Here is a 72,089-nt window from a genome sequence, read left to right as displayed (position 1 = left end):
TAAAATGTAACATGAAATAAATGTACTAAGAAAATATGTATTTAATCTTTAAAATGAATATTATTTTATTTTAATCTTCTTTAATAATAATAAATAGTATCAGATGAACTAAATGTTGACAATAAAACAATATAGATATTCATATAGTAAACCAATAAATGCATTCAATGAGTAGTTCATTACAATTAATTGGTCTAAGAAATTTATTAAGCCAGTTCAAATGGTGAAGTCCATTAACTTTGATATATTTTTTACTAAATCTGTTAATAATAATGAAGCTCTTATAATATCACATATCAAATTAGGTGAATGAAATTTGTTTATTCTGGGTAAAATTTGTACTATGTTTCAATTTGGAAAATGTATAACAGATAAAGGAATTTCAAATTAAAAGCATACCTTTGTCACAAATTGGTGTAACACACATTGGGTAGCCATGCCAATTATTTAATGAATTAAAAAATTTATTTTAACTGAAATGTAATAAATGTCTTATAATTTAATAAGCTACCAATGTACTCGTAGAATTTTAATGTAAAATTCATAATTCAATACATATTTTTTATCGAAAGTCATAAATCGAAATCAGATTGATTACTTTTTATGAATTGTAACTAATTAGTAATTATTCTTTTTATTTATTATAAAATGTCAACAATCTTTTAGTATTAAATATAGTTAAAACTATGGCCTAAAAAAAAAAATTTGAAAAAATGGGAACTAAATACCAATGTACATTTTAATATTGGTTAAATACTTATTATGTACAAACGTTAACAAATTTGTCCTTATGAACATCAAGTCAAAACCGAATGTTATTAGTTTTCATATTATTCCAACTATGAATGTACAAAAAGAAGGATCTCACCTCGATAATTTTCAATTCGATAAGAAATATGTAATTAGATTTCAAACAAAATGATCAAGAAACATAATAATATAAGTTAATAATATTATTGTCCAATATGTATTTGAACATTATAAAGTTATTATGATAAATTAATAATTGACTTACAAAAAATATTTAAAAATCAAATCTAGACTCTTCAGTAATGAACTATTTCGATGACTACGTCTACGTAGAAAATTTGTTTAATAAACTTATGATTATTCAAATTGTGTTTTTTTGTTTAAGAGCAAAACGAATGTATAGAAATATATAATATGCATCAAATGCGTGTGTACATATAGGTACACGTTTTATGCAAAGTATAATTTGTTGTTAGTATCCATAATAATTAGTATAACGATTAATAAGGCTGGTTGAATGAGATTTAACAACGCTACTTAATCATTATTTTTTCACTCACTAATCTGTTCAACTTAAAAATACAACATAAAAATAATAGCTTAAAAGATGAAACAGCAAAAGGTTTTAACAAATTATGAGTAAAATTTATATTATAGATTCGCTTATATTTATATATATATATATAACACAAGTTTAAAAGCAGTCTTGTAAAAAATACTTTTGAAAAAGTATTAAAATACTAATACTAGTATTCGCATAAAAAATACTTACATAAAAATGTATTTTACGAATACTCATGGAGTATTTGAATACAAATACAAGTATTTTTTTTTTAAATTTTACACCTTATAGTGCCTCATGCCATATACAAGCCTTATGTTTCCAAACATGTTTATTAATAAACATGAAATAACTTACAAATTAATCCATAAATGTAGTACATACTGCTCATATTAGGTATTTATCAATATATAATATAGTATCATATTATATTTATACCTAATATATACTTATAATTTATCAATATAATAAAATATAATTTAGCATCATTATATATTTATACTTAATATAATTTAACATTCATATAAATCAAATATTATATATTTATACAAATATGAATATAAATTAAATTTCTATTCAGAAAAAAAAACTAACTGTAATAATGAAATAATCTTTATATTTTTATTAAAATTTGTTTCACAATATTCAATAAAAATTTTATTTGAAAAAAAAAATAAAATCTGTTACTATTTAGAATTTAAATAATTTTAGAATTACTTTTCAATTACATGGTTTTTTCAAAATTAGAATTGCTCATCTTCCCCCTTTTTTTTATTAAAATACAGGCCCCTATACTAAACACCCTTTCAATAGGTGCACTTGAGGAGAAGGGAGTATTATATTTTACAAAAACCTTTTTTAAAATTGGAGTATAATTTAATACGTTGATTTTTTTAGTTGGACTCTTGTTGAGAAAGTCAGCAATTTCATTTTCAACTAATACACTCCGACTTTTATTTGTTGAGGCCCACGAAAAAAATGAATCATTAGTATCTTCCTCTTGACTGCTATCATCACTACTACAGTACTACTAGATTTCTATTTGTTCAATTCTCCAGTATCTTGAACCACTTTGTCAGAATACATTTCATACATTGCATCTTTTAATAAAGAGATGGCAACATTTTTCCTAATTTCATTTTTAATCCATGTGCACTTGAAAGAAGGATGGCTTACAGCTGCAATGATAAGGAAATTATTTTCTTCAAGAGCTCCAAATCTTTTATTCACCTCATCATATAAAGCTTTTACCAAGGGTTGACAATACACAATTTGTTTTCTGCTCATAGCTTCAAGTTTACTTGACAATTCATTTATTGTAGGCAGCAAAAAGCCAAAGTACATATTATTTTCACCCTAAATAAATTTACTAAAATTAAAATAATGCCAATGAAATGTTAAGATAATATTATAATAAGCTTTAAGATATAAAAAACAATTTAATCATAAAATATTAAGTTTTTGCTAACAATAAATAAATGTATAAAATGTTAAAAATATTAACAAAAAACTATGAAAATTGGAAATTTTAGTCATTTAGTATACTTAAACAAATTTACAAAACATTCATACATTGGCAATCTTTAAGCAAAAATAATTCAAATGCTCCCATTAAAATGTATGTATTTTAGTTAAAGGTCAAGGCTTACCATGTATAAGTATAAGTTTCTCAAATTAGTATTATATTAAACTTTTAAACACAATGAATGTTAACAAGTGACCACTTGAATACAAATATAACTACCAATTAAGTGTACTTATATATCCATCTTTGTAATATTAATAAGTCATATAAAAATTAACTGTATGAATTATTATTATAATTATAATTTAAATATTACCTGGAGAATGTCAAGTGAAATTGCAACTGGTTCCATAACTAAGCAATATTCTTCCATAAAGTCAACATCATTATTTTTAATCCTGGCAATTTTAAGTTCATCACAAATTAAATTAAATTTAGTAAAGCTTGATTTTCGGTGTAATAGTAGAAATCTTATGGCATCAAAATGAGAGTTCCACCTTGTAGTATTAGGGATCTTTAAGTATACTCCAATGTTATCATTTATTATATCAGCAAATTGAGTGGATCTACTTTGCTTATTAAAAAGTGCTTGCAATTTTCCAAATATAGCTCTACTTTGCTTTTTAAACAAATTATTTTGAAGAGTAGCTTCAGCATCCTGCAAAATTAAACATAACTATTGTAAGTATATGTATAGTCAGAAGTGGCATAATGGAATATTTACAGGGGGAGGGGTTCCATGGGCTATGTATAATTGATGAAAACGGTCTTTATTCATTTTTACTTATTACTTACTTGGGGTGCTAACTGCTCGATACAAAATTGTATGTGGGACTTAGTGGCTTAGTATCCCAAGTTTGAGCTATGGAGGTGGGGGAAACGGAGTCGCCTAACTGAATGTTTTCGAGCAAATTATCTAGACCATCCCCAATAGTAGTTAATAAATATTTCATAACACTACCTTAGTCGCAATCAAATTTAAAGTGTGGGCTGCACAGCGATGATGTTTTTGCAAACTATACTGAATATCAGCATTATCTTCTAAAATATCAAAAACAGAAATCACAGATATGTTTTCATTCAATTCATTATCATCCACTCGTAAGTCATCTTCGTCATTTGTTATTTGCATTTCAAATTCATCATCAGCATCATCATCAATAATATTATTAACAAACGTATCCAAATTTAAAATATTTTGACTATCATTTTTACTGTAGACTCTGAAAAATACAATTATTATTAAACTATTAACTGTTTGCTTAACATTACCTATCTATAGTAACATAAGGTTTTTGACTTTAAAGCAGGAATTATGCCTTATAGGTAATTTGACTTATGAGGCATAATTAATGGTATTGTAAGTTGTAACTTTAAATATATTCTGGTACATTCAATTGATTATTAGAGAATACAATGTTGATAACAAATTAGAAAAAATACAATTAAATAAAATAACTAACTTAAAACTTTTAACAAAATTGGAACCATTGTCTGTGGTTGAATATGTAATTTTATGACTAATATCAAATTCTGAATAAACTAACTCCATGGATTTCGCTAAAACATCATATGTATGCTTTCCTTTTAAGCGCTTTATTACAAGTAGACATGAAATTCTTGTTAAATCATTTTTGTTCAACCAATGCCCAGTTATACCTATATCTGATCTGAAACATTTTTTTTACATCTGTATATTCATGTAACAACTATAATTTTAAATGAAATATTTTTAATACACAGTACTATAGGTCCCTAGGGATCTATAATATCTATTTTTTTTTTAAATACTAACTTTTTAAAAATTGACCAACAATCAGTTGTAGTTGAAATGTGATTGACCAAACTTAATCCTTTTTTCAAATTTGTTAACATGGTAATTATATTCAAATCAATCCTTTTCATTAACGTTGGACGGCTCAATATTTTTAATTTAAGAAATCCTGTTTGTAAAAAAGATTTAAATTCTAGAGCTTCTACTAAAGAGAATGGCAAACATCGGTTAGTGATCAAATTTTGAATCATGACATCCAACTCGTCTGAAAAAAAAACATAAATTACATTTTACTACCTAGCTAAAATAAAAATCATTGTGTCAATGAACATTTTCTTGACACTCGATTTAATTATAAATTATAATATTTATGTACCTTGAGTTGTATTGTTTTTGGATTCTACATTACACTTTTTTTTACGCATGGTTAAACTTTCTTGTAATGTTAACTGAAAAAATTTGAATTTGAACGTTTTGATTTGTTTGTACCATTATTTATTGGAATTTGAGTTGTAGAAGAACTTGCATCAGATTGATCATTACTGAATACTAGGTCATCACGATCATCAAGCTTAAGTGAAATATGTTTGTGTTGTGTCTAGAAAAATAATTAAGTAATATAATAAGTAATTATGTACCTATCAAAATAAATTTCTAAAGTTTTTGTTTTTTTTTCATTTAAGACATGTTGGAAAGGTATTAGAGTTTGATTTAAATTAAATATATTTTATAATTCTTTACAAGTAAGTAATTCTACCTATAGGTAATTGACTACAGATCACATAATATGTATAATTATATTAAATATTAATTGTATTAGTAAAAGTGTATAACAATATAATTTTAGGTACTAATTACATCTTATTCACAAAGCTGATCAAGTTAGGATAATTTTGAATAATTAACTAAAAATATGTTTAGAGAAATCAACTTTGTTATAATATATTGTAGGTACTTACATAGTTACTTATTTAAGATTTTTTGAATACCTATAGTTTAATTTTATAGATTAACAATAACTCCCTTGATATATTTATGCCGGATTTTTCCCACCCTTGATTGATTATAATTGTATTTGTTATTCGTTTAACTTTAAGAATCTGAATAGTTAATGACAGATAAATGCATACAATTGCGATAATATAATTATGTTTTAGTCTAATATACTTATAACTTATAGCACTTTCCAACATTTAAAACAATATTTTGTAATTTAAAAACCCATTTTATTTTTCATGCACTTTGACTATACAAATGCAATTTTGTTTACCTACCAAGCTTTAATTATTAGGTATATTTTATTTTATCTTATATTATGTAGGCATGTAGCCAGTAAATAAGTACAACTGTACATAATTTTTTATAATTATGTTTTAATTTTTAGTAATAAAAAGTAGGTACTTAACTGTAATGATTATCATAAAAATAACAGTACATATTAATATATTATAAGCCCAATTAGCGAACAAAAATACGAGAAGTTATGTTAAATTTATGTAGGTAGTAGGTACTTAGTCATATAGTATACTTAAACAAATTTACAAAACATTCATGCATTGGAAATCTTTAAGCAAAAATAATTCAAATGCTCCCATTAAAATGTATTAGTAGTAGATAGTACTTACTGTCAAATGTTTTTTTCAAATTTGAAGGTGATCTCGTATCTGAAGTTAGAGATTTTGATCGAATGCAATGTAAACATTTTACTTCATACTTTAAATGATTTAAATGGTCATCGATAATTTTAATTATTTTAAAATGCTCGTTGTAGACATTCCACGGCAATCTGCCTTTGTCCATCTCCATGTTAAAAAAAAAAAAACGCACTACGTCCACGATGCACAACACTTACTGATAATAATTATAAAATAATACATAATATAATAAAGTGCGTCGTGTGTTGCCAGTGAACACCAAATGAGGTCCTAGAAATTAAATTATAACGGTAACTATAAGCCTGTTAGACAGTTTATGATAAACAAAAATAATATTTTAGCCTTCACTATTGATATGGCCATACAATATTGTACCTAGTTCCTACCTATATTCCATTGAATTTCAGAAAAACCATAAATGTAGTAGATAGTATAATACTAAAATATTATAAAAGTCATACATTTGTAATAAATAATAATATGGGAAACCCATCACATATGATATTAGCACAGATAATATAAATTATTAAATAATATTAGTGCCAGCGTGGATAAGCAACATTAGCCATTAGGTTATAAAAATAGTTACATACTAATAGATAATCATATTGGCATTTAGCAATATTGTTTCAACGAAAACAAAATTATACATATTGTAATCAAATTTAATATTTGTAAAAAATTCAAAAATAATTATTTATACTAAGTTTATAGTATTAAAATACGAGTATTTACATTTTGTTAAAAATAATTTTAAAAATTATTCAGAATACTTAAAAAATACTTTAAAAAAATTGTATTTAGAATACCAAAAAATACTTAAAAAAGTATTTTAATACAAGTATTCAAATACTTTACAAGACTGTTTAAAAGAAGCTAGTAATGAGAAATGGTATGCCAAATTGTGATAAATTACCCATAACATTAAAATGACCTCCACCTTTAAAATTACTTACAAAACCTGAGTTTATAGTTGGTCCGTTTAAATCCAGAGAGTAGCTTATCACACCTTTAATTGTACTTACTCTTCCTGGATACTCAATTTCAGATATTGTTTTACCACGAATTTTAGCTGTACATTTACTAAATAAAAATGGAGGAAAATTATCAACTAGTTCTATTTTTAGGATATTCTTTTCTATCTTTTTGCAAATATCTACCAGACATAAAAAACTTTGTTTTTCTAATATCCAGAAAACTATCCATACTATTTATTTTAAAAATTGTATCTTTATTAGGTGTATTAAGATGAATGTTATTCGTAGGTATCCATGTTTTAGTTTGAACTCTTTCAATAAAAGGATCATACTTTTTAAAAATATTATACATTATTTATATTAGTAAAAATAAAAAATTGTTTATTATAAAAATGGAATTTATTGCAATAAAACCATATAAAATAAAAAATCAAAAAAAAATCTTTATTTCATTTACCTATGCAACTTATGTTGTTTGGTCCATCAGGTTATGGTAAAACAACTGTGTTGAGGAGTATAATTCTAAGTCATTGGACTAAGTATGAAAATTTATATATTTTTACAAAAAGTATCGATCAGCCAATTTATAATGAACTATTAGAAATATTTGAAGGTATACCTGAGATTTATTTTTATATATCTAATATAGAAATAATATCTTTAGACGAATGTGAACGTGGTAGTTAAGTTGTATTTGGTGACATTCCTTTAGATGAACAAAAACCTATTTATGAATATATGAATAGATCAAGACCAAAAGATATTTCAGTTATTTATTTAAATCAATGTTATAGTTCAGCAAATAAACAATATATAAGAAATAATTTAACTCTTTTAATTGCTTTTAAATCAACTCAATATATAAAAATGTTTGGGATGAATTTTTAAGTAATACTATTTCTTTAAATGATTTAAAAACTTTATGTTCAGATTGTTGGGAAAATGACTATGGATTTATAACAATCGATCTGATTAATAATCGTTTCTACTATATACTTGAAAAACCAATAAAAAAATAATATGTAATATAATAAATGAATGTTAAACAAAATCAAAAGAATTTAAGAAAAATAATAAAAAAAAATTTAAAAAGTCACATTTTCAGAGCCACCAGAAACACAAAACAATTTTAAGGAAGGAACTAATTTAGAAAATGAACCTGAAAATATTAAAGAATTAATTCATCTTGACAAAATTTAAAAAATACATTTAAAAAGTCAGATTTATTACATTCTGAAAAAAAGTTAAATAATTTAAAAAAAGATGAATATGAAGATGAAGATGAAAATAATATAAAAAAACTACAAGAAAAAGAATATTCACCAGCAAAGTAAGAAAAAATAATTAATATTAAAAACAATTTAAAAATAACTATAGATAAAGAGTTATAGACGCTAAACATCCAGCAGAAGAAAAAGTAAAAAATGTTGAGCCAATATTAGGAGGCTTATCTAAAGTTGAATCTTCTGTTAATGATGTTAAAGAGGTTGCAATTAAAACAGATCACGATATTCAAAAAATGTTAATACCTACAACTACATATAAACCTCGTAATCCTGAGGTATTACGATTATTAAATACAGAGGATTATGAAACACCTAAAAGTACTCCGAGGAAAACAACAAATAATTCTCCTATGCCTCCAAATATAATAATAGGGGAAAATGCTCAAAAATATTTACCAGCTTTAGATCCAAATAATACATTTGGAATACATTTTAAAGAAAATATTGGACACATGATTGGAAAATATCCAATAATGTTTGACTTTGATGACATAATTTTAAACGGAAAAAAACACATATTAACTCCAGGTATGTGAGATTGTTCACTCATTCAGATGTTACAAAATCAGAATTTTATACAAATGAATATTACCAAAATTATGCAAAAATATTAATTGAAACAGATGCAATATACCAAAATTATGACAAATCGACAGGAAAACCGAAATCAAGTAAAGGTGACAAATATATTAAAATGATTAGTCCTATTTGGAAAAAAATGAATTCAAATAAAACACCAACAATACCAAAAGAAAATAAAAATCCAACAATACCAAAAGAAAATTTAAATCCTACAATACCAGATTTTTCTACAATACCAACAACAGAAATTTTAAAACCTACAAAAGCAACAGAAAATAAAGGAGCAGGTTTAATGAATTATACAAATAACGAAATTTAATTTCATTGGATAGATAATATGAAATAATTAAATGAAAGATGTAATTTAATGGTAGCTGAAGAAAAAGCAGGAAATTATGGTTTTCATAATGAAAAACTTGGTATTCTTAAATTATTTTAAATAAAAATAGAACATTTAATAGATGATCGTAAAGATATTGAATATTTACTACAATATGTTAATAATTTACCAAATGAAATAACAAATGACATAGAATATAATATAAAGCAATTAAGAGAACAAATATATTATATATCTAGTGAAGAAAGAGCGGGGAATAATTATTACTATGATGACAAACTTGAAATTCTTAATTTTTGTATTAAATAAATGGAAAAAGTAATTGACATTCCTGATAATGGTCCAATATATTTAAGGTCATTTATTTCAAGTTTACCAAAGGAAATTATAAAAGGTGCTGGTTTTTTTTAATGATTTTTTGAATTGTAAATTTTTACCTCCGATGCATTATCCTAAATATAAATATTTAGGACCATTTACAAATTTAGAGAAAAATGAAGAACAAAATATACAACCAATCAACAAATTAGATGAAGCTGCAAGAGAACATGATTATTTTTACAAAAATCATAAAGACATTAAATCAAGACATATTGCTGATAAAATTTTAGAACAAAAAGCCTTGGAAAGATGTAAAGATTCTGATTGTTCTATGTCTGAAAAAATTCCGGCTATTTTAACTCCATATGCAATGAAAGGAAAAAGACGTTTAGGAATGAATTTAATATGTGAATAAATTTTATAATATTTTATATTATAAAATGTACTATTGCAAATTAAATAATTACCAAATTAAAAAATTACAAGAAGCTCGATAAAATCAATTAAAAAAAGCTAAGGAAAAAAAATCTGGAACAAGGTTAGAGCTTCAAAATTCACAAATTAAAGATAAAAAAGGTGGATTTTTACCATTAATTTTTGCAGGGATAGGTGCAGCTAGTGCGTTAGTTGGAGGTGTAACTTCAATTGTAAACAGTGTTAATGATTACAAACATAAGAAAGCAGTTGAAAAAAAAACAATTCGACATAATAAAGCAATGGAAAATTAAGGTTCTGGATTGAAAAAAAAAACAAATCGAAAAAATGACAAAATCCGATGACAAAATCCAAGATTATGACGATCCACCTATATGTGGACATTTATGTATAGAATTTATAAAAAACTATAAAAAATTTATTTAAAATTTAATAATATATAAATGAATGGTGATGATCTAATAAATTGTCTTAAATGTAAAATTCAAACAAAAAATATTGATGCAACTAAAATTCAAACAGTTAATGGTAGATGGAGAATTCAAAATGTTTCATCTGTAACACAAATAAAAGTAAATTTATAAAAAATCCTACAATTGGACATAATATTTCCAATAAAAATTAAATAATACAGATAAAATGGTATTAGCTAAAGAACTTCATAAACCTGTTAGAATAAGATTTCCTAAAAGAAGAATTTTTACTAAAGGTGTTGACGATTTATGGGCTGTTGATTTAGTTATAATGAGAAATTATTCAAATGAAAATGAAGGTAATTCTTATATAATAACTGTTATAGATACGTTTTCAAAATTTTCTTGGGCTTTACCACTCAAAAAGAAATATGGAATTAGTGTTTCAAAAACATTTGAAAAAATAATAAAACTGGTAAAATCACAATATCATCAAGCACCAAAATTACTTCACACAGATAAAGGTTTGGAATTTGAAAATAAACATTACAAAAATGTTTTGCAAGAATATGGAATTACAATCACACCCAAAATGAAGAAAAATCGTCAATTATTGAAAGATTTATTAGAACCTTAAATGGGAAAATGAGATTACATTTTGAAGTCACAAATTCTAAAAAATGGATTAAAATTTTACAAAGTTTAATAAATGAATATAATTTCAAAGACATACATCGATCTATTGGTATGAAACCTTGTGAAGTAAATAAATCTAACGAAGATGTTGTTCTACACAAATTATTTTCTTCAAAATCAAACCTTAACCAAAAATTAAATTTAGTGTAGGTGACAGAGTAAGAATAAAAGCATATAAAAAAAAGGTGGATAAGTGGATGTCGCTCTGCTGTACGGTAGGTTACAAGTGGGTCACTGTAATGGATGGTGTTAAATTTGAATTCAATGATATAATATCATTGTATAAGAAAAACGATTCTGAGCGAAAACGGTCAGTCAGCCTATGATTTTACCAAGTATATTTGATGATATTATTGTGAATAAAGTAATTTATATATAACCTATTTACGTGGAGCCTTGTTTTAAATTTTCAATCCTTAGCCATAAAAGTTAAAAATTTATAAATTTTTAACTACAAAATAATTAATAAATTATAAATTTGATAAATGTTGTCAAAATTTGAACTTTAAATGCTTATAAAAAAAAATTGTGCCTATGTATTCTTAATATTTTTCAACTGCTATTAGAACGATATATCAGGAGCCTTATATTAAATTTTCACGCTTTTTTACCCAACAAATGAAAATTTATTGATATTTATAGAAAAAAAAACTAAAAAAATTGAAAACTGACAATGTCCGTAAACAGCTCAAAAAGAGTCAAAATATTTTCAACATTTTATGGTGTATAGAAAATGCTAATATAAACATTCAGTGAAATTTTCAAGTATCTACAGTCATTCGTTTTTTAATTACAATAAAATAAGAAAATTGTTACATGAGAAATCGAGTAAATATCAAATGTTGTAAAAATCTAAATTTCAGACGCTCATAAAAATTTAATTTAAGTTTCTTCTAGACATTTTTATTTTGATAAAGGTAGACAAACTTATGAGTAATCTTATATTACATTTTCAAATCTTAGATTTAAAAAGAAAAATTTTTATGAATTCTCATCAAAATAATTTGCTAATTTTCGTGATTTTTCCGTATTGTGTCAAAATTTGAACTTTAAATGCTTATAATTAAAAACTGTGACTAAGGATTTTTAATTTTTTTCATCTGCCTTTGAAACAATAACCTAGGAGCCTTCTATTAAATTTTCAAGCTTTTTTACTCAACAGATAAAATTTTATTGATATTTATAGAAAAAAAAACTAAAAAAATTGAAAACTGACAATGGCCGTAAACAGCTCAAAAAGAGTCAAAATATTTTGTAAATTTTATGGTGTTTAGAAAATGCTAATATAAACATTCAGTCAAAATTTCATGTCCCTACGGTCATTTGTTTTAGAGTTACACCAAAAACCAAAATCGATTTTCTCAAAAACAGATTTTGCGTAAAAATTCCCGTTTTTCCTTAATTTTTCTTTTGTTTTTCATGTCGCTTGTGAAAACTACTGGGAAATTTTTACTTTTGACCCCCCAAAGTACCAACTAGATTCACTTTCCTATCAGAAAAGTTACTATTGAAGAAAATCCAAGCACTTTTACTGTCCTAAAAGGTGATGACAGACACAAAAATAAAAAAAAAAATAAAAAAAAAAAAAAAAAAAAAAAAACACACATCATTGTAGAATCAATACATTCATCGCTTCGCTCAGAATCTAAAACATTTGGTAATAAATATAGTAATAATTGGACAAGAGAAATATTTATACTTAATGAAATTTTAAACACAAATCCTAATACTTATAAAATTATAGATTTAAACAATGAAGAGATTGAAGGGAGTTTTTATAACAAAGAGTTACAAAAAACAAAATTTTACATAATATTTTTAATAGAAATTATTTTTATTAAAAAATTGAATGTAAAAAAAAAATAATAAAGAATGGAAGGATTAAACAAAATTGAACCTTTAATCAAAGAAATTAATACATACAATAAAATGAATGTATTAAATAAAATAATATATCCTCCTAAAACTTGTGATAAATGTAATTTAACATTTGGTTACAAAAGTTGGTCTGCTCATTTGAAATCTTTTCGTCATCAAAACAATGACAGAGATCAAACAATTATACCTTATAGACTTAACACAAAATACAATTGGTATACCAATTAATCAAGAAATACTAAAAAATTATAACTTTTTGAAATTAATGAAAAATGACATAAAAAAAAGTATAAAAAAAAATAAATTTTATGTGAAATGTTGTGCTTTAGAATATTATGAAAATTCTGAGAATATTAAATATAATCTACATAAAATTCCAATTAATGGAAATATTTTCATTATTAATCAAGGAGATGTTTATTTTGGAAATGGAAATCCTTATATTTCTAAAGTATTACATTCACCAACTTGGTTGGAACCTTGTCAAATAGCTAATGATCAAATTATTGCAACAGGTGATTATCATCATTATTTTCTAGATGACATTGAGATTGTTCAAGATTTAGGAAATATTCAAATGTGTGAATTTAATATGGGATCTTAATATTATTTTAATATTAAAATAAATAGTATATTATTATGTTGAGTGGTCTCCGAGAAGCATAACCTAATAGAGGTTATTATATTTAAGTGTTAGTTTTAATAAAAATTATTTTTTTAAAAAAATGAATGTAAAAAAATAATAATATTCTATATAATAAATGGATAATAAAGAAATTGAAATCAATGTTAAAGGAAACGTTAACAATAATAAAATGAATAACAAAACTTGCGTTAAGTGTAACTAAACAGTTACTTACAAAAATTGGTCTAGACATTTGAAATCTATTCGGCATCAAAACAATGACAGAGATCAAACAATTATACCTCGATTTAGAAGAACGTACAGGGGTATAGAAACAACAAATATAAGAACAAAACAAGAGAGAATACCAAAAACAGATAAAACTTGTAATATTTGTAATTTAACAGTAAAATACAACAGTTGGGCTAAACATTTGCAGTCTATTCGCCATCAAAACAATGGTATAAGACCAAGACAAGAGATAATACCCAAACCACATAGAGTTTTCAATTTTAGTGCAAAAATGTTTCAAAATAACAACATGATTAGACTTGTTTTAAAAACTGAAGAAACAGCATTTCAAAGTAGATTAATAACTTATATTATTAAAAATAACATGGGTATTAAAGATGTACAAGTGTTTTTAAATCGTTTAGATAGTAATAGGACGACTTAAACAAGCATTAAAAAAGGAAAATTTAAAAGTTAATATTACGTTTCTTGCTATATATAAGAGAGGTACTAATGAAGAAAATATGGAATATAAAGAATGTAATTTTAAAACAACAAATACAATTTTAACAACAAATTCTGACTTAAATGTTCATTATACAAATGAAAAAACTAAAATTGTAAATGGAATTGAAGAATTTGTAATGAAAAATTCTCAATGGAGACTTCATCAAATTTTAAGTTTGGGAATAAATATAATAAGTTAAATGATCATAAACACTATTGTTCTAATAATAAAGCTGCTAAAATAGTTCTACCAGAACCTTATAATAAAACTTTAGAATTTAAAAATTACAATCATTTGTTAAGAGTCCCTTTTATAATTATTGCTGACTTTGAAACTACACAACAACCAATCTACACATGTGAACAAAGTGATGGAGAGTCTTTTACTAATTATTACCAGAAACATATACCAAATAATTTTTGTTATTATATTAAATATAGTAATGGTGATTATTACCACCTATAGAATATTCTGGTCCAAACGTAGCTCAAATTTTTTTTTAATGTATGAAAAATGAAGAAATACTTATTTCTGAAATATATGATAAAATAGAATGAAAACATTGAATGCAAAACAATTAAATAATTATAACAAATCAGACAAATGTCATATGTGACAAATATGAGGAAAGTTCGGGATCATGACCATTTAACTAGAGAATATAGAGGAGCAGGACATTCTATATGTAATATTAATTATACAAATCCACGTTTTATACCAATTGTTTTTCACAATCTTTCAGGTTATGATGCCCATTTATTTATAAAAGAATTTGAAAACGATGATGAACAAATAAAATTAATCCCAAATAATGAGGATAAATATATTTCTTTTTCAAAAATGACGCCACGTGTAGTAATTAGGAATGGTGAAGAAAAAGTATTATTTACAGAATTAAGATTTATAGATTCATTAAAATTTTTACTTAGTTCTTTAGAGAAGTTAACAAATAATTTTAGAAATGATTCGAAATTAAATTTAAGAAATACATTTAAAGAATTTAGTAAATATTTTCCTGAAGAACATTTAGATTCAGTTACTAGAAAGTTAGCTTATCCCTATAAGTATATGGATTGTGAAGAAAAATGTAATGAAACATGTTTACCTCCTATAGAAAAATTTTATAGTTCTCTCACTGATAAAAATATAACGATGGAGGAATATGAAAACTCACAAAAAATTTGGAAAGTGTTTAATATAAAAAATCTTCGTGAATTCACTAGTTTATATGATAAGATTGATGCATTATTGTTAACAGATAATTATAGTAGACAATTTTAGAGACATTTCTTTAAAAAACTATAAATTAGATCCTATGTGGTATTACACAACACCAGGATTTTCGTGGGATTGCATGTTAAGAATGACAAAAGTAAAATTAGATTTATTAACAGATTTTGATCAAATGTTGATGTTTGAAAATGGAATCAGAGGTAATTTATCCCAATGTAGTCAAAGATATTCAAAAGCAAATAATAAATATATGGGGGATAAATTATCCTTCACTTATGGGATATAACTATGGGTACCTACCTACCGAATATCCTGTCCTTTATATAAGCACAATTAATTCAACAAAAAACTATTATTTACTAATTAGGGTAATTTAAAAACTATTTACAAAATATAAAACATTTATTACAAATGACTACGAATTACAATCGGAAATAAATTAGTTGTCGTCAGTTAAAGGGTGTCTATAAATTAATATGTTATACATTTTAATACTTATTGTTTATTAAATATACCTATTTATAGATAAACCAACAATATATACATTCTACACTAATGGGATATAATTTTACATACCTACCGAATATCCTGTCCTTTATACTTACAATTAAGTCAACAAAAAAGTAATATTATCTATAGCTCGGGTAATTTAAAAACTATTTACAAAATATAAAACATTTATTACAAATGACTACGAATTACAATCAGAAATAAATTAATTGTTGTCATGACTAAAGGATATAAATTGGTATTGTTTTATACATTTTAATACTTATTATTTGTTATAATATACTTATATACCTATTTATAGGTAAACCAACAATGCATACATTCTATACTAATAGGATATAATTATGGATACCTACAGAATAGCCTGTTATACGTACACTTCAGACAACAAAAAACGAATATAGTATACTAGTAGTTAAGGTAATTTAAGAACTATTTACAAAAAGGCTTCCTTCAAATTAGCAAAATATAATACAAGTGAACTCAGAGGCGGCTAAATGGGGACAGAGGTGTAGGGGTCACCCCCAAGCTGTATTTCTAAACAATTTTATACTCTTAAAAACAAAATTACAAAAAAAAAATCATTGATATTTTCAGAATATTATGATTTTATAAATAACTTACTGGAAAATAAAATCCAATTTCATTATTCGATTCTGATAAAACTAAATTGCTGAATAGCCGAATATTAAATTATAATTTATTACTTAATTTTACAGCACATTTTATGGTACTTAATTCGTATAGAGCAAATCCAAATATAGCCAATAGAACTACAGTGGATTCCGCCTAATGTGGGCACCGGTTAATATATGGGCATCCGCTTAATATGGACAAAATGGTATGGTCCCAATTCAAATGTATACCAACAAGGTTAAAAAAAAATCGTATAACATGGGCACTTAGTTCAGTTTATGTGGGCAATTTTTATTTTATCATAGCGTTAGAGTATACACATAATATTATGTATTTAAAACGACTAATTTAATCGGGTTTCGTCGTATCTATGAGATTGTGTTTATCGAAAGTAATAAAAAGCATTACATATTTAAACCTCAATGGGATTTTGTTGACTAAATGTATGTGTGTAAGTATTAGAGCTCTGTATGGTCCGTTATATTATAGACCTGACCGGGCTGATAATTTTTAACAGAGACCAGGACTGGACCGGATCGATAAAATAAAAATTAAGCCAGACCAGACCGGACTGATATATTTTAACAAAGACCAGGACCAGACCAGACTAGACTGATACATTTTAACAAAGACTATGACCGGACCGGACCGGACCAGGTCAATAAAATAAAAATGAAGCCAGACCGAACAATTATTTTATTATGATAATGATTTTTATTTTTCAATGTACCTAATATAAAATATTATACTATTAATTCGACGTTCAAAATGCAGATCACTATAGACCGGACAATAGAGACCTAATATAAATTTGAAGGTGGAATGGACTGGACCATTTTTTTTAGAACCGAACCATGTTTTTTTTAGACGAAGAGACCGAACCGGACCGAACCACATTAAATTACAATACACAAAGACCGAAAAAGACCAGTCTAGATCAGACCGTGCAGAGCTCTAGACTAAGTGTTATCAGAAGCGATAAAGATAAAGCGATATACAGCATACCTAATCGCGTTTCAGTTTTAAAATTTTTTTCAATTGTATGATTCACGTATAAAAAAAAACTTTTTTGATATAATTTACTAATTTTGTTTTAAGGCAAACAGCGCTGGTCCCAACGTGCCCACATTAAGCGGAATCCACTGTATAGGTAAAACATTGTCATGGACAAGCGTGGTACAATAACGATTCTGTAGGGTTTGATTTTTTTTTTTTTTTGAGGGAGGATAACATCACATTATTTTCTTTTTGATATTTTATGATAAGTACTTGTGGTATCGAAATATATTCAAATGTTTCAAAATCAATACCATATAATATATATTATATGGCATATATAACCCACGTGGCCACATAAGCCAATAATTTTGAAAATTAATTTAATTAATTTTGAAAAGTATTGTAAAAATATATGTACATACAAACATTACTAATTTTAGAGCATCTATCAGAGCAAAATTTAATTTTTAATACACTTACCAGCAGAGACGTACTTAGGGGGCAGGGGGGGAGCTTGGGTCCCAGATGGTAGATTTTTAGGGGCGGTAAATTTTAGAATGACTCATTCTTTATCATTGATATATGAAGTAGCTGTTAAAGTAGTTAGACTGATATGACACTTTTATATAACCTCTGGAAGTAGGGATGGTAATATTAGTTCGAACAATTTAACTGGCCCTTCACATTAAGGGAAGGTCAGAATAGCGGTCCGTTCCAATATAATTTGCTCCTGTTAACAGAAATCTCTTTTACAAAGTGAAAAATATTGCATGGAGGTTGGTTTTAAGTTCCTATAGTTTAAAAATTCAACGTCTAACGTTCTTATTATTTATGACGATAAATCACTATCTTAAATAGTTTGGTAAATGCTTTCTTTATAATATAAAGTTTATATACGTTAAGGTTAAACAATAATAATTTACTTATCTTCGTTTTTTGTTTATTTAGTTGTATTCTTTTACTATTACAAACGTGGATAATCTTAATTCGGTTAATCCATATTTAAATTACAAAACTAAAAAGCAAATACTATGAATCCATTTCAAAGTATTTTAATGAATTAAATCTGATCCAAAAGATTTTCTTAATGTAATTATGTAAATAGTTCTTATATTAATATGATTCGTTTATGCCAATTTTGATAATTTACTTTTATCTTTTGAAAATGCCAGATATTTAGATGTAATCGTATTAACTGAAACTGGGCATGAGACGAACAACTACTGTAACTGTGATATAAATGGTTTTCAATTATATCACTCGAAAGTTAAGAGAAACCAAAATGATGGCATTATTATATTTATTAAAGAAAATAGCTTAGGATTAATGTTAGACTGTAATTTGATATGGAACATCCATTTACAAAATATCAATACATGTACCAACGAACTATTATATATAAGTTATATTGTTTGAATAAAGCCCTCTCCTCAGGCACTATGAAAATTGTTTATTTGTCACTTTATCAATCTATCTTACAATATGGAATAACTATATGGGTTGGTGCCTTTGAAAAAACGCTAAAACCGCTAATATTATTACAGAATAGAGTTGTTCGTATCTCTCTTATATTTTTTTTGCATTGAATACTAAAATGAAATCCAATACTGAAACATTTTTCTCACATTTTTACAATATTTTAAATGTATATACTTAACGTATTTCATACCAAGAATAAACAATTTTTGGAGAAAATGAGAATTCCTTCTCGTAGTGTCCTCATGGTAATGCTAAATGGTTCTCAAAAATATTATAAAAAAATTATTAATTAGATATAAGAAGATCTTGGCATATTTCATTTTTCGGTCCGAGTTTACACGTTAATAATTATTACTTGAAAAAAAATCCAGACCCAGTTTACAATGGAGCTTTTGACCATTTTTTTTCTTCGGGCAGAGCTTACAATCGATTCATAAAAATGTTTCACGTAGGAATTTCTAATGTGAAACTTCTACTCATTGTCTCATTGTACTCCCCTCACTGCCACTTTTAATCATTATTCACATTTACTTATTGTACCATTTTTGTATAGATTGTAAATTTTCACAAATAAACGACATTTAAAAAAAAAAAAAAATGTTTAAAATGTTATATAACCTCTCTAGTACGATCGATTTTAGAATACGGGACTGATCGGTAAACGGTAATTTTGCACGGTCGAATGTTTAAAATACATACCTAACATGACTTTGTACGGTCAGATAAAAATATTCATTTCAGATCACGGACACTTTGTACTATTATATACATAAAGTATATATTGTAAATATGAATTATATATCTAAGTAGTACCTAGGTATGTATAATGTCAATTATTAAAATATATAATTTAAAAAGACAATTAAAAATGTTATAAAATATAGTATATTTTAACAAGTAAAAATAATGAAAGTTTTTTAAATTTACCGGTTAGGCATAACAATCAAACATTACTTGGTGATACAATATATTTATAAATTATAATTATATTAAGTATATTATCAAAAATAAGTAAACTAAAAATGTGAATAATATAAATATGTCAAAAATCTATAAAAATAATAATAACAAAATAAAATAAGTATACAGCACAATATTTTATTATTATCAATTAACTTATATGAAATATTTAAAACCCTGTAGGTACAAAACACATCGAAAACGTGAATATTTATTTTAATAGTTAAATTTACAGTTTATTCTGTGTAGATAAAAAATAGACAAAAATAAGCCTAAATGGGAGTCATGTTACTCTCATAACCCTCCCGTTAGCAAGCCCTTGGTCGGGCAGATACAACATCATGACGATCGCCAACAGTAATACTGCCAAGTTCGATAAGGATGTGAAAACAAATCGGTTATTAGTGCTAGTTGTCAGCACCTTATTCGTCTTTTCCACGCTAAGCAGCACTATCCGTTGACTAACTTCTGGCCATACTGGAGACCTTGCCTGAAACTGTTCTTCCACGATATTCAAATCCGTTTTTCCTGATTATAAGCACACATAATATATTATAATAATAATAATGACAACATTATTTTAAAATAAGATATTTGTTTCACACTCACCAAAACTCTGGTATTTTAACACTTTTTTGAACGAAAAACCATCGCCGCCTTCTGACAGATAATTACTGATAATTATTGTGTAATTGGCGTTTAAATCTAATTTCTCGTACACCGGCACTGCACAATTTCCACACCTAGCGTAAATGGATTGCACTCGATCGCCACTGGGCCGACCAAGATCTATTACCACATTCAATCCTGTCGGATGAATTATAAAATGAGTGTTATAGTGGACAGGTTACTAAGTAATAATTTAAATTTTATTGTAAATAATACCGAATATATTAATTATTCGACAACAACAATTATCACAGTGTATCTATTGACATATTATCATGCATCACGAACAGATCGTATTGTCAGACTGTATGCGTTCTAAAATCGAAGATGAATAAGAATTTTTTTCAGCGATTTTATTTGTTTACCTGAAACTTGAAGAAATTCACCATTGGCAACCGTTTTACTGTACCGTCGAACGGAGTACTCAAAAGCTGACCAAATATCTGAACCCTTAGTCGTAATTTTCCCTACATCATCCTGAAATGGAAGCGACGACAGTAAATCACCGAAAGTGATGTTACCTAAAATACAAATAACGATCATATAAAATATGCTCATTTAAAACTAAATACATTTTAACTTAATTACTTCCATTTTGTTTCTATTTATAGCTTACCTATTTTATTTATATTATTCATGTTTGTTCGTATCCCGCCAGCTTGTAATAATGCTATAGGTGCGTCGGTCCAGTATTTGGTCAAACCATACGTTTTAATATTGTTTCGAATATTCTGTACAAGATCCATTTTTTAAAATTTTTTTACCATTGTTTTCAATTTTTTTTATTATTTTTTATACTCACGTAATCTACAAAAGAGTCCGTTATGAAATTTCCTAGGTTACATTCTCTGAATCTACAATATTCATCGATTCCTTCTAAGAATACGCTTGTTGAACCAATCACTTGTTTAGTCTTGGCCTCAATCACTTTGCTCATGATTTTTACTTCGTTTAATAGTTCTGGATCTATAAAAATACAATATAATAATGAATGCCTTATCGTACTTTTGCACAACCACAAGAAGAATGTTTCAGAAAGTTATGTCTGTCAAGTTGGATACGCATTTTGAGGATTTGAACAATGTGTCTGTGCAACGTCAAGATAACATTGACAAATTTGCTTCCGACATGTATCGAAAATAGAAGCGAATTTGTAGCAAAATACATATCTCAATGTTCATTCTGAGGTTGTCGCAACTCGCAATTGAGTGCCGTTGCCAACTTGATGGACATAGACTCTCACATTTCAACCACTGGTAAAATGTAAAATTCCTAATTGTACAAAAAATGTGCTTGCGTATTAATACATAGATAAATCTTTTATTCTTGACCAAGATTTGCTAACTTATATAACCTTCACAAAATGTTCAAAATGCAATACTTGTAAATATTGAATTTTATTAATATTTTTTTATTGTATTTATATTTTTTCTCCATCAAGTGTTCAACTTTATCCATAAAATACTACTAGCCACTAGACTAAGTTAAGATTAATTTTGAAAAGTTTTGGAACATTTTAGTGCCAATTTGGCTTTCAATACTACAAGCCGTATAAGTCTAAAATATTTAATGACATTTTATAAATTATTATGTAGGTTATACCTTGTCCGACACTGGAATCCAATAAAATTGGGTTTCCATAACTATTGACGACTTCGCCGGCTTCATCGAAATCCAGCCACAATTTACCCAAGTATTTGGTAACGTAATATGCATGGATGACAGGCACCTTCCTTTTGGTGTTTGGTTGTTCCACCAAAAGAGGATATGGACCGAAGGGCTTATCGATGTCCGGTGGATTTCCTTCAAAACAATATAACAGACTTTTATAACAATATCATTTTTATGAACTACATATTATAATAACTTATAGGTACACGTACGCCTGCATGATATCATAAATATTTCACTATACATTATAATTTAATAATATATATAATATTATGACTTATGAGGTGTTATATAATTTCAGTCTGGCTATAATGATGATGGTATCATGCTCACGAGGTAGATACTGTCCGGACTACCAATTAATAGAATTTGTATATTTAATTAATAGCCCTAATATAAAATATTGTACCTATGAACATTTTAGTGTGGGTTTTTAATGTAATTTATGATAAATTGCCGTCCCGTGTACCATAATTTACAAAAATTAAAAAATAGTAAATAAAGTTACTTATTGATAACATTAAAACAAAACAAAAACCACATAAAATAGTATACTTTAACAATATTGACTGCAGAACTCTCTTATAAAGCACATAGACCTAAGGATATATATAAGCAAATTTACTTTAGAGACAAATATAAAAAAAAAAAAGAGAGAAAGGTTTCTAAGGAATAACGATAGCTCCCTAATAACTACAAGTAGAGAGTTAGCTAAGAAATGGGGTGATTACTTTGAAAAGTTGTTGTACTGTGAAGAACCAGTCAAAATCTTTTATTTTGATCCGGGAACCGACCCCAGATGAAATAAAATTATAGTTAAATATAAAAAAAACACTAAATCTCCCAGATAATATGATATTTAATCTGAACTTCTAATGAAAGGAAAAGAAGAATTGGCTGTATTGTTATGAAAGATGATTTGGGAGGTTTGGGAAACGGAAACAAAAATACTAAAAGAATGGAAGACTGTGGTGATTTGAAAAATACATAAAAAAAAAGAAGTAAATAAGTAATTCATGATAACTGTCAATGGATTTGAAAATATAATTATAATTTTCATTAAGACGACCTGTAATTACTTGTGGATTTGAGACATGGTCGTTAAGAAAAAGTTAGAAGAAGGTTAAAGCTGGAGGGTACAAAATAAATATCAGATAGGACAAATTGGAGGCAAGGTTATACGTCAGAATTGTCCTAGTGGTTGATTATTCATAAGAAAAATAAGATTGTATCATGTATCGTACATAATGTTATATTATAACACCACAATAAATATTAGGTATATTCACCTGTGTATAAAAATGTATGTGAATGTCCACCAATCACCAAATCAATGTCCTCAACTTCTCTGGCTATCTGCGTATCCATTTCTACACCAGAATGTCCCAGCGCAATGAGAATGTTAACTCCGTCGTTTTTCAGACGTTTCGCCTCTGCCGCAATCGATGGAATTTCCGGCAATATTTTCACGTTGCCCACTCGTGTCATAACCTAAATATATATGAAAACAAAATTTAAGTTTTAATCGAACGTCCTGCTGAGAATTTTCTTGTTTGTTAATGTTTTCTGTTCGATATTTTGGTGTACGTTTGAAGAACGAATTCAAACGTAAAAATATACAAAAATGTATAGCTATGAACATTTTTATTCCTTGGAGACTACGCAAAATTCTTATTCACCCTAATACAAAACAATATGATAGATAAGATATTATTTTTTTCACCGTGTGTAACCAATGTTTAACCACTGAAAAGGATGACAGTGAGAACTGTTTATGTATTGTAATATATAATTAACGTATAACTATATCTTGTACACTTTAATAAAATACATAGAGTAGATAGAAACAAATACTACTGAACAATAATATAAAATATACACAGAGCCCGATTTACAAATTTTAGGGCCAGGGACTTAAATAAAATGAGGCCTCATATAAAGTTTTTAATTATCTTATTCAAAAATGTATATTTTATTTTATTTATGTATAAATTACATGTTACACTACTTAATTACAACGATTTTTTCTAAGGTCTCTCGAAAACGTATCAATGATATCATCAAATTATGATAATTTTATTGTTTTGTTATTTTGTGTTCTACTGTTAATAGAGTCAGATTATAAACCCTATCTTGAGATAAACATGATCAGAATCTAGTTTTTACACATTGTAATGCTGAGAATGATCGTTTGCTGCTATAATTTGTACAAGGCATGGTCAAATAGGTAGATTTGTAACACAGTTTTCAATAACAATAACTAAAATTATTACAAGTTAGGTACCTAGTAGTTACTATTATTTACACTTTACAGGAATAAATACTTAGGTACCTGCAGAGGTACAACATGTTTCACAATTACTATTTAAACTATTTTCTATTGTTTCACTTATTAAGCTAGGTTTCTGATGTCATTAAATTGTTCATTACATAATTGTCAAGAGAACCTTTCAATTTTTTCAATTTCTTTTTTTTGTTTTCTTTAATTTGAAGTTTTTCCTCACCAGTGCACCACCCATATATTTTCTTTTTAATCCAGACATATTTTTTATGTGATAAAAGCGTGAAACAGCACTCACAAAATCACATTCACAGTTACTGCAAAAATATTCTTGTCTATGATGACAACTGACAAGTCGATCATGCCCAATGTAAAATTTAATATGGTAACACATATAGAACGTAATAGAATCATTGAACTATAGTTTAATTTATTTAGTTATATGATATAATATGTTATCAATGTTATCAAATATAGGTAGTTCAATAAATACTAAATTATAGAATATAGGTACAGTAAAACAGCTTATCGATTTGTTTACATTTTTAGCATTTATTGGCTTATTGCAACGGTTTTTACCAAGAAACAGTAGAGGATGACGATGATTGTTGTTGATAATATAATGTGACAATTTTTATCATTCATTTTTTTAAATTTTATGATTTAAAAAAAAAATATTTTATGTTTTTTTTTTATAATTAAACCATTTTTGTATTCAAAAAAATTACAAACTAGCAAAAAATATGAGGGCTGCTCCAAAATTATGGCCGGGTGACTAGTCACCCAGGTACCCCCCTAAATCAGGCACTGAATATACATCATAACGAACAGCGGCGGATTGGCTAAACATTTCGGCCTGGGAAATTACAGTGAGACAGGCCCACCAATATAATATAACAATTAATAATAATTTTCCATAAAAACCTTTTTATTTTTTAGGAATATTGTCTTATTTATAATTTAATAAGATTTTTTAAGATCAACTAGATCCACTTACCTAGGTACCAACACGATGCTAAAATAGAAAAATCAGTGCATTTTTACTGCCTCAAAAAGCAGTAGGTATTCGGAATTTTCACTAAAAAAATGAATTCGTTCACGTTCACATTCAGTGCTTAAAAAAAGAACTTGTTCACGTTCAAATTAATATTTTTCAAATAAACACGTTCACATTCACGTTTTTTGAAAATATTAATGCGTGCAGTCGTAGTTCATTTAATTTATTTTATTTTATTTTTATAATTCGTAATTTATTATATACCTACCATAATAGTACTATCAATCAATGTTTATTAAATAATAAATAAATTTTAACGAGATAAAAATCGTTCAAATTCATTTAATATATAAAACGTCGTTCACGTTCACGTTCTATTTTAAAATAACGAGTGACGTTCACATATCGTTCACTAATTATGCACGTGAACGTGTGAACGAGTGTTCATGAACGACGTTCTTTCCAAACACTGTCAAAAAGTGATGACAGTTATTATACGAGGATTGGTCCACCAGTAACTTTCCCGGTTTCCAGGTGGGCCAATCCGCCGCTGATCACGACTTACACTGGCCTCAAATAGTGTCTCAGACATTGATTACCATTGATATCACAATATATATATTGTATGCACTTTACCACCTGACGAAATTATAATCATACCTAATTACCAAAATCAACCTAGGTACCTAAAATATACCAAAAAGTTTCCAACATAAAAAAATATTAACACCGTAAAAATTATAATAAATATTCAGCCAACCTAATTAAACAAAACCAATACGTACGTATAATAATAACTAAAACAATTACTCACAACCACATAATTAAGACAATAAGTACAGTTAAAAAATAACTATCACTATGTCAAAAATAAAATACAATACGAGCAATAACAAAAATTCAACCAGACCATCTTGGAATGTATGTTAAAATTAATATGTAATTAATATTTCATACTGAAGAAAATTGTTAAGTATTTAAAAAATCCAACGAACTAAAACAACCAATGAATAGGTTAAATGCATTCACATTACCCTTCAATATACCATCAAACAAAAACCATTACTCACATATATCAATAAATAAAAGTTTAAAAATTAACCCGATTCACATAAAAAGATAAATAGATAAATAGATAAATAGATAAATAGATAAATCAATGTACTATAAATAATAGCATAACTAAAAAAACTAAAACATCGAAGTAAAAACAGGCTCAACTAGGGCCGAATATTGATGTATTCATCCAGACAATAATACTGCAGGGAAATGACTAATGAGTCCTTAGCAGCTAATAAAATGAAATAGATTATCCCTAATAAATATCTAATCACTTTCAAAAAACAATAAACATTATAAACATAAAAACGAAAATAATGAACAATAAGTTCCCACAAGTAATTGGAAATATGTATAACACTAAAAAACACTTTGTAGTATCAGCTGTTGAATCAGACACATGACATACCTACTATAAAACACCACACCCAAATACTCAATAGCAACCTCTGCTGTCCTTCAACACAATGAAGAATTATCAAACATATAACACAAAAATACTGGAATATGTCGGTTATTCTTAATAGTTTAGAATTAACTACAGGTGAAATAACCACTATAGACATAAACCAGAGAACAATACAAAAACAGTGAAACAAGATATTTGAAAAAAAAAGGCAATACGGCAGAAAAATAATATAGGTACACCTTTACACTTGCCATAAATTGTGACTCAGACACAAGACACATTCCAATGGGCTAGGCACCATAACTTAGGTATAATATGCACTATATATGTTATCACAACAATTTCTTATTCCCTATAGGTACTTTCATTTTCCCTCCTGTATTCCACTCACATCAAAATCTTACTACTTTCCATATATTCTCCACTCCCCCCTCCTTTCAACCATTTGTTTTATTATTTTATTCTACTACACCATATTGCTCAAAAGTCGAAGCACTATAATTTCTCTCACTCGTATGGTAAAACTCAAGTTAACGCTTGGCACGACCACACTTCTCAGTCCTCGAAGCCAATGCACTTCGTCTATAGCCACATACGTGCTACGAAAAGCGAACTCTAACTTCAACTATCCCAGTGGCTGATGGCACCAATTGTCGGAACCAGGGGTTCTCAATGTTTCTTATTTCCTACCACCACTAAGACACTATTGTGGGCTTTGGCCTGTGTCTGCAATACAGAACCTGCACGTTCATAGATAATAAATAAATGAGTATGATAGGGTTTAAATGTTAAGCTAAAACTAAAGCAATTTTTTTCCTATCCATGACACATATAACATAGGTAGTTTATATAATATTTATATATTTCAAATTAAATAAAGTAATTTATTTGAACCGTTTTGATTGTCGGGCGTGGGATTTGAGTCTAAAGATACAGCCACAGCTGACACAGTTAGTTGCATCAATACATTATTAGGTATTGGGCGTACCTGTAGACAGACGTATAGTCTCACTGTTTGCAGTATTTTAATGACATTTTATAATACGTTTTTAATACACAAGAATAATTGTACGCGTTTTCTTTTACCGGTGACAATATTGACATTAATTTAAATGTATAATCCACATCGTTTTCTAAAGTATTTTAGAATTATTAAATAATACCTATATTTTACAAAAGTTTTACAGTTGTAATTTTATACAACTTTAATAATAATATTATGTAACTACTTATTGAATAGGTACATCGCTTTTACCGGAGCCAAACAACTAAATGGTCATCGGATTTATTTTCCCGTCTACGTTATTATCGTTACTACTAAGTTACTACTTTAAGTTCCATTTTTTAGTTTATTATTGATACAATAGGTACAAAGAAAAATGTATACTTTATAGGTAATTGTAGTGTTGCTAGCCAAAAGTAAAACACGACCGTGTTAGGCTTAGATAAATTGTATCGATACGGATAGTTACGTTGTTTTTTAACGTTATATTTCACAGATTTAATACCTAAGTGTTTTTTGATGGACTCGGAGATATAATAATTGTGTAACATAGGTAATTCTACCGGTTTTAAATATTTTAAAGTAAATTCAGTTATCTATATATTATAACTATTATGTCGAGAAACAAGTGTTTGGCGTTATCAGATGGCATTGGTCGCGTAGCCGGTCGTCACAACGCCGTTGAAAACCCGACAGACGGGTTCGGTGCCGGTCCATCAACCAGTGGCGTCGGCGGCATCGTCAAAATGAGACGCGGTCGCCGATCGTCTCGAGGTCGCCGATCAAGGCGTAGGTCCAGTAGCCGCAGACGAAGGAGACGGTCATCCAGGAGGTCACGGTCGGGGCGGAGGCGAGTGAGTGGTGACGAAGACGAGCAGGACAGTAATTCGGATTATACCGACCAGGAGCAGGACGAATACGACGACAGTGAAGAAACCGGTGACGCGTCGGGCCGTCGGAGAAGGGGGTAGGAGGAGTAGGAGCCGGAAGGGCAGACGGTCGTCGTCACGGAGTAGAAGACGCCGGAGGAGTAGTCGGCGGCGTCGCCGTCCCCTGAGCGTTACGGACGAAGATGATATGAACGTGATCGTACAACGGCAAAATCTCGAGGGTTTGTCGTCCACCCCGTCGAATTCACGGAGACCGCGAGGGGCCGTCGTCGTCGCAGCGGCAGCCGAAGGAAATGAAGGTAGGCGGCGAACGCGTCCATAGGATTGCCAACAGCGTCGTGAACATTGCCATCTATTACCACCGCCGAAGACTTTTGTTTCTCGTCAATCGTCAAAATAGTTATAATAAATAGATTTGTATTAGTCGTTGCGTAGATGGAGGATAATTCTGGCGGAGGAGTAGTGTCCGGCACCAGCGAGCTACTTATTATCGGAAAATCTCGGCGTCATTCGGATACAAAAACACTCGACTCGAGTCCTGCCGCAGTTATTCTATTATAGATATTTTCCAATACAAAGACTATAATAAATAATGATTTTATCAGAATAAAATAATTAAAAGTTTAATTTATTCTTACGTCAAAACGAAAAAAAGTGTACTTTTCTTTTAAGAACATGTATATTGATGCAGGAACGATATATGATGTCGGTGAGTCGGCGCTTTCTATTTCCACCGAACAAATATGACCCAATATTGCACAAAATGCATAACCCAATACCACACCAAAAAATAGTATACGATACTGCATATATGTATTAAAACCAAATATTGAAATATTACATAGAGGTCTGTCAGCCTATATTCTATAATATAAAATATAACTAAGTATATTTTATGATATTTTTGTTATTAAGAGAACGTTATACCCACATGTGTTGTCTCCGTCTTACAAGTGCGTAACACAGCAAATTTTACGCTCAGCAAAACACGTGTAGCTCTGCAGTTAATTTAAAAATTAGAGTGAATTGACCTCTTATAAAATCTAAAGGTAAGATTATTATCTAGGCAACCTCGTTGGTTTTTTAGTATATTTTAATTTTAAAGCGAGTTATGAGTATTTTAAGATGTATAAAAAATTTGGGGGGGGGAGGCCAAATCGTAGCCGGAGGAGAGGATAAAGCCCCCTAGTCCCCATTATTGTGCCATTATTTGTTATGACTTCAAATTATTATTTTAATTATTTAGTTTTTTTTTAAAAATGTTTTAGAGATAACATGAATTTATCATTAAATAATCGTTTAGAAATAAAAGAATTAGTCTAGCTGCATAATTTTATGGTCTGCAAAAATAAATGTTTACAAAAAATACACATCATGGTCGGTATATATAAAATTTTTATAATATATAAATTAAAACTATATAAGAAGTAATACGTGTATGAGTAATGGTAGTGGTATTTTCGTTAAAAACAACCCACAGGATAATATACGCTAGTTTATGAATTTAAGGCAATTAATATTGAGTCTGTATAAATGCAAAACTAATAGATTCAACCCTTCAAAATACCGCCCGCTTCTCCCGTAAAACCTATTAGATAAATTCAAAAAGTCGCGAACTCTACAAAAATACATTTTTATGTTATCCAGTTTTGTGCATTATTATTTATGATAATTTTTTTTGCCATCAAGTTGAAGCTTGTAAAATGCTAAACTCGCACAGTCACACCCAACGTCCAACGAAAAAAAACTAACATAATTTGATAAAACAAAACAAATATTTCTGATATCTGATAAAAAATATTTCATATTAACGATTAACTCTATAATCTGTCACATAATAATTATATTTCATTACACAAGAAGGCAATTTTTATTACTCATTTGCTCACGAACAATGGTTGACTAATTGGTGGTAATAATTAATATTAATTATTTTTTACGCGGTTCTAATATATAGATAATTGATAAATGTCATATACGACAATAAATAAATAGAGATTGCTTATTTTGAAATCACATGCCGTGAATTTTTTTTTAATGCTAAAGTATGACGTATACCCTCCAAAACAGCACTGAGTAATGTGTATGTGTAATACTCACCGCTGTCTCCGGTGTCAAGTATCCGATGATTCCAATTTTGCGACCGTTCACCGTCAGAACTTTTGATTTCATCAAGTTCGGGTTCGTCAACCAATAACGGTTCGTTGGTTAGATCTAGATTACTAGCTACTACTGGAATGGTTATGTTTCGAATGTACATTGCAACGTCTTCGACACCGTCATCGAATTCGTGATTTCCCAAACACTGTAACATATTAATAGCACAAATGTACATTAACAATAATATACTACCTATTATAATTTATACTATTAGGAATTGTAATTAATTAATTTTCACATTGTTTTTACATAGTCTACAAAAATGTTGAGCTATAATGTTAAATTATATTTAATTAGGAACATTCCTAAGTTGCACATTAATAAAAAGTAATGTGTTTTCTCGATAATTTTTTATTAAAAGTCAATACTAGCATATAGTATTATAATATGTCACGAACTGGACTGAGAAGTTCAAGGTTGACTTGCTCGTGACAAACGTTTTTCTTTCTACCTAATTATAAAAAACTTAATTTTAATGACTATTACCTAACCTACTAGGCATACTATACTTTTCATTAAGGGGATTCGATATCGTGATTTCCTGTTTTTGTCTAACACACACGCGACATAGGATTTTAGACTGGTTCTTTTCTAAACATTCCAATTGATCTATTGAAGCGATAAGAACTCTGGATACAGATTTGTATTTGTCGTCAAGTCTAGTTGAAATCGACTTTCCCACATGTTTGATATTATCCCCGAAATTCCTAAAAATGTCATTTTATAAAAGTGTATTTAAAAATTTATTGTCGTATACCTATTTTAATTTTTGGAGAAGTTAAAATCAAAAGATCAAAAATGTGGGAAAGTTAATTTCAAGTAGACCCGACGACAAATACAAATCCGTTTTCAGAATTCTTTTGGTAATCGAGTGGGCCGTGCGTACAGACGCAGGTATCGATGTTTGCAACAGTGGCGGTCAAATTATTTTGTCATGATGTGGAGTATTGGTTAGTTTTTTAACATGAACTATTTGATAATTAAAAATATAATTTAAGGTAATAATAAGTAATAACATAAATATTAAAAAAAAGGTTAAGGGGGGAAGTATATTCCTCTCATTCAGTGTTGTAGAAGATGCTTTTTATAGGTATTCAAATACAGATACCAGGGCTTGCATTTGAAAAAAAAATCTGTTTATTTAATTACGTTACATAATGTTTGTGTTTATCGTTATTTAAAAATTATCGCTTTCCGTTATAATTACGTTTACAAATTTCAATCGTTTTTTGTCAAATATAATATTATAATCATAACGTTATTATAACGTTTGCAAGCCCTAACAGATACATCTACATATACCTATTTTAAAAAGTATATAAGTTATTTGAATATTCAGTAAAAAAAATTGCTTGAGTACAAATATAAATACTTTAAAAGTATTTAAAGATACTTTCAAATACCTACTTTCAATTTTTTTAATAATACATTTTTTTAACTTATAAATCAACAGAACCGATTGTCATGTTTTACTTTAATTTTATAGAGCATGTTACACCGTATCATTTGGCGTAACTTTAAAAATATACCCCCGTTTTTTTGTCGAAGTATTAGAATTTTTGGTTCGGTATAATTTACAATAAAAAAATAAAAACTAATTTTAATAAAATAATATTTAGGCAAACTAAAAGGAATACGTATAAAAATACAGCGATACTTCAAGCAGTTTTTAAAAAGTATTTATATTCCTCATTCCTCTGGTTTTACCACCACTGCGATCGCATATGAATCGCGCGAACTCACCATGACGTCGATGCCGAGTTTCCGGACCATGCGCTCGACGGCCCGCCACTTGAGTAACGTGTAGAACGCTGTCCCCTGGAACGTGTCGCCGGCGTTAAGGAACAGCGTGCCATCCACTGTGCCGTCATCGGCACCACGGCGCTCCCGGTCGACGGCCGCCTTGAGTCGCGCAAAACCACCGTAACACGGCTGGCCGACCTGTCCGACGCATTTTGCACCCGTCTCGTCAATCTGATCAAACCGAGAGTGCATGTCGTTGGTGTGCAACACTAGCAGACGGTAGTGAGTGGCCACCGTGGACTGCAGTAACAGGGACACCACCACTGTCCGGAATACCCTTAGCAACTGCAGGCTAACGGCCATTTCTGTAGCTCAGAACCGTTTCGATATTTATAATATCTATTATTATAAATATATTTTATAATATTATTATAAATATAATATAATATTATATTATACCTACTCTGTCGCGTATCGTTACGACGACCAATATTAATTGTATATTGGACGCGAATTATATTGTCGTGCGGAGTAAAAACGTTGTAATACCGTTCGGGGTGTCGTGCGCGTGTTCGACTGGATGCATCGTACAACACGCGGACGGCTAGACGGCGTCAGGATTTCGGATCGTCCGGATAAGCCCCTTCCTACAGCACACGCTCCTATCAAACACTCTCGTTCTCATGACGCGCGTACACCCCACCCCCCATTCCACAACCATAATTTTATAATGGATGCAGTCCTATAATTTCAAGTTCTACAAACAAAAAATGTTATAGATTCTTTTCTATAATAAAAAAAAAACTTCTTAAACTTTTCAAAATAATGAGTGAAACGAGAAAAAAAAATAGGAAAAAATATGCATAAATGCATTTATGCAACACCCAAAACCCGGATAAATCATTCGGGTGCAAAGCCCCGGATTTATTATTGAATTCAAGTTTAACATATTATCTATTACAGCGCATTCAACGAAAAGGTACCTACATTCAAATCCTAATAATTAAATATCTAAAAAGAATCACTCATAAAATTTGTTCACGTTTTCTTATTAAATGTATTTAGTATACTGCTTGCATTTTGTATTTTACTGTTATAATTATTTATATTCTGTTTTTTCTTAAATGACCGACTTTATTAAATCTGTCCTCTTCATATAATCATATGATTTCAATATTACTGTCGCGTTCTGTGTAAGAGATTATTAATATAATTATAACACTGATGAACATTATTATACCGCATACAAAAATCTCACCAAAGGTATATAATATTACAATGTAGTATAAAATCAAGTGATCGTGAATGTGTTGAAATTTTTTTGGGGAGGGGTATTTATTTAAGGATATTTTTAACCGTTTAATCCTAAAGGTACGGTTTCCCTGCTGCTTCAAACAGTGGAAGAGCACGACCACGTAAGACGCCAAACTATGTCCAGACCAGAAGTGACCCTTCTGAAACTGCAGACAAAACGTACCTTAACTGTTTACTGCACCAATTAAACTAAGGTCTGCTGGTGTCCATAAATTGTATAATTCTATTGTATTTAATTATTATATGATGACCAGTCATGGACACCGGGGGGGGGGGGGGGGGGGCTATAACGGCTGAAGCCCCCCTTATGCATTGGTTACTTTAAATATTTCTTAGATTACCTTGATTTTACATTTTTTTAACGATATTTATTACATATGTTTAGCTTTTATACTAAAATTTTTAATTCAATATTAATAATGTAGTAATATTACACTAATACCTAAGCTTTTAAAAAATATTTGCTCATCCATTTTCATGTGGTTGTGAGTAATATAAACTAATATTGTAGTCTGGGGATTTTTATTCTGATTACCACATACAGTATACCTATTATTATTGTAAAAAATTAAACTTGAGTAAATAAATATTTGGTTTTTTTGTATGATTTTTTAAAAATGTTTAAATGAATAAATTTGGTGGTGTGGGGGCATCGACTCGATGGGTTACTTTTCGTGTAATATTTGGTGGGGGCCACAGGTCCCTCAAACATTTTAACCCTAGTGGCGCCACTGATGTAGTCTTTAATTGGCCTAATCGTAGTGATCGGTTTGAATAAAAAGATCGCAAAGTACAAATCGATAAGCCCAACGAATAAGGCAGTAAACCTAACCTAACTCACTTGTACAGCTTTTTTAAATCTGGCATTTAGCCCCTTCGCCTTTTTAATTTCTTGATCCGCACCTAATTATGATCATCTGGGTTGGTGTTGGTAAATAAATAGGCACTAGTTTGCGTAGGTACATTCAAAATATTTTACCTGTAAACATGGTACTCGTTTGCATTGGTAGATACGCAGGTAGGTACTTCTAAAAATCCGTAAGGCCACTGAAACGAATTTCCACTTGCAAACTGACGATTATAGTTTAAAAAAACACACATAATTGTAAAATCACTAGGTACATTCATCGCTCCGCTAAGAATCTAAAACTCAGTATAAATTATTTACATGCGACGTCGATTTTTATAAGTACCTACATAACATATTTTGTACAAAAACAATAATTATTATATATAATATTCTTAGCTAGTGGCGTACACACGGGGTACGGGGATGAAATGTTCAACAATTTGCGCTCGTAATGCCATATTAAATAAGTACCATGAATTTTACATAAGTTGGTTACAATATCCGTCTTGATTCAATTTGGTTCAATTTGAACTGAATGATTGAATAAATCTTTAGAAATTGGCGCATGGCTGAAATTTTTTTTGTGACTTAAGTTGTTTACCATCTGAAGGAATCTCGGACTTGTTTATATCTATTGCGCATATGACAATGTTTACAAAATTAATAGATTTTAATAATATGCTGCCCGACTCTTATTTTTCTTCGGCTTTATATTGAAGTTTACCACACAATATTTAATTGCCAAAAAATAGCGTCAACATTTTTCAAAATCATTACAATAATCGACTTTACTCACCACATCCAAACATTTACTTTGTCGTAGATACAATATACCTACTACAAACATAAATTAGATCAAAATCAGACTTACTTAAATTCAATATTCAGCAAAAAAAAAACACCACAGATACATTATATAGACAAATGTTGGCAAGAATATTATGTAACAAATCCATGAATTATTTGGAATATTTAAAACGGATTAAATAACAAAAGTCATAACTCATAAGCATAACGAATCAAATAAAATTAACAAAAAAGATAACCATGTTTAATATCACAAGAAAAATGATTAAGACAATCTTATTAAGTATTTGAATATAAATATTATATTAATAAGTAAGTTTGAGTTTGGTTGAATTTGTTGTAGTAATGTGCGATTCTAGGTATGTAAGGAATCGAGTTGCAAAAAAGGTAAATGTAGCTACTTAAATGGGTAACGCCCAAAAACGTAGAATTCAGTTAATGAACTATCATAAACTAGTTTTACTAATTGTATTATGCGAAGGAATATATAAAATAATTAATTGTATTCTAATAGCTTATGACTAATAATCTTAATAACCCATGCGACGGAAACGGTAAAATAGTTAAATGTGTTCTAATGACTAAAGGATTATAACAATTCCATACAAAATATAGATCTTTAGAATTTTGAAAAAACTTAATATTAATAGCATCTATTATAGTAGTATATATTATATATATCCAGATACCCTATCTATGTTATTAGGTTTGATATTTTACGTTACTTTAAATTGCTTGCAAGTTATGAGTAAAATATACGGAAAATATTAAAAGAATAAAAAAATGTTCTCTTAATATATAATATTATGTTTTTAAGTACTAAGTATTAAAAAAAAGTCACAATAATATTATAACAAAATCGTATTAACGTGTAGGTACGTGCAAGCAGGAGTACCGTTCAAAATCTAGGAAATCTGTGTGTTCTTATTGCAATTTATGAACTTAAATTACCTACCTGTTAAAATGATGCCAGCGCACCATTTATTTTCTTTCTCTGATCCACGCGCCATATAGCAACTTATGTTTAGCACCAATCCCGTGTTGTTACTTTTAATTTTAGAATGAATTTACCAATTATCAAATTTTATGTCACTACGATAGCTTATTTACGATATTTAAATTTTTATACTGTTTATGAGGATTTTTAAATTGTAATAAGTAATTTACACGCTCATAACTTACATGCAATTTAAAATATCATAAAATAGCCAACTTAGTTACACAGCTTAGATAATGTTCTTAACTTAAAGTTTGATTATAGGTAAATTCACTCTAATATTAAAGGTATTAACGCAGGGTTGGATCGGCCAAACGTAAATGTTCTATGTCGTTCATGGGAAGTGGCGTACGCTGGATTTTTCAATTGGTCTGGGGGGGGGGGGGGGGGTTATTCGTTTCCGTTACGACATTATAAATTTTATCCAAACCTTTATGGTGATTTTAGCACACCTCCTAACCAATTGTCCCTCTCTCTGACCCATGTGAAACAAAGCAAATTCGCAGTCAGTAGAACCAGTTTTGTGTTTTCGTGTTATTAGAATTAATATTATAGATAGGTAGTGAATTAATATTTGTCACGCCTGCACCGAAAGTTTGGTTTTCGATACGGTTTGAACGTTAGAAGCGTCCTTTTTCCGTCCAGCGGGTGGTAAAGTGGGAATCTCTAATAGTGCCGGGCCGGCCTGTAAAGTGAAAATCCCAAGAAGTGCTGGGCGGTAAAGTGGGTATCCCAAAAAGTGCCAGGTGGTAAAGTGGAAATCCCTAAAATCACATATCACACGCGTATCCCCTGCACAACCAGACACTAAAATCTATACCGCGGTAGTCGGTCCTTACAAAACATAAACTTTTGGTTGTATCTTATAATCATATTATAACCTCCATGCGTGACGCTTAAAATAAATAAAACTAAATCGTTTCTTTCATGAAATATTGTTTTCGTAGAATAGTCTGATTGTTGCATAGATCCCAACATGAATTATTACCTTTGTGGTGGTGGCGTGATCAATGAACGCAGAGGCGTGACAAAAAATAGTATGTGTGACTCATGCGGGAAGGCAATTTCAGCCTTGTGCGAAATGCGGCCCACGCCTGCGGCTAGTGCCGCACACGTCACCCCCGACTGAAATAGCTCACTTCCCGCCCTTGCCCCGCAATATACTATTCCATCATAAAAGTGAGAGTATTACCTATCTGTGTGTTTTCGTCAGGGCCTAAAACCGATTGAAATAATTTCGATTTCGGTTTCAATGTTTCAATACCGGTATTAAAAAAATTCGTTTTCGGTTTCGGTTTTGCGAAAAATGAAATGGCTATCAACATTTTAAACATGATATAAATTTTACTATGAGTATTAATCATGCGTATTAATGGAATTTACGTATTTAAAAACACGTCAATTATAAAAAAAAAATAACGATTTCCAATTTTTCAGATTTTGGTTTTGAATTTAATACCGGTTTCGATTTTAAATTTAATACCGGTATCCAATTTTTTTCGGTTTCGTTTTTGATTACGGTTTTGGTTTCGGTTTTAAAATGGTTTATACCAGTTTCTGAAATCGGTTTTGAAAACGGTTTCAAGCCCTGGTTTACGTTTGTTTACGGTATTTCAATTTGTATGTAAGTTGTAAGAATGTAAAATATTAAAATTGAAAATTGTTAGAATATTACCCATCAGTGTTTTTAGTTTTAGATTCTAAGCGGAACGATGAATGATTGATTTTATAATGATGTGTTTTTAATTTTTTAATTTTAGATTCTGAGTGGAGTGGAGATTTTTCAATGGTGTTTATTTTAGATTCTGAGCGAAGCGATGAATGTATTGATTTTACAATGATGTGTGTTTTTTTTTTTTTTTTTAGGACAGTAAAAGTGCTTGGATTTTCTTCAACAGTAACTTTTCTGATAGGAAAGTGAATCTGGTTGGTACTTTGGGGGGGTCAAAAGTAAAAATTTCCCAGTAGTTTTCAAAAGCGACGTGAAAAACAAAAGAAAAATTAAGGAAAAACAAGAATTTTTACGCAAAATCTGTTTTCGAGAAAATCGATTTTGGTTTTTGGTGTAACTCTAAAACAAATGACCGTAGGGACATGAAATTTTGACTGAATGTTTATATTAGCATTTTCTATACACCATAAGACTTTGAAAATATTTTGACTCTCTTTGAACTGTTACGGACATTGTCAGTTTTCAATTTTTTTTAGTTTTTTTTTCTATAAATATCAATAAAATTGTATCTGTTGAGTAAAAAAGCTTGAAAATTTAATAGAAGGCTCCTAGGTTATTGTTTCATAGGCAGATGAAAAAAATTAAAAATCCTTAGTCACAGTTTTTATTTATAAGCATTTAAAGTTCAAATTTTGACAAAATACGGAAAAATCACGAAAATTAGCAAATTATTTTGTGTTGAGAATTCATAAAAATTTTTCTTTTTAAATCTAAGATTTTAAAATGTAATATAAGATTACTCATAAGTTTGTCTACCTTTATCAAAAAAAAATGTCTACAATAAACTTAAATTAAATTTTTATGAGCGTCTGAAATTTATATTTTTATAACATTTGATATTCAATTGATTTCTCATGTAACAATTTTCTTATTTTATTGTAATTGAAAAACGAATGACTGTAGATACTTGAAAATTTCACTGAATGTTTATATTAGCATTTTCTATACACGATAAAATTTTGAAAATATTTTGACTCATTTTGAGTGGTTTACGGACATTGTCAGTTTTCAAGTTTTTTAGTTTTTTTTTTTTTATAAATATCAATAAAAATTTATTTGTTGGGTAAAAAAGCGTGAAAATGTAATATCAGGCTCCTGATAAATCGTTCTAATAGCAGTTGAAAAATATTAAGAATACATAGGCACAATTTTTTTTGTAACATTTAAAGTTCAAATGTTGACAACATTTATCAAATTTATAATTTATTAATTATTTTGTAGTTAAAAATATATAAAATGTTTAACTTTTATGGCTAAGGATTGAAAATTTAAAACAAAGCTCCACGTAAATAGGTTATATATAAATTACTTTATTCACAATAATATCATCAAATATACTTATTTCATAGGCTCCTATCATAGGCTGGCTGACCGTTTTCGCTCAGAATCGTTTTTCTTATACAATGATATTATATCATTGAATTCAAATTTAACACCATCCATTACAGTGACCCACTTGTAACCTACTGTACAGCAGAGCGACATCCACTTATCCACCTTTTTTTATCCTGTATACAAAGTTCCTACCAGAAGGAGTGCTTTGATTTCAACATAATATAATACCTAGCTTATACTTTAGAGTCGGCCCTCGGAACTTTTTGCTGCGGCCCTCCAAATATAATTCATGGTGTTCAAATTTTTAATTTTGTAGCTTAAGTTGTTATAAAATATATAAATAATATTTAATCATGACTATTGTATAACGATGCGAGATAAGGTATGATCGAGAACGTAATCTAATCGTATATAATGTAATTATCGTCGATTACGACAAATACGTATCTAGTTATGGCCTTAGTGCTGTTCATTTCGAAACATTCCAACGTGAAGTTTAAATTTCAACTGTTTTATAATAACCTATCAATTCAATGTCAAAAAAAACGTAAAATTAGTGATGAACATCGTACATTCAACAAATCATGGACGGATTTATATTTTTTTTATCGAAAATAAAGGTAAACTGTTATGTTTAGTTTGCAAAAAACAGCATGGATTTTAGCATGGAAAGATGTAATGAATATTGTAGTATCAACGGTTAACTACATACGCAAAAATACTTTGGTAAATTACAATTTAAAATATTTTTGGAAGAATGCGATGCTGAATATGGGGATATAATATTTTTTTCTGAAGGAAGGTGGTAGAGTAGAGGTGTGGTTTTGAAACGGTTTTTTATTTTACGAAATGAAATCAATATTTTTATGTCAGAAAAAGGTAAAAATGTACCAGAATTATCAAATGAAAAGTGGGTTCTTAATCTGGCATTTTAAACTGATATAACAACTTTATTGAATGAACTGAATACGAAACTGCAAGGTAAAGACAAATTGTTGTCTGATATGCAGATATGTATTCAAATATAAAATCATTTCAACTGAAATTAAAATTATTACACAAACATATTAATGAACAGCACTTGGATCATTTCGTATGTTGTAAAATTGTATTAGAATCAACCAAATCAACTTTAAATTGGGAAACTACAAAAATTAATTTTTTAAATATAATTGAAAACCTACAAAATTAATTTTCAATACGATTTTCTGATTTTTACGTACAAGAGAATAAAATCAAATTGTTTTAAAACCCTTTTTCTGTCGACATTGACAATTGAAGTCATAGAATTTCAAAACAACGATATTCTTAAAAATGCTTTTAAAGAAAGTAATGATCTAAAAATATTTTATTCAAGTCTTTCTGAAATAGATTTTAAAGGCATCAAAAGTTTTGCTAAAAAAATGATTACTGCTTTCGGTAGCACATATATTTGTGAGCAGACATTCTCAATACTTAAATTTCGAAAAAATAAATATTGTTCACGATTAAGCGATGAACACTTGAATGCTGTTTTAAGGATATCAACATCCAATATAAAAGCGGATAATAACAAATTGGCGGGAAAAATTCAACCTCAAAAATCGAACTAGTAACGTAATATTTGTATACTAAAATGCATTCAAGAATTAATTAATAATTATTTTTAAACTTTTAAATTTTCTCTATTAATGTATTTAATTAAAAATTAGTTAATAAGGACAACCGCAATGTTAAACTCATAATAATATGTTTGTTGCTATCCGTAAATATATTAGTATTATATGTTAAAATTATATTTTCTAATATTTTAATTTTGTATGCGGCCCTTCATAAAAAACTGAAACAAATTATGGCCTGTGTAGGTAAAAAGGTTGCCGACCCCTGCTTTACAGAGGTAATTTTTTGATTTTCTCAATAGGTACTTAATGCCACTAGAAAAACTACCGACAAATTACGTTTTTCGTATACAATGATATGATATGATTGAATTCAAATTTATTACAATCCATTAATAAGTGACCCACTATTGTAACCAACTGTACAGCAGAGCGACATCCCCTTACCCGCTTTTTTTTGTGTGTCTGTATGCACTATAAGTAGTTGAAATAATGTTTTGATGTCAACTTCATTATCTTTTCTGGTGGGAATGCGAATCTAATTGGTACTTTTGTGAGGCTAAAATTTAAATATTCCCAGTAGTTTTCAAAAGTACCGGGAAAAACAAAATACAAATTAAGATAAACGGGAAGTTTTACGCAAAATCGATTTTCGATAAAGTAGATTTTGGTTTTTGGTGTAACTCTAAAACAAACAGATATACCTATGACATTTTCATTGGTTGTTTATATTAGAATTTTCTATACACTATAACATTTTCAAAATATTTTGATTTGTTTTTAACTGTTACGGAAATTTTCAGTTTCCAATTTTTTTAGTTTTTTTTTTTTTTATGAATGTCAATGTAAATTTGTTGGGTAAAAAAACTTGAAAATTTAATATAAGGCTGTTATTGTTACAATGACATTCGAATAATATTAAAAATCCATATTCATAATTTTTTTTTATTAGTATTTAAAGTTAAAATCTTGACAAAATACGAAAACATCACGAAAATGCGGAAATTGTTTTGTTAGAAATTCATAAAAATTTTTCTTTTTAAATCTAAGATTTGGAAATGTAATGAAAGATTCATCATAAGTTTGTCTACCTTTATCAAAAAAAAAATGTACACAAGAACGTCAAATTAAATTTTTATGAACGTTTGAAGTTCATATTTTTACAACATTGGACATTCACACAATTTCTCATGTAGCGATTTTCTTATTTTGTATTGTACCTAATTCAAAAACGAATAACTGCAGATAAATGAAAGTCACATCATATGTTTAATTTATATTTTCTCATACTTACTTGATAAAATTTTCAAAACTCTTTGACTCTTTTTGAGCTGATTGTGGACATTTTCAATTTTCAATTTTTTTATTTTGTCTGATATTAATCTGAATGTTTGATCAACAGACAACAACTTGTATGTCACTGGTCATTAGTCACTACATAATAAAATGTATTACCAATATTTCAATAAGTATATTATCCAAGGCTGGGCAAGTTAATGATATTTTTTTACTCGTTATAAGTTAAGTTAAGTATTTTTTTTTTTCAATTAAGTTTAAAGTAAGTTAACAAATAATGTTAACTTAACTTAACTTCAATTAATAGGTCGAGTTAATTTAAAAAAAAAATACATTAAAAATGTTTTAAAATAACTAATGTGATGTGTTAATCACTTGGATACTAAAAAAAACTAAAAACATCATCTTCAAAGTCACTATTATGACATTCTGTAGATATTGTGTTGGAGACGACTGAAGATTTTCTTGGGAATTTATTATTATTGATGAGTTATCATTAATTTATGGTTTCCATAAGTGTATGTTCGATGATGTTCTGATTATCTTCTACTGTCCAATTAAGTTTGAATTTTTGAACCATACAAGCAGCCACTTGACACATCTTTGACTCCATATATCTCATGAATCTAATAACAAAAATTGTCTTGACATTGTTTGAGTATAATTAGGTGTAAAACAAATTAAAATAATTATGATATTAACAATCTCTGTTCGTTTCTTCTATTTTTTTTTTTGCATACCGTATCATCTTAACTTAGGTATTTTCCTCTTAGTTTAATAAGTGGAATCAAAATTAACACTTCTAAATCATTGTACGTAATTTATTTTCCCTTCCGTACAGATGTTTACTCTAAACAACTCCGTTATTACTAATTCCTATTGAATCAAATTGCCACTAATCAGGTATGTTTTTTAGACAAACGACTCAACTGGGCCTATCATATTAAAGTAAGAAGACTAATACTCAACCAAAGACACAGAAACCTCTACTTGTAATTAAATAAAAAAATCCAATATCAATCTAAAACAAATTAGTTCTTTAGAAAACATTATTAATGCCCATTTGGAATTATATATTCAACTACAAGATAAATAAAAATATATTGAAATTCTATGTTGGCATATACATTTAGGTACCTACATTTATATATTATATAAATATTTAATTAATAATTATATAGGTACTAATATAATATATATTTTTTTAAATTATCAGTCTCAAATATTATTACCTATCTATTAATTTTCGACAAGAAGATCACTGGTCTCTTAAGCTAATAACTAGGGCTCGGAAGTTGATGACCTTAAAAACAATAAAAAATGACCATAAAAATGACCATAAAAATGACCATAAAAATAGCAAAAAATGTCCTAAAAAAATGACCTAAAAAAATTACATATATCAGTTTTATATTAATAAAAATACATTTTTTTAAATATTTTACTCTATTTTACTATAAAATGCTTACAAATTATTTAAAAATCAAAATCATTGCATTGTACAATTAGAGAGTATTTTATATTATCGAAAGTAAATGAACGACGATTATCTGTTAATAAATTTTTATATTTGGAAAAACTTCTCTCCACGTCTACTGAAGTGATTGGGGCAAATCTGAAATGGACCAAATCATCAGCACTGAAATCATCCGGAAAACAATCACTTGAAGCTTCTTCATCATTTAAAATTTTAGAAATTGTTGACATAGTTTGAAATCCAGTATTTTTGGCAAGTACCGCATTAAATTTGTTTTTTATTTCATTTCCAATTCTATTAACTGCTGCTGATTCGATTTTAATTAAAATATCTTGTACAATTTGTATTGAATCATAAAGCCTGAGTCCTGAAGTTTCTAACTTGGTAATAGAATCGGCCAGAGTTCCAAAGTTTGCGTTAATGTAAATTAAATTATGTTTTACATTATCATCGCTTATAAGATCCTGTGCTTTTTCAACTGACGTAGAATCATCTTTGTTTAGTCCCATAATAATAGTTTTCAAAATTTCCAAATGTTCACAAAAATAAGTAGCAGCTTTTAACCATGTACCCCATCTTGTCAATACCGGTTGTGGTGGTAGAGGAATATTAGGTGCCATTTCCTTGAAATATTGAACACGTGATGGACATTTCAAAAATATTTTTTTGATGTTCGATATTAACTGATCTACTTTTGGGAAGTGTTTTCGAATCTCTTCCGCAACCCTATGTAATCCATGGGCCAAACAACTTACGTGTTCCATTTTAGAGTACAGGATTTATAGACCTCTGCCAGCTTTCATCATATAGGGAGCGGCATCACTTAAGAACAACAAAATATTGTCATGCTTTATTCCTTGAGGCCATAAAATATGTAGAGATGTATCTAATAATTGGGCGATGGAGGTATGGTTAGCTCTTTCTAAAATTTCTGAATTGAGCAAAAATATTTTCCCCGGGCCTCCGACTTCCAATGTACCGACAATCACGTTAGCCACATACCGTCCTACTGAATCCGTGGTTTCGTCTATAGAAACCCATAGCTTTTGGTTTTCGCAATAACTTCTTATTTTGTTAATACAGTCTTCGTAACATTGAACGACATAGGTTTTCCTTAGCGTTGATTCGTCAGGAATACTTTTGTGCGTGTATTTTTCCAAAAATGCACGGAATAATTCATTTGATATTTTGTGTAGGGGAATATTGGCTGATAAAAGAGCTTGACATAAATCGTAATTAAAAGTAGATTATTTTGACGACTTAGTAATAAAACTTTGACTTTCTTTTAAATGTTTGCGCTCTATACCATTTTTATGTTTTATACGGGAAATGTGTTGTTCAATAGTAAATTTTTTATCTGAGGCCACCTTTACTTCACATACTTTACAATAAAGAACTGTGCCATCGGAAGAAAAAATATCGTCGCCGAATTCCGACACAAATGCACGCAGACGAGCACTAACTGACGTTTTAATTTTCGGCATTTCGAAAATATTACGAAAAATAATAAAATGTAGGTATAATAGGTATTATTCACTTTTACACGACAACGACGTGACGACTGTAATCGGCGAGATAAAATCGGATACTAATCGAATATTAGGAAAAAATAATAAAATGTAGGTATAATATTATTCACTACAATACGACAACGACAAAATGTAATCGGCGAGATAAAATCGAATAGGTACTAATCTTAGTCCGTGGTAATTCCAAGTTTTAAGTTATCGGCATAGCCAAGAAACGATAAGAAGTGAATACTAGTGTGAAATCAGTAAAAATGACTAAAAATGTCGAAAAATGAGCTAAAATTGTCGAAAAATGACCTAAAAATGTCAAAAAATGACTTAAAAGTAAAGAAAGCCAAAAAATGCATAAAAATGCAAAATAAAATTTAGTATTTCAGTTTCACATGCTAATAAAACACATTTGTACCCAGGAGAGCATCGTCTAAAGATTTCCAAAAAAAAATGCAAAATGCCTCAACTTCCGAGCCCTACTAATAACCATTGAAACCAAAATAATTATTGAGTATTTATATTATTTTATTATCTTATATTTATATTTAAATATGTTTTGAAAATTCTTAACTCAAAATTTATCAATTATTATTCTAAATTATATGAAAAAATATTTTAAATAAATATAAATATTAAAATATTAAAGAAGAAAAAGAAACACAAATATTATTTTTAAATAATTACTATATAGGGATATAACTATATAATTAAGTATTAATGTACATATTGCATACCTGTATTGTTGAGCAAAGCATAAATAAAAATATACAATATTTTTAATTGATTTATAAACTTAACTATGAATTATAAGTTATAACTAATGATTGTGATCGGCTGAAAGAGCGTTTCACCATGTCATCCGAGCTTAATTTCAGCTCGTTATTTTGCTTTTTCAATAGAAATTGCATTATCCGAATCAAGATTTGAAATTATGTCTTACATTTTTTCGAAATTGTTTGAAAAGTATTTAACTGCTGCTAACCAGGTACCCCACCAAGTAATGATTGTCTCAGGAGGATGCCATAAATTAGGATATAACTCCTTCAATTTTAGTACCCTACTAGGAGCTTTAAGGAATACTTTTACGATGAAAAAGTCAAAAAACCAATAAAACAAAATCTCCAATAAAATTATGGTTATTTTTAACATTTCTGGAAGTTTAATAAGTACCTACATTTATAAAATATGTATTTACATCCAAATATGTGAAAATATGTAACATAAAAAAGTGTCATTTTATTCAGGGTGTTATGAAACGTGCTTATTTTTTAATTAGAACATAGATATCTGCAATCAATAAAAATATGTATTTACATAAAAATCCGTGCCCTAGTAATTATTAACTAATTCATATAAAATATAAATATACAATAAAATTATGTAGCATCATTAAAAAAGGATGATCACCTAAAACTTTTGACAAAATTTGCTGCATTGTGAACTATTAATGTTGTTTTATTCTGAATTTTAAATTCGTCGAGTACTTTGTCTATAGATTCAGCAATATTGTCATATGTGTGATGACCGATCCCCAATAACTGATAAAAGTTTAGTACTATACTCTGTCCAGCGAGAGTATGCACCGATTCTGTGCATTCCCCCACGTCTCCTTGCTATTGAAACCGGATCCCCTATGGCTGAGTGAGGGAACCAGTTTTGGTCGGTGCGCGGTGCATTCTCTCGCTGGACAGACTATACATACATTTACAATTAACTATATCTTTACATGTATATGAATACAATTAATTGGATTAATATAAAAACATTACTTACTTGGATAATGATCGTTCATGCTTATGGCCAATAAGTTACAATACAAATTCACAATAAATAATTAACTATTAACAACTGACCATGGAAACTAAGTACTGACTAGCAAGAATAAATAAATAGTGAACATAAATAATAGTAAAACCTAAAAACTGCAGCAGTGTAATGACTAATGAGCGACTGAGCGAGAGGAATGAAAACTGTATGAACTAATAATGTTTAAATGTATAATACACCAGTATAGGTAGGTAGGTATTTTTGTAATACAATTATTATATTATAAAATAAATTGATAAATAATAAGTAATAAATTAATGAGTAACTAATAAATGGGTATTATAAATCATAGCTTCGAGAGCTCGTATCTATTGATGTCTTTATAGACGGACAATTAATGTTAGGTACATAATTACCACTATAGGTACCCCTTAGGTTTTATTTATAAAATTATACACGAAATTCTTCGTAAATATACCTTTTTTTTCTGATAATATTTTCTATATTATACGAACTTATAAATTATATAAATATTTTTCTGAAAAATTAACTTAATAGGGAATATTAAAAATAATAAAAGTTGATTTTAAGTTAACGTAGATACAAATGAGTTAAGTTAAAGTTAATTTAATTAAAACAGCAAACTAATAAGTTAAGTAAATAACTTAAAAATAACTTAACTTAACTTTAACTTAACTTTTATCTTATTAATTTGTTAATGCACAACCTTGCATTATTATTGAAATTAAATAATATAACATGTTATTATACTCAATGTCTCGATACCTAATATGGATAGGTAGTTGATAAATGATAGGTGAGTAGTGGGTACCTACTATATCACCCATGGTAATAAATCACATTTAATAACATTTGTAAGACACAAGTTACAAGAGTTTTAAAAGAACAATATTTTTCGGACAAATACTTTTTAGAAAAAGACTTATGAAAATATTGATTTTTATAAAAATACATTTTAAGACGCATAGGTACCTACGATTTTTGAAACATGATCCAGATTTGTTTAAGCTAGATTGATACCTTGATATGTTATCAATTAAAATAAACATAACAACATTTTAGAAAAAGATAGCAAATACATTGTGACTGTCATATGCACACGTTTTGACTAATGTTATAAATATAATGCTATATATTTCTAACAATAATGAAAGTGTATAGAAATGCGTAGTCCATGTATTACCTAATATGTTTATGCACTTGACTGAAAATGTATTCTAACAACTAAAATATTATTCAAGTATTATATAATCAAAATTATTATGATTTGAATTTGCAAATAAAAAACATTCTTGTTTCAACAGTTCCTTCATTTTAAATAAACTAACAAACAATTTTATGTTGATAAATTAATTTTATTGAAAGTACTCTCCACATAAGTATACATAGTATAATAAATATAATTTTAAACGTCTTATTATAATATGTAGATACATAATATTATTTATTTCAAAATTATATTTATTCTCGTAATAATTTTTGTTCCCGGTATTGTGGTTGTTTTTTAAGAATAATTTAAAAACCATACCTATTAAATTTAGGAATATATATTAAACATTTGCTTTTAATGTTAACATAAATGTTTTAGTAATTTTGAATTATGTTTAAACGTACACATTTAAGGACTTAGTATAATATCTTTTAAATTGTTTAGTGTTTATGTTACCATTTTAATATTTCTATAAATGTAGTTTATTGGTTATAAATAAATATAAAATAAGTTTATGTAATTTATAAAAATACTGTAACCAATTTTCAATGGAGATTACTGTTTACATAGTTTGTTCTTTCTGATAGTTTTTTAGTTTATTATAGCGGTTCTGGAACTGGAACGATATTTAACGGCTCAAATTCTCCATTATCCATCCTACAAAAACCATATAACATAAATATTTGAACAAATATCTTAATATTTAATTATTTTTACTTCAATGATAAACCAATAGAAACTGGATCTAGGCACATGGAAGAATCAAAATAATCTGATAAAGTTTTTTTCCCATCCATAATCACATTCTTGTAATGAAGCTGAAGATTTTCTGGTGATGTTTTTATGATACCTGAAACAAAAATTAATTCTATAGGACATTTAAAAAAAAAATGAAATACTTTATTTTAGTCTACCTAGTGTTTTTACAATAAATTTGTTTACTTAAATGTGGTAATCAGAATTTTTTCTTACACATTGTATGATATTGCCACCAATCTTGTAGCATTTATTTTTAATCATCTTGTTTACCGTAAAAACCTTATTTACCTGTTGAGATAATAATTATGAAAGATGCCAGATATAATATTATATTTGATACTTGTTGTATATAACTTTATTTCTCCAAGTGCAAACACGTAATTTCCATTCAAAATGGATGGGATTGGGCATATTAAATATTTTAGTACAAAACTTGTTTATAATTTTAATTTAAATAATTTTAAATTTTAGATTTTAATAATAGCGAAAGAATGTATTATATTTACAATGATATGTGTTTTTCTTAATTTTTTTCTGTCTGTCATTAACATTTGGAGTAGTAAAAATGCTACAATTTTCGAGATCATCATCTTCTCTCATCAGTGTTAAAAAATTATACTATTTTTTATATTATCAATATAATATGATACATTAAAAATTTTCTTATTTATTTAAGCCATAGCAACTAGGTCATTGGCTGTTTTTAGCCAACAAACAATTAATGATAAATGTATAATAAATTAATTACAATAGGTTTTTTCTTATTATTCTAGATACATTAAAATGCTGTACCTAACCTCACATTGTCTAAGATTTGTTGAGTAATTGCAACATTTTAATTCATCATTTTAAATTTTTGGATTTATATTTAGTACCATTGAAAATTTCCTATTTTGTAATAGGTTAATATTTGTGTTTATTTCCAAAAACTAAATTTATATTTATTGATTTAGGTAGGTTAAAGTAATATATACTATGTTACCTAATTTAAACTAATTGTTTCAATATTATCTAGAAAATATAAGAAAAGTCAATAATTGTAATAAAAAAATTGTTTTTTTTTTTAATCTTAACATACATTTGAATATTATAAATACTGTTATTTAATGTAATTTTTTTGAAATGCATGTCCCTACTGATAGGTAAGTAATACTAAAAGTACTGTCCATACTATAGACTATAAGTTAAACAAACTGGGAATAGAAACTAGTAGCCAATGTTACAACCATTATTACAACAGGTACTTGTATAATAAACCGTTAAGGAACCTTTAGAGTTTTCAAGTACAATCATTTGTCTCATACAGGTCATGATAATCTTATTAGAACCCTTTTCATTTTCCTCACGGATTTTAATGTTAGTTCAGAGTAACTATTATGGGGGCAGTTCAGAAAATACTCCTTCTGAGTATATTGATATTAATTTTTAAAAAAAGAGTTCATGTTATTGTTGCAATCCTCTCGTAACCTAATATGTGATATGGCTTTCACAGCATTTGTAGTTTCCGAGGACAGAGATTACCGAATACTAACAAACACACAATCATTTGCGTGTATAACATTATATAAACTAATATATACTTATGATTAAGTCAAACATTTTTATAAGGTTAAACTTAAAGAAACTATAATCATTTTTTATTTTGTACCCAAAAAATGGTTTTTGCCTGTTAATAATATAAATATTATAGATAACTAGTTATAGAAATAGGTTTCCGTAATATTCTAACTACATAAGCTCTAAATTAAATACAAAAATAAAAATAACAATTGTACATACCTCCAACCATCTTTTTTAATACATTAACCGGTGTGCTCTTGTTAATGTTTAAATATATGGTCATCTTTTTTCGTTGTATCATCATATAAGCGTCCTCATCAATCATGTTCTGTGACTAAATTACATTTCAAAAATAAAAATTTGATAAAATAAACTATGAATTAATAAAATTGTACTAACCATTTTAAATTGAAATTTGAAACTGAAAATATTTTGATCACACAAATTATACTGATGATCCTCTTTTTACAGTATACTGCGATTTTCAAAACATGGGGTCAAAAAACATCAAATCTGAATCATGCCGAAAAGGTTAAAACTGAAAACTAATATTAGATTATACATTAATACAATTACAATAATATAACTTCAACTCACTAGTCATTACAAAACTAGTATACCAACGACCTACCTTAGCGTAAAATATAGTAGATATAACACTGATCACGGTCTTGAAAGATGTATCGCAGAATAACCAGAATGAGCACCTTTTGAGTTTAACATGGGTTCTTATGGGGCACAGATTTGTAACACGTGTTGGAACATCAGTGTTGCCGGTAGAGAGATAATTCCCTTTATTTTTTGTTTCTTGCGAGACTGTTATTCCGAACAGAGGCAATTAGCAAACAGGTGGTGTTTGTTGTTTACATAAATGCATGTAAACCACGGTCTTAGAAGATAAGGTCGGACAACTTCCCACCCTCCCGCCTATTACAATATTTCCACTTAATGAGGCAAAAACATTTCCCAAGTTGTCGCGAAAGCGCTGCCGGCTAGACTTATTTTGAGGTTAACAACAATATTTATATGGCATTCGGGTTTATTTTTATGGACTATATTATTATATTATTTTCTCCGACCATATAAACTAGTTGGTTTATAATAAATGACATCATGTTTAGAAAAATAAAATAAAAATAATATAATATAGGTTTAAGGTATGTACATAAACATTTATTTTTGATGTGCAAGAACCAAAGCACCCCTACAAAGAATATTGTTTTGTATATTAATTATTAGTTGTTAGTTGTTACCTATTATCTACAATAATTGAATCTAAGTGGATATATATTTAAATATTCATATACGTATTTTTTTTTATAGTTTTGCACTTCCTTTTTAATATTTCCCCAATTTAATAATACTGCCTATTATATTTATGTACCACCTATGCTGTACGTACTTCCACGCAGTGGTCGACGGGCGACGGTGGATGAAACTAGTGGCGTAGACAAGTATTTTCACTGGGGGGGGGGGGGGATATATTATACTCATAGATTTTAAGATAAATCACAAGGTAGGGCCCCCAAACTTATATTATATAAAAAAAGTGGGCAAGAGGTGATCTGTCGTAGAAATGTATTGACATTTGTAGAAAAAAACTAAAAACATGAACATTTTTATTAATGGTTCAAAATGAGTAGAAAATAATAAAATAAAAACATTTGGTGAAAACTTCAAGTACTTACGGTCATTAGTTTTTGAATTTCAACAAAATTTTATTAATTCATGGTGAATATCCAATGTCTAACTTTAGACGCTCATAAAAAAATACGGTAGATGTACGTACAACTTTTTTTTTTTAATTTCCACTATCAACAGATTTATGAGAACCCTTGTATTAGATTTTATTTAGAAATTTTTATGGAAATTGATTTTAAAAAGTGGGTAAGTAGATACGCTCTGCTGTAAAGTAGGTTTCAAATGGGTCACTGTAATGGATGGTGTTACATTTGAATTCAATGATATAATATCATTATAAATAAAAACTGTGACAAAAGATTATTAATATTTTTCAAATGTCATTGTAACAATATAGTAGCCTTGTATTAAATTTTCAAGCTTTTTTACCCAACAAATAAAGTTTTATTGACATTCATGGAAAAAAAGACTAATAAAAATGGAAACAGAAAATGTTCCTAAACAGTCCAAAACAAATCAAAATATTTTGAACATTTTATCGTGTATAGAAAATGCAAATATAAACGACCGGTGAAAATTGCATGTATATGTTCATTTGTTTTAGTCAGTTTTAGAGTTACACCAAAAACCAAAACCAATTTTGTGGAAAACCGATTTTGCGTAAAAATTCCCGCTTTTCCTTAATTTTGATGTTGTTTTTCCCTGCGCTTTTGAAAACTATTGGGAATTTTGACCTCCCCAATGCACCAAAAATATTCACATTCCCATCGAACAAAAGATACGAAAAAAGAATCGAAGCATTATTTGGACTACTTATCGTGTACAAAGACACAAACAAAAAAAATACACATCATTGTAAAATCATTGTTCCACTCAAAATCTAAAAAACTAATAAAAATCGAAATTTTCTTCCAAATATAAATAGCTAAAATGAGTCAAAATATTTTGAAAATTGTATTGTATATAGAAAATGGTAATATAAAAATTCGGTGAAAATTTCATTTATCTACGGTACGGTTTTTTTTTTGTAAAGTTACACAACATAACAAAATCGATTTTTTAAAAAAACTAGTTTTGCGTAAAAATTTCTGTTTTTCCTTATTTTTAAAACTACTGCGAATTTTCACTTTTGGCCAACTAGATTCACTTTTCTACCAGAAAATCGAAGTATTTTTACAGCCACAAAAGTTGATGATCGACAAAAAAAAAATAGACATCATCGGAAAACCAATACAATTATCGCTCCGCTCATAATCGAAAAAAAAAGTGATGGGGAGATCACCACCCGTGTCTACTCCATATATGAAACCATGAAGACATTGACTTTTAATCATGGCAGTCAGCACTCAGCTTATTATCAGTATTAGTTCCCGACGCCTAATCCACAGACCAAGATTTGTACATTTTGAATAGATAACATAGGTATTAATAGCACATAGACATAGGCGTAGCCAAGGTTTTTATGGCAAGTGCCTCAACTACCAATCCAAACAATTTATAATGTTAATATTCTTTAATATGTAAAATCACCTTTTTTGTAAACCCGTTTACTTTTACAAATATCTTTGAGGTAATCTTAACAAATCTATTTTAATGAAAAACACGGTTCTATTAAATTAATCAATTTTTTTACCTAAATAATTGGTTTAATTTATTTTTCATCATATTAAAATACATTTTTAATATAAATATAATTTAGGTACAATAAAATACATTAATTGTAAAAGTTATTTCATATAGCACCATTCGACGATACTATATTATGTCTGATTCGATTAATATTTATATTTTTTTTATAATACAATACAATCTCTTTAAAATGGAATCACCAACTGATTTTTCTATTATAGGGAGACTAAAATGTACGGGATATAGGTTATGTGAGATTGTTGTTATTTTCCGTTGTAAGGAGATTTCCGTCTAGTTTGGGTCTGATATAACAATATTTTAATGTATACAAAAAAATAATTTTAAAATTAATAAGGTAATATTATGATTTTTTGTATAAAAACTATCGAGATGAAAAACAAACTAAACAATTATTATCTTAATGATATAATAATAATAGGGGATATATTTAATTGGCAGGTTCTGTTAAAAAACACCTGGCACTACACCTAAGAATATATGCTAGTTGATAATGTAACCGGATTTCCAGTCATTGGGTGGTTGAATGAATTAATGTGGAGTTGATGGTTAAATTAACAGCCTGAGTGGCTTTGGGCTAGTACGCGGTAATTATATCGGTGATGCTGTTGATCGTGCCAAAGATTAGTGCCATTACGCCGACGACGATCAGCACTGCGTTTCGGACGGTCATCCAAATAGTTACGTTGTCCCAGTATGTGGTGAACTCTATCAGCACGGGCATAATTATGCCGAGAAGCGAGAAACAGAAGGCTCCAATGAGCCCAATGAATGGTCCAATTGTTGGTACGGCCACCGCGATTGCTACTGGGAAACCACAACCATGCAAACATATTATTATTATTATTATTATTATAATAAAAATATCAATTATAAGTTATAACATATTATAAACTTATTGTTGCAGACTAGGAACCCGAGTGTAAAGATTCCTAGTTCCTAGTTAGGTACATTTTGAATGACAATAGTTATAAGTTATAATAGTTTAAAAAAATATTAATATAATAATATATTATTAAGCATTTTATTTTATTTACTCAAGTATAGAATGTTGGATTTTAGAAAGTAAAATTGAGTTTTAGAGTGGGAAAATGAAAATTGACACAATATAGGGAAATTTAAAGTTTTAAGTATTCAAAATTTAACATCATATTTTTCTTTTGAAGGAAAACAAGAAAAAAATTAACCGGCTAAACTAAAGCATGAAATTTAAATTTACGGTAGTGTTACATACCAGACAAGGACACCAAAACCGTTCTCAAGATGTAATTGTGATAGACTGTGGCTTTTTCAAAGTTTTCCTGGATTGTGGTCCACATAATTTCCAAGCAAACAAAAAACTGTAGTCCGTACGTGCAGAACACGGCTAAGCTGATGCATATTTTAGCCACTTGTGCGGCACTGTAAACACACACGCACAGAAATATTAAAATGTTAAAGTTACTACACGCTCGTCGCAAAGTATATATAATATCTGATAATTCAGTGCACAACCTGGATCTTAACAAACTGTATAGTCATCAAATGTATATATATAAAAAATATTTGTTTCAAGCCCAAAGTACAGCACAATACTGCACAGTCTATAGCTTAGAATTTCATTACAAGTTTCTGAAGTGAGGGGCATTGAAGTAATGATGTGGCATCATATTGGTTTGGGGATAACTGTATAAGTTTGTATAAAACTAGCTTTTGGCTTTCACTACATTTTAAATAAATATATTGTGATGGGGGGGGGGGGGGGGGGGGGGGAGTGTATTGAAATAGACTTTGGAAGTTACATTATTGTAAATCTAGTTGAGTTACAGTGAAAAAAAATTATAAGGTATACAGGTTAGACAGGACAGTTAGGTGCTGCATGTTACACTCACACGTCTTCAGTGGGTAGGTTTAACGTTATACTTGATTTTGTTGTTCCACCATATTTCAAGTAACCGAAAAAACCAAGCAGAATGTACACAATGGTCACACCGCCCATGCCAATGTTCAGTACGCCAAACAGTCCCAAAAAGTCCCTAGGCGTTTTCATGTTGTTCTCCAACGGCATAACCTACAATAAGTAAAATTAAGACACGAAGACAAACAGAAAAAAAGAGGGGCTTAGTTAGCATAATGATGGGGATATAATTGTGATTTTGTCGAATTAAATCACAAAAAAAGACTTCAATGCAGTGAACTGTGTACACTTACTTAGAAGGTAACTTATAGGAATGAATATATTAGATTATTAAAAATATATTTATGATAATATTAGCACGATGATTTTTTCATGACTTCAATTGATTTAGTGTTTTTGTAAACAAAAAATTAAATTATTAAGAAAATCCATAAGGTATAATATTTTTAATTTTTAATACTCTCTTAGTTTAATTTATTGGGAATGAAGTAGCCCATAGGATACCTATTCAACCAATTGACCGCGTCTAAACACCCATAATTTATAAATGATAATATAACACCTTTCATGTTCAATTCAATACCTCAATTATTAAAATTAAAAATATGGGTCGTTATTTAAGAAAAAGAACACTTCAAGAAACGATCGACAAAAAGTCTAACTTTTCAATAAAGTATAACATACCACTCCAATGGCTTCCATGGCAAACACGGTGAGACAGAAGTATGTTGGGAATGTTTCAAGTGTCCCCACAGCCGGCCTTTTTGAAATGTTAGGTATCTCATCACACAGGATGTAGTAGAATGTGATACCTAGTCCAGCGGCCATCAACAGGTTGGCCACCATAGACACGGGGGCCAAGTACTTGAGATTGGGCACGTAGCTGAGCAGTATAAGAGGTATTAGCAGTATCAAAATAAAGTACCGGAGGTTCAGCTCGTAACCCATGTGATGTGTAAACAGCTGTTCGAAGTTAGAGGCGATGATCACAGTGTACACGCTGCACGTTCCAAAGTATGTGATGAACAGCAGCCAAAGCACAGACTGTCGGGTTAGTGACGAGAACTTTCGAGACCATTGGGGTCCGTAGGCAAACGCCACTTCAGCAACATCTGCGTAGCTCATGGATGACACTTTTGTTCGCCTGTAAAGCGTGGTGAGCACATTTCACCTGTAAAACAACAAGAGTATACGTATAATACTATGTATAATCAATGATAATACGTGGTAGAACACTGAAATAATCTAGGAACATTATTTTAGATCTGCTTTAAATATTATAGTCAATAATCTATAATTATTATAATATATACACTTCCTTAGATCCGATGTAAAGAAAAATAAAACTTATTAATAATTTAAAAATAGTTTATGTATATAGTCCGTGTGTGAATAGGAGAACCACGATTAGAAAATTAAGGGGACATCATTGCCAAGCAGTAGATTCTTGGAAATTTAACTAAAATAAGACTAATCCACCTATATAAGCTATCATTTCATAAGTGACCCTACAGAACCATAATCGTTCAAAACCTCCCCTGCAGTGTGAGAGCGGTTCACATTAAATAGAATTAGAATGCCCCATGGATGATGTCACTATAATTGCTTTATCAATGGGAACTTGCTGAATCACCTACGTGTGACTTTGGGGCAGAATTGTACACAGTCAAACACATCATTTCCAACTTTTCTAAACGTGCATTGCAAGTTGTCATCGAAGATGCCCTCCAACTAAGACTTATCTTGAAGATATCCACTGCCTTAAAGATTAGACTTAAATGTATTTATATAAATTAGCACTATTATACATAATTTTAAATACTTTCTTTAGTATATATTAAATAGTTTAATTGCTAACTAGGAGGATAAAACCTAACATATGTACAAAAATTAAGTATTTTATTTAAAAATATTCATATAATGCCCTAGTAAAAGGGCAAATATTTTAAACATTGCAACTATACTAACCAGTAAATACGAGCAATACGTGCACACCAACGATACAAACACTGTTGCAAATATGCCAGTTATAAGTCCCGAACACTGGAAAGCCAGCGGCATGGAGAGGATGCCAGTTCCTAGACACGCTTTCAGTAAATGAGTCAGGGTCTCACCATTGCTGCAAAAATTGAAATAATTAGTATGTAATAGTGTTAAATTATTCATATATGTACAGGTACCCTACACAAGGATGGGCAAGCAGTTCCTTAGATAGGTTAGTACATTTGTGACTTATATCTATATACTTTTTTGTATATCTTTTATCTTTTTTCTTGAGTTAAGTTTCTAGATAGAAAAGAAGATTTATACTTTTTTTAATTTGAAAATAACAGGACTTTGTCAATGTTAGATAGATATCCAATTAAAAACAAAAATAGTATTAGTTATTATAATTATTGTTTGATGAAATGTATCCTAAATTTTAGATATAGTATTTTATACTTATCTAAAGACAAAAAAAAAATTGTCTTTTGGGAAATTTTGAATGTATTTTTTATCTAGAGACTAGAAATTAAAATTGATATATCTCATGACTAAAATCTTATTTCTAAAATACTTTTTTTAAGTATCTTATCCATTTCTGCCTCTATGACATTACTTAAATATACAGTTATTGAATTTTATAAAATAGTTATAATCATTGATAAAATCAATAGTATCTATACTTATAAATAAAATGATGTTATACATTAAATTACATGATTAGTATAGCATCTAAAGAGTAATGTGAATTAGGAGGTAGGTAGATAGGTATCTAATACTCACGTGGGTTGGGTGTTCCAAGTTTCTCTCAAGGAATGGATCGAAGTAGTCAAGTGCGTCTTTGCCCTTTTCTAAAACGTTGCTAGGTTTTCGTCTGAATTGAATAAGTATACAAAGTGAAAATAAAAATATAAAATTAGATAATATAATGACTTTTGAGATGATTCTTAGATCTTTATTTTCGTAGGGGTAGCACAATAACACATTTTTTAGTAAAATATGATTTAATTGTTGATGAATAAATATGTGGATAAATAAAAATATGCTATTTTTTATTCCTTTCTATAAAAGCAATCCACTAAGATTTTGTATTGAATATGACAAAAAATTAAAATTAATTTAATGATATTTAAAAACCAAAACGTGACGCATAGATACCTATACAAATTTAGATTAACCTACTAAATTTATATATTTTATCCTCATTATGTCCGATAATTGATAATATACCTACTATCGAATTATATCATTATCCAGCTATAAATGTAAATTAATAACTACCAATTTAAGTATCTACACACACACAATTTGAGGAAAAGGAACTTGTGAATAATAAAAATAATTAATATAACTCACAAGTTTCGCGGTATTTCTTTCATCTTGGACTTTTCGACCAATAGGAACGACTGGAGTACCGGTTCTGTGCTCTGCGAACACTATAATGCAAACAACAACTATGTTATTAATTTATTTTCAAGATAAACAAGTTAATATAATATTTTATACAGGTTATTAACAATTTCCAAAACCTATAAATAATTAGCTTAAATATTTTGAACATATAATTGTACATAGAAAATTGTTAATTTAAATGATACTAGTGCAATGCTTGAAGCATCTAATACAAAAATGTTTTCAATAATAACAAAATAACATAAATTGCTTGAAGATAAATCGTTATTATATTATGTTAATACCTTATGTCGTCAAAATGTTAACTCTGATCACTCAAAAAAATTGGTATGGCTTTATGTAAATTTTTTTTTGTTTATTTCCAGTAATAAAACTTATGAAGGGTCTTTAGTTAAATAGTCCAACCTGAAGTGTTAAACTTTAAAACTGTATGAATTCTTCACTACAAAATAATTAGCAATATTTCATGATTTTTATGAATTTCATAAAACATTTTAACTTAAAATGCTCATAAATTATAAATAGTGACAATTTTTGATACTAAATTGATATTGTGAAAAACTAGTTCCCATCCACTTCAGAATATAAAGCAAAAATGAGTTGTTATTAAATAGTAAGAAATTAGATATTTTTCAGTGATAAGAGTCAACTTAAAATTATAATATTTGTCTTGTACTGTTGTAAAAACAAAACTTGCCTAAATTACTGGGTAAAAGTGGTGACTTAGAAAGTTAGAGCTACACAGCCATAACGTTTATAATAAAATGCTATTTTTGCATTCCAAGACACATAATTGCATCGAAAAATGAGTAAATAATAACCTGAGTTGACATATGTATAATATATAAAATTTATATTATATATGTATAGTTGAGATGTACGCCAATTCAACATTAACTTACTATATCTGGGATGACGTAAAAAACCACATGATGTATAACAATATAGAACTTTTGAAAATACTTGACACTGATGATCATGAGCAATACATTAAGCAAGTTTTTAGTTAAATACATTGTAATAGTGATAGACGTAGTCGGAATACACGCCGTATTTCTGAAGATAAAATACACGCGTACAATTGTTTTGGTAACATTTTGCGGGTAGTTAGTATATTACTTTTTGCGGTAGTTAGTATATTACACAAATACCTACCAACAATTGTAATAACACAATACAGATATATCCAAACATAATATTATTTAATTAAAAAGTTATTTTTCCATTTTTTTATTAAATATTTAATTTTAACTAACATTTTAACATCAGACATATATTCCTAAAATTGGCTGGGTGAAACCGACAAAATAAAAATGTACACCAGAAAAGTATTGGGCGAAAATTATTACAAAGAATGTACACCTGAAATGTATTAGGCTCAACCCTCAATTTACATTTGTCCACATGAAGGTAACGACGATGATACCATAAATCATAACGTTAAAATAATAATAAATGAATAAACAAAAATATAACTTACCATAATTGTGATTTAAACGGTTTGTTTCTTTTCACGAAATGAGTACCTCAACTCCGTAATTAGGTAGAGCGACTATAGACTTTATTATACAATCACTGTACTAGCTGGAGCTGTATTCATACAGTGCAGCTTTTCTGCGGTTATATTAATGACACAGTCTGTAAAATAAAACGTACCTATCATTAATATACCGCTGCCTCAACAAAACGGTAAATCGCGTGAGACTGATCACTGAGCTTACCACCTATTGAGCGTCATCGCTGTCCCGCAGATTACGAATTCATTATAAAATTCCCTTTGACACGAGCCCCAAGCGTGATGACGTAATTTCATTGACATCGTCGTACAACATTTACATCGTGTCTTTTATGATTATAATATAATTAAATTAATTGTTATTATCTGGAGACATTTCACGACTGTTACACGTCATCACAAATCACACTTATGTTGCACTCACGACGATAATTATCACGTATAATCTCGTTTATTTATTTCAAATTCCTAATCACTTTCTACACATACAGATTATATTTTCTACATAATATTTATTTCGGGTTCTAGTGGAAAGATGAAAACTTGTATTTTGTGCACAAAACATCCTTATTCTTATCTATGTAAAAGAACAGGCTTGTTTTATGTTCCGATCTGACGATATCGATCTGTATTAAACGGATCAGTATTATAATTTATACTGTTAATCTTAAGAGGATGTCACACCCACATGTGTTGTCTCAGTCTTACAAATGTACAACATAGCAAAACCTGTTTGTAGTAGTGGCTCCAAAATTTCTGAACATATAGGGTGGACAATTATCTATGCAACAGCGTGCCCATATTTTAAATAACATAAATACAATAAAAGTTATTTGCTTCTAAGCTTTTTTTACGTGCTGTGAAAATTTGGTAGTTCTACAACAAATATGGTGCGAGAAAAGTTGTCCCACGCAAAACAGTTTTTGCTATGTTGTACATTTGTAAGACGGAGACAACCCATGTGAATGTGACATCCTCTTAACAAGATATCTCTGCAGGCGTAGGAGCCATTTTTCATATTTGGGATGGTCTGGCTAAGTTGGAGAACTAGTACGCTTTTATGTTAGTAGGGTCGTCGCCAATGACATTTTAACGTGCAACGTATAAAATAAATAACTAACGCCATAAAGTTGGGTAGACCAAACGCTGTGATTAGGTTAGGTTAACCTTATATAGTTTTATAAATAACTAGTTTTCCCGCTTGGCAACGCCTATGTCAAAGATTCGTTTTTTTTTTAAAAAATATATTTGTATATTCTATTGATACATCTACTAATTTTATTATAATAGTAATTTAATATGCATTATGCAACCATTGGTGAACACTTGAACAAACAAAATCAATTTTTTTCGTAAGCTATATTTTTTAGCTAACTATAGGGGTTAAAAGTCAAAGGACAGAAAGAAAAAATAACGTTGATATAATAAACCAAGAAGTGGAAAAGTTTTCGGACACCAACTTAAGCATAATTCGTTTATGACAAATATATTTGAAGGACGAATAAATTATAAATAAATAAATAAATAAATAAATAAATAAATAAATAAATAAATAAATAAATAAATAAATAAATAAATAAATCATAAAGGTAAATGCAGACCGAGGAAGGCATATATATATATAAGAAATTATAAGACAAGCTGACTATAGTCGATATTTATAGACATGAAAAGACTGGCTTTTAACAGGAAAGAATAGAGAAACAGATTTGCAACGACAAGGCAAGGCCTTTTGTAGAGAAGTAGATAGGGGTCGTAAAAGTAAGATAATATAAACACCCTCCAGGACTCAAGGAATCTATACCTATAAACTATAACTTTTATTGAAAACGGTCCAGTAAAGTTTTTGAGTCTACTAAATTTGTATAAGCTAAAATACATTTTTAGCTGTATAACCAGACTCCACGCCTGAGAAAAAAATATAAAATACAGCGCTGTATAGTTGTATAGGTGTATAGGTATGGTTTTAGTGTTCCTAATTCGAATCATACAATTCAGTTCAGTGACGGATTGGATATATAATCATACATCACTTGGTATAAATGAATGGGGGGGTTCTAAGTTCTAACTACTGTCTAAACGTCTAAACTTTCCTGATATTTCTAAAAATAATATGAAATTCTCACAAAATCGGTCAAGTAGTTTTCGAGTACCTACCTATATAAGGAAATATACATTTAACAATCATATTTGTTTAAGTTATAATATATCTATTTGATGCACCTCATCTGCACGATACACCAATGGCAACAATGTATAAACAAAAATAAAATGTCGATTTCCATCGAAATTCTTTAAATCCTTGTACAAGGGCCTCTTTAAAATGCGAATTTTTAAAAATCCTTTCTTTATGCACCTATACTCGGTGGTAACGAAAGTACCATGAAAATATCAAGTCTTCAGCTATCATAGTTAAGGCTCTACATTAATCAGTCAGTCAGGCATAAAATGTATTTTCAGTTTTCCCGAATTTTCCAATTTTCCTTTCCATAAAAATCTTAATTGGACTAATAAACATTTTGTTTAAAAAATGAACCAAAACGGCCAACCTGTTCTCAAGTAGCGCAATTACTAATGAACAGCATTTATATTTTTATTTGTATAGATTATTTTTTACATTTGTATTATTTACGGCAATCTAATTCATTTTTCTAAGACGTATTGTACATTAAAACCTTTCCTGAGACTCAGTCAATCCATTAGTGAAAAACTGTACTAAAATCCATTAAGAACTTTTCGATATTATGAACGTACATACAAAAAAGTTCCACATAAATAGATGAATTTATAAAATTAACATAATACACTTAACATAATATTATAATATGTATTAAATAATAAATATTCGATTGTATAGTTAAAATTGAAAATATTATATATATTTAAAATTATATTATAACATTTCTACAATACAATTATATTTAGAACGTTTTTGAATATAAAAATGTAATTAATTTAATTAATTTAATTATTTTAACACATTTGCCCTTTTCACTAATCATGTTTCGCACTTCATATTGGTCCATTCTAAAAACTAAAATTAAAATTGCTTAGTAATATTTGTAAAAATAATATCGTACAACGAGTGTTGGAAATCAATTAAACGTTACTCAATCATGAATATTATTTACTATAGTCAAGCTTAGGTCTAGTTTGCATTAAATATTATAATTACACAAAAGAGTATATAATCTTAATGTATAGTCGTATAGATAATATAATCGTATCAAATATCAAATATAACAAATTTCATAAATTACGTGTTTGAAATCACAAACTTATTTTGATACGTCATGAATTCATGATATTTGCTAATGTTTGGAACCACTTATATATTTATGAACCGACTATTAGGAGACAACTAGTAGGTACTAAACCCTTTTCGTTTACGATAAAATACGATCAAGTACGTCGGGATGCAACTCGTAGGTATATAGTCGGGAGGCAATTCGTATAAAAATTATTGACTTTTTTGACTTCGGGAGGCAACTAGTGTGTGAGCCCGATAATTCAATAATTAAACAAAATAATAGGGAATTTAAAAAATAATAATAACATTATCCAACTATTCGTTCTTGGTACCTCTTCTGCCTACCTATCAGTTGTTAAAACTTACGTGTCCCAACCACCCCACATTTAAATTTTCAATTTTTTTTTGGCAAATATTTAGAATGTATTTAGCATGTATAATATGCACGACTATTTGTTTGTTTTATATAACTATTTTTCTACTATTACGTATTTTATAATTTAGTTCATTGCTAAATATAGACGTAGGTTTGGAACGGATTAGACAAAGTGAGGTACATTTCCCCAACCTCCACCAAAAGCTGATTTAAAAAAAAATTACATTACAAACCAATATAAACCGAATACAAACGAATGGTAAAACGAAAAATAGAAATTCGAAATTCAAAATTGTGGGAGAGCTGGGGAAATGTATCTTGGCACACGTATTGTCACCATCATTACCATCATTAACCATCATAGCGTGAGAAAGAGGAGGGCTTGGTAACACGTGTGAAATATGAAAACAGATTTTGGGAACCAACGGGTGACGGTAGAGTACCTACCGGGACCAACCGTGCAAATAAATGGTAATTGCATATTGAATAAACCTATAATTAACCTATAAGAAAACATTTGTAAATAAGTGATGTTGATGAATGAAGGAGGGGGGGAGATACACATATACACATATATACAACTCCCCGCCTATTTTTGATACCACTCTTAATTAAAACGGATGCAAATTACAAAAGTGGGTAAGCATGCAAATATATTTTAAAAAAAAAATTCAGTTTTTTTATCATTGTGAAAATGGCGAATCCGCGCTGGCCGCTGATAGTGATGGTAATATAAATTCATGTGACCGTGATACTATAAACACACCCCCCCCCCCCCCCCACCACATATCATAATTGTATGTGCAAGTATATTTAATGAATTATTATAGATTTTATTTATTTTTACTAAAATGAAAAATAAAATTGATATTAATTCATTAAAATGCTGAAACTAAATTGTTTTAATCCAGAAGGTTATAAGCAGGGCTAGGATTTGTATGCAATAAAAAACGGTAAAATATGCATTTTATTTACCAAAATATGCAAAAATATGCATTTAAATTTTTATAAGATAAACACAAAAATATAGTTACAAAAAAAATATTTTTTTGTTGAAATACATCAGTGATTAGCTGTTTGTCTTTAGGGTCACGTTACCAGTTTTTCAAATTTTTCACAATTCTATAAAATTTGAAAATTAAATTTTATATTTTAGTTGCCACTTCAATTATAAGACTTTTACACTAATCTACTACCTGATACCTATTTAGGGGGGGGGGGTGATAGGGTGTATTATATCGAGAAAAAAAAACGACTTTCTGGGAATAACGCTCAATCTTTGTAGAATTGTCGGATTCCGATGACTTTTTTTTTATCTGAAAGAAAGAAGACTTCCTACAGCCCACACCAATCTCTGATTTTGTATTTTATTTCAAATAATTGTATTAAAAAATTTGTAAAAAAAAATGTTTTTTATCTTGTATTTTTTTAGACATATTATAAAGTTTGAGAATGAAATATTGAAAAACAGAGATCGATGCGGGCTGTAGAATATTTCTCTCTAGCAATTAAATAAAAAATTATGAAATTTGGTTGATTCTATAAGGTGGTATCATTATTTCCGCAGAATATATTTTTGAGGACAAAATGGCATCGGCATCGGGCGCCTTAATATAATATAATTGAGAAAAAAAAATAATTTAGAAATAAATTTTATCGTTAATTATAAAATTCACATTCACTACGAGTGTTACATGCTACGATCAAATATTTTTTCAAATTTTCGAAAATGAATGTCAAATTATTTAATCTTTTATCGCATACCTATTGTACCATAGGATTGTATTTATAAAAATAAAATTTATGTTTGACAAAAATCCAAGTATTATGAAATTTACTATAAAACATTTATTTTTCGCATTCTTATAATCAAAATGTACAATAATATTCATTTTATTCAATATATGCAATAATATTCATTTCATCCAAAATATGCAAAAACATGCAAAATAAAAATACCACCATTTATCTCATCATGAGGTGTTTCGTGGACATTACTGACAAAATCAATAATAAGAAGTCGCAAAAAAACATGCTTTTGCATATAAATCCTAGCCCTGGTTATAAGTATTTCTTTTATACGAGTATTTTATAATTTAAAAAAATACAATAGAACTAAATATTAGTTTATTTTATCCAACTATCTACTTTATGTTGGTGTAAATTTAAAATTTTAGATTCTGAGCGGAGCGATGTATGTATTGATTTTACAATGATGTGTGTGTTTTTTTTTTTTTTTTGTTTGTGTACACGATTAATAGTCGAAATAATGCTTCGATTTTCAACTTCAGTATTTTATTCGATGGGAAAGTGAATCTAGTTGGTACTTTGGGAAAGTCAAAATTTAAAATTCCAAATAGTTTTCAAAGGCGACCGAAAAAACAAAATAAAATTAGGGAAAAACGGGAATTTTTAAGCAAAATCAGTTTTTGACAAAATCGAATTTTAGTTTTTGGTGTAACTTTAAAACGAATGGTTGTTTATATTTGCATTTTCTATATACGATAAAATTTTCAAAATATTTGTATTTGTTTTGAACTGTTAAGAAACATTTTCTGGTTTCCAATTTTGTTAGTCTTTTTTTCTATGAATGCCAATAAAACTTTATTTGTTAGGTAAAAAAGCTTGAAAATTTAATACAAGGCTCCTACTATATTGTTACAATGACATTTGAAAAATATGAAAAATCCTTAGTCACAGTTTTTATTTATAAGCATTTAAAGTTCAAATCTTGACAAAATACGAAAAAATCACTAAAATTAGCAAATTATTTCGAGTTGAGAATTCATAAAAATTTTTCTTTTTAAATCTAAGATTTGAAAATGTAATACAAGATTATCTATAAGTTTGTCTACCTTTATAAAAAAAAAAATGTCTACAAGAAATTCGAATTAAATTTTTATGAACGTTTGAAATTCATATTTTCACGACATTTGATATTCACTCGATTTCTCATGTTACGATTTTCTTATTTTGTTGTAATTAAAAAACGAATGACTGTAGATACTTTAAAATTTCACTGAATGTTTATATTAGCATTTTCTATACACGATTAAATTTTGAAAATAATTTGACTCTTTTTGAGTTGTTTACGGACATTGTCAGTTTTCAATTTTTTCAGTTTTTTTTTCTATAAATATCAATAAAATTTTATTTGTTGAGTAAAAAAGCGTGAAAATGTAATGCAAGGCTTCTGATATATTGTTACAATAGCAGTTGAAAAATATTAATATATAGGCACATTTTTTTTTATTAGCATTTAAAATTCAAATTTTGACAAAATTTATCAAATTTAAAGTTTAATAATTATTTTGTAGTTAAAAATTTATAAAATGTTCAACTTTTATAGCTAAGGATAGAAAACTTAAAACAAGGCTCTACGTAAATAGGTCAATATATAAATTACTTAATACACAGTATTACTGTGACTAACTAACCGTTATCGCTCAGAATCGTTTTTTTCTTATACAATGATATTATATCATTGAATTCAAATTTAACACCATCCATTACAGTGACGCACTTGTAACCTACTGTACAGCAGAGCGACCTTCACTTACTTACCCACTTTTTTGTTATTTAGTATACCTATTTTGAAATGTTATACTAATATAGTACTAATTGAAAAAGTAATAGCATTAACAATATTGAGTCATATCAACAGAAAATTAGTTTATCAGTTTTTCCAAAAGTTATATATACACTTTAATAGGTAGGTAATAAATTGAATACTTTTATACCTATATATAAAATAGTTCTAATTACCATTATATACATAATTTTAGAATTATATTTTACAACTCAGTAGGTATGAATCATTATGTGTCTTACACAACTTAACTATTTAGTTTTATTATTATTATTACAGATGGCGCACTAGAATTCCTTTGTACAAAAGCTAAATTACAGTTTGAAGAAGTAAAAGTAAGCTGTATAATTGTTGGTTATCTTTTAATACGGAGGTCACTACTAGTATTGGAAATGCAATTATGCCAACAAAACTCATTGATGATTCTGAAATAGATTTTAATGAGGACAGTGGTGATATACGAAAAAATATTATTTTTAGATAATTACGATACTGATGAGAATGAATTGATATATACATAATAATTTAGGTTACCATGTGTGTTTAAAATCTTGTTAAAATTTAATTTATATTCTTCAGCATTTTCTAATGCGTAGATACTTATTATATAAATGTGTACTAACATTAGCGTGCACACAAGTTTATTCTGAAAGGTCTTTCTTAAAATTGAACATTTTCAAATTAGACTACAATTTCTGAAGGACTATTAAATTCCTTAATATTAATAAGTACCCAACATGTCTTATTCCTAATACTAATTAAGTATGTATGTCATAAAAATATTATCTGAAAGTTCAACTTGCTTGGTAGAATATTATAAATTTGGTAGGTACAAATGTTTTAAATTTTCATTTATACATTCAGTAGTATTGCCTTAAGTAAACATAAACATAACACAAAATATATCATGTAGGTACATGATATAAGTTTTACTATTATTTTGTATGAATATGTATAAATAAACTATGCATAATTATATAATATCTATAATACTACATAGCACAGTATAATGTTTTGCTTAAATTCAGCAGTTTTCAAGTTTAAATTTGCGCCCGTGCCTTCTTTACCAGTCCTCGCCTGAGTGTAGACTTTTATTTTCCACTAGTATTATTTGTTATGACTGATGAGTTTATGATAATACTAGTAGGTAAACTAACCAAGCCAACCAGGAAACTAATTAACACTTTAGAACTTACAATTAAAAACGGTAAAATCATATTATATTTATACAGCCATGTAATACTCATAACTTGTTACATAAATACTATACGTACACACTTACAATATTTGTACAAGACGTATCTACTAGTGTCAAAACATATTACTTTTAAACCACCAATTTTGATGATATAAATTGAAAAATTATTTTATTTTTCAGTATTCATTTTAAATTTTTGAAATATGTACATAAAAGCGAAAATTGTACAAATTATCTAAAAATACCTATGTATTTAAGACAAAATACGTAAAAAATACTTTTTTTTTTTATTATTATTTAAATTACAATTTATGTTTACAATAAGTATAATATATGTGAGCTAATACAAAAAAGACAGTGAGTAACATGAGTAAAGAAATTACCCAGCAGTAATACTTTTGAAGAAAAATACTTGTAAAAATATTTCCTATTCTATTGAAAATCATTGACGGACACTACTGCTGTAATACACCATTTTTATGTAGTGGCATGACTGCTATAGTAGTAATATGTAACATTTGATATTATGGCATTACAGACATAGCAGTACTAATTCTAATGGTATCAAATTAATGTAGACTTTCGACTGACGCATTGTATTTTCTTAGATAATTGGGCACTCGTTGGGCACTGACTTATTTCATAGGAATAATAAATTAATTTAATAAATAGTGTGTTCTCATAGCAGGTTATAAGAATTTAGAAAAATGACAAGTGTCCGTCAATATGTTAATTAATTTATCATGTCTTAGTAAAAATATATATTTCCATATAAATCCCAACCTAACTCATCAATTATAGGCATATATTGTATAAGAATTTGTTGTAAAAAATACTGACAGTGCCTCATAATTTCAAGTTCCAAGCAGATATTCTAAATGTGATTACGGCTGTGCATATCTCCGTGTGGAGTTTCTATGAACAAATAATATATGAGTGCTCACTGCTATTGAGCAGTCCAAATAATCGAACATTCAGATGTATCAATAACCATTTTGGTTCTCGTTCGTCGCACCATAAGATAAAATATACAAATAATTATACTCACGTTCAATTCAGTAAGACAACAGACATGACGTGAATTCATTACCTATTCTCTGAGCATTTGACAGCAGTAGTGCTACTGTACTTGCACTGCAAGGCGTCAGCGGGTAGGTATTCACCATAAAATAACGATTAATTAATTAAATAACGGATAAATAATATATTTAGTACAGGAAAACTAATGGCGATTAAATGCTTTAATGCTACAATATTAAAATGCATAAACACTCAGTTAATTTCATGAGTCAAGAGTATTAGAAATATTTTGAATTTTTAGCAGTTGCAATCACAATCTTTATCACATTCCGGAAAATCGAGCGTAGGACACTGGCAGGCATAGTAGAAGCGGCAGTCAAACAGCTGATCAATTTGCTTACATTTTGCCAGTGGCTCACTGGCTCGGCTTGAAGTTGGCAGCGGAGTCTCGGCATGATGCTGGAACGTATTTTAAATGAAGATACGGTTACAAGATCATACCGAGCAACCGGCAAAATTTCAAGGTCAACCACAGATAAGGATAATAATTATTACCCATAGCTGAAAGGTCATTAGGTCATTTTTTCAGTGAACAATGGAATTTTGATAGCTGTCGGTTCTATTACGTTCTATGACGCAGGCACGGCCACAATTAAAGATATTATAATATATTGTGTAAAAACATAAAGTAGTATTCAATTGTTATTTCATTAAATATTAATATTATTATAATATAAAAGTAAACTTAAATAATCGGAGTAGATAGCCAGATAGGTAGGAAAATTCAGTAGTAAATATTTTTCAATTTTATCCATTACCTAGGTATCGGTAATTCTTAAAACAAATTTAGAAAATATCTCCCTATTGGATAGAAAAATTATGGTCATACTATGAATAAAAAAGATGACCCCTCTCCCTAAAGTGGTGTATTGACAAACATAATTGGCAAACTACTCGATATTTTCCACTTCGAAGAAAATGTATGAATCATAAATCTGTATTACCTAGCTGAATACCCGGGGAAAAATTGTGATTAATTAACTTCTTTTGGGTGGAAGC

The 72,089-nt window shown here is 28.4% G+C and overlaps 1 protein-coding gene and 2 pseudogenes across 1 annotated transcript; all 3 read right to left on the bottom strand.

Annotated features, from left to right (window-relative positions):
• Nucleotides 1–20,658: 20,658 nt before the first annotated feature.
• LOC132942098 (protein 5NUC-like) lies at nt 20,659–33,620 on the bottom strand (annotated as a pseudogene).
• A 16,100-nt stretch (nt 33,621–49,720) lies between these two features.
• LOC132942090 (uncharacterized) lies at nt 49,721–53,194 on the bottom strand. Its single transcript, XM_061010398.1, has 4 exons — nt 53,189–53,194; nt 51,720–51,834; nt 49,899–50,031; nt 49,721–49,838 (listed from the first exon to the last, which is right to left on the bottom strand). Exons 1-4 carry the CDS (start codon nt 53,192–53,194, stop codon nt 49,781–49,783), a joined length of 312 nt encoding a protein of 103 aa, XP_060866381.1. The 3' UTR covers nt 49,721–49,780.
• Nucleotides 53,195–54,927: 1,733 nt separating this feature from the next.
• Nucleotides 54,928–71,286, bottom strand: LOC132935759 (proton-coupled amino acid transporter-like protein pathetic; annotated as a pseudogene).
• Between the last annotated feature and the right edge of the window lie 803 nt (nt 71,287–72,089).

Source organism: Metopolophium dirhodum, chromosome 1 (assembly GCF_019925205.1).
Source record: "Metopolophium dirhodum isolate CAU chromosome 1, ASM1992520v1, whole genome shotgun sequence".
Taxonomy (NCBI): domain Eukaryota; kingdom Metazoa; phylum Arthropoda; class Insecta; order Hemiptera; family Aphididae; genus Metopolophium; species Metopolophium dirhodum.
The sequence above is the reverse complement of the archived record's forward strand: the minus strand, read 5'-3'. Positions and strand labels throughout refer to the sequence as shown.

What these genes read in the sequence shown, in the direction of transcription:
- LOC132942090 (XM_061010398.1), bottom strand. An exon ending in ATTAAAAAAGATGGTTGGAG is followed by an intron (nt 50,032 to 51,719) that starts GTATGTACAATT and finishes TTTTTGTTTCAG; the next exon opens with GTATCATAAAAACATCACCA. An exon ending in TCTATTGGTTTATCATTGAA is followed by an intron (nt 49,839 to 49,898) that starts GTAAAAATAATT and finishes TGGTTTTTGTAG; the next exon opens with GATGGATAATGGAGAATTTG.